This window comes from Rhinopithecus roxellana, chromosome 6, assembly GCF_007565055.1.
Source record: "Rhinopithecus roxellana isolate Shanxi Qingling chromosome 6, ASM756505v1, whole genome shotgun sequence".
Lineage (NCBI taxonomy): Eukaryota > Metazoa > Chordata > Mammalia > Primates > Cercopithecidae > Rhinopithecus > Rhinopithecus roxellana.
The window spans coordinates 45,629,028-45,684,978 of record NC_044554.1 but is presented as its reverse complement, the minus strand read 5'-3'; the positions used below and the strand labels follow the sequence as shown (position 1 = coordinate 45,684,978).

Below are 55,951 nucleotides of genomic sequence, written 5' to 3'. Positions count from 1 at the left end.
CCGGCCACTGCACTCCAGCCTGGGCGACAGAGCGAGACTCCGTCTCAAAAAAAAAAAAAAAAAAAAAAAAAAAAAAAAAAAAAAAAAGAGGCAGCTTCCTTCTGCCCACCCCTTTCCTTCCTCTCCCACAAGTCTGCCTGTCCCTGCTCAGCCAAGCCCAGACAGGGCTCCAGATCTGGGGAAGGAGAGAGCTATGGGTTGTGCCTTGGTTGCTGGCTGAACCCACCTTCTTTAATTTCCCTCCCACTTGCAAAAGCTGAAGAAGCCAAAGAAAAACGAGAGCAGTAATCCTTTCCACAAGCCCACACCGTCAAGCCTGGATGAGCTCCTAGGCCTGTAGCTACTTGCAAGGCTATTTTACCAGTGACCCTCAGAGGCCCATCTTCGTCCTACTCTCCCCTCCCCTCCTCTCACTGAAACCGCAGGTCCCCAGCGATGAAGAGCTCATCTCTAAAGACTCAGAGGGGCTGATCCTGGATGTTAGACAGCTAGGTACTACTCCAAACCTCAGGACCCTTTAAATCTCAGGGCTTCCTGGGACTCAGATCCTGCACCGACACCATTCACCTCCAGAAGGGTTCCTGGCACATAATGGAGACTTGATGAATAATTGGCCATTGAAAGCTCCAGACATGAGCTGCCCTTTATTAGTCTGTTTTGAGGCCCCGCCTGAAAACCTGAAAGCAGGCTTTGACTTTAGGCTTCACTCAAGACTGATTCCCAGTGAAGTCACTTAACTCATGTGTTGAACACCTACCATGTAACATGTGCAGAATGAAAGCTACACGACCTTTCTTTTTTCCTTCTTTTTTTTTTTTTCTGAAATGGAGTCTCACTCTGTTGCCCGGGCTGGAGTGCAGTGGTGCAATCTCGCCTCATTGCAACCTCTGCCTCCTAGGTTCAAGTGATTCTCCTGTTTCAGCCTGCCAAGTAGCTGGGAATATAGGCACATGCCACCACACCCAGCAAATTTTTTGTATTTTTAGTAGAAATGGGATTTCACCATGTGAAAAAGATGGGTTTTTTTGTTTGTTTGCTTGTTTGTTATGAGACGGAGTCTCGCTCTGCCACCCAGGCTGGAGTGCAGTGGCCGGATCACAGCTCACTGCAAGCTCCGCCTTCTGGGTTTACGCCATTCTCCTGCCTCAGCCTCCCCAGTAGCTGGGACTACAGGCGCCCACCACCTCGCCCGGCTAGTTTTTTTTTTTTTTTTTTTTTTTTGTATTTTTTTTAGTAGAGACGGGGTTTCACCATGTTAGCCAGGATGGTCTCGATCTCCTGACCTCATGATCCGCCCGTCTCGGCCTCCCAAAGTGCTGGGATTACAGGCTTGAGCCACCGCGCCCGGCCGAAAAAGATGTTTTAAGAGATAGGGTCTTGCTATGTTGCCCAGGCTGGTCTCAAACTCCTGAGCTCGAGCTCCCACCTCAGTCTCCCAAAGTGCTGGGATTATAGGCATGAATCACTGCGCCCTGCCTTGCTGTTGCTTTTGTGAAACAACCCTGCTTTTTCCTGGGGAGCCACGTCTGCACCTTCATGTGGCCTGGCTACTCCGAGAGGGGACCTGAGGCTTCCGGGTCTCCTTTCTTGTTGTCTCCCTCACCCTCCAACCTCCCTCCAAATTGCCACAGCCTCCCTCCAGGTCATTATTCCCACAGTGCCAGGCCAAACTCCTCACCCCGCTCCTAGGCTGCGGCCTTCACCCGGCCCTGCCATGAGCATGGTCCCTGTAGAGCCCCCTGGAGGCGTAGTTTCAGCTCTTGGTGAGGCGCGGGCAGCGGGGCTGGAGTGCCTTCACAGCGGGCGGATGCGTCTCCCACAGCCCGCATGTGCGTCTGCAGACACATAACCCTCCACAGCCAAGCCCATGGCAAAGCCTTACAGCACCAGAGAGGCAGGGCGGTGGGCTACCCCTGGGAGCTGGCAGTTTCCAGCAAGGCCTCCTTTGCTGAGCCTTGGACAAACCCCGTAATCCACCCTAAATACCTTTCTTGTAGGACTGCTAAGGACAGCAGCTGGCGGGAGTGGGTCCTTGGTGAATGGCAGCTGTTACTGTCCTTATAAAGAAAGGTGGAGTTACAAACGGGCATTTAGGCCCCTAGAAGGGGGTGGGACCCAGAGCAGAAACCTGCTGACCACTGTGCTTCCCCCCAGATAGACCCACAGGTGACCCCCATTGGGATTTAGGCCTTAGGGGTCTCTCCCTGACCCACCCAAACTCCTCTCATCCCCTCCTGCCATCCACAAACACACTCCACACTGACTCAGAACTATCTGATATTTATTTCCCAATATTTTGATAATTTTTTTTACAAATGGAATACATGGAATGAAGGGGCTTATATGGGACCCCAGGTAAGACTGAGGTTGCGACTCTCTGAGGGTCTGGGGTTCCCCTGCTAGAGGGGACTTTGGGCATCCAGCTTCAGGGACTGAGCCGGGTTGGGTCGAGGGGCAGCATGGCATCGGACGTGGTGCCGTCTGTGCCTCTCCTGCCTGCGGGACAGCTGGCGAAGCTGTTTGCGAACAGCCCACAGCACCAGGTACACCTCCCATAGCATCTCAGCCTCTGGCGTCTTCAAAGGTGACTGAGTCCTCACTTGGGAGCTGACTGAGGCAGAACTCACTGATGACTGTAAGAGAAAGAGAAGATGTACACATGTAAATAGGTGGGTCTAGGGAGAAACTGCCATTAGAAGGACTCATAGATAAACAGCAAAGGGCTCCCTGATTCCACCTCTCCCATCAGGCCAGCTCAGACATTACTTCCTCCAGGAAGCCTTCTCAGATTGCATTAGACGTTTGTCATCTCTATCCGTTTTTTTTTTTTTTTTTTTTTTTAATGAGATGCGGTCTTGCTATGCCACCCAGGCTGGTCTCGAACTCCTGGGCTCAAGCGATCTTCCTGCCTTGGCTTTCCAAAGTGTTGGGATTACAGGCATGAGCCATCACACCTGGCCCATCATTTCTATTCTTTTTGTTTTTTGAGATGGAGTCTTGCTCTATCACCCAGGCTGGAGTACAGGGGCATGATCTCAGCTCACTGCATCCTCCACCTCCTGGGTTTAAACGATTCTCCTGCCTCAGCCTCCTGAGTAGCTGGGATCACAGGTGCCTGCCACCACGCCCAGCTAAGTTTTGTATTTTTAGTAGAGACAGGGTTTCACCATATTGGCCAGGTTGGTCTCGAACTTCTGACCTCAAGTGATCAGCCCACCTCGGCTTCCCAAAGTGCTGGGATTACAGGCGTGAGCCACCACACCTGGTCTTTTTTTTTTTTTTTTTGAGACAAGGTCTCACTCTGTCACCCAGGCTGGAGTGCAGTGGCATAATCTCAGCTCACTGCAACCTCCACCTCCCAAACTCAAGTGATGCTCCCACCTCAGCCTCCTGAATAGCTGGGACTACAGTTGTGCACCATCACGCCCGGCTAACTTTTATATATATATATACACACACACACACACATACACACACATATACACACATATATATATTTTGTAGATATATATATAGTAGAGATATACATATATATACATAGTGGAGATATATATATATATTTTTTTTTTTTTTTTTGTAGAGATGGGGTTTTGCCCAGGCTGATCTTGAACTCCTGAGCTCAAGTGATCCACTTGCCTCAGCCTCCCAAAATGCTGAGATTACAGTTGTGAGTCACCACGCTCGGCCTAAACTGTTTTTTTGTTTTGTTTTGAGATCATTGTAGACTGACTGACATGCAATTGGAAGAAATCATAGAGATCCTATGCACCCTTTACTGAGTTCCCCTCAACAGGAAAATATTGCAAAACTATACTATGATACAGTCAGGTTATTGACATTGATCCAATCTACTGATCTTACGTAAATTTCCCTAGTTTTACTTGTACTCACTGGTGCGTGTATCTGTGTGTATGTATAATTTTACCAAGTTTTATCCAGTGTGCAGGTTCATGTATCCGACTACCACAGTCAAGGTACAGAACATTTCCATCAGACAGGAGAAAGCAAAAAACGAAAACAAAACAAAAAAAGATACAGAACATCTGCATCATCCCAAGAGTCCTTCATGTTATCCTTTTATAACTACACTCTTCTCCCCTCTCTCTGCGGCCCCTGGCAACCACTGAGCCACTAATATGTTCGCCATTTCTAGACTTTTGTTATTTCAAGAGTGGTAGATAATATAAATGGAATCATTCAGTATACAACCTTTTAGGATTGGTTATTTCCACTCAGTATAATTTCCTTGAGGCCGGGCGCAGTGGCTCGTGCCTGTAATCCCAGCACTTTGGGAGGCCAAGGTGGGTGGATCACTTGAGGTCAGGAATTTGAGACCAGCCTGGCTAACATGGTGAAACCCCATCTCTACTAAAAATACAAAAAATTAGCTGGGTGTGGTGGCCAGGCGCCTATAGTCCCATCTACTCGGGAGGCTGAGGCAGGAGAATTGCTTGAACCTGGGAGGCGGAGGTTGCAGTGAGCTGAGGTCATGCCACTGCATTCCAGCCCGAGCTACAAGAGTGAAACTCCGTCTCAAAACAAACAAAAAAATTTCCCTCGAGATTCACACCCACATTACCACATGTATCAATAGTTTGTCTTTTCTTTTTTTTTTTTTTTTTTTTTTTTTTTGAGACGGAGTCTCACTCTGTCGCCCAGGCTGGAGTGCAGTGGCCGGATCTCAGCTCACTGCAAGCTCTGCCTCCCGGGTTTATGCCATTCTCCTGCCTCAGCCTCCCAAGTAGCTGGGACTACAGGCGCCCGCCTCCTCGCCCGGCTAGTTTTTTGTATTTTTTAGTAGAGACGGGGTTTCACCGTGTTAGCCAGGATGGTCTCGATCTCCTGACCTCGTGATCCGCCCGTCTCGGCCTCCCAAAGTGCTGGGATTACAGGCTTGAGCCACTGCGCCCGGCCTAGTTTGTCTTTTCTATCTTTTTTTTTTTTTTTTTTTTTGAGATGGAGTCTCCCTCTGTCGCCCAGGCTGGAGTGCAGTGGCACAATCTCAGCTCACTGCAAACTTCACCTCCTGGGTTCACGCCATTCTCCTGCCTCAGCCTCCCGAGTAGCTGGGACTATAGGCACCCGCCACCATGCCTGGCTAATTTTTTTTGCATTTTTTTAGTAGAGACGAGGTTTCACCCTGTTAGTCAGGATAGTCTCAATCTCCTGACCTCGTGATCCGCCCGCCTCAGCCTCCCAAAGTGCTGGGATTACAGGTGTGAGCCACCACACCCGGCTTTTTTTTTTTTTTTTTTTTTTAAGACAGAGTTTCACTTTTGTTGCCCAGGCTAGAGTGCAGTGGCATGATCTCAGCTCACTGCAACCTCCGCCTTCCAGGTTCAAGCAATTTTCCTGCATCAGCCTCCCGAGTAGCTGGGATTACAGGCACCCACCGCCATGCCCAGCTAATTTTTTTGTATTTTTAGTAGATACAGGGTTTCACCATGTTGGCCAGGCTGGTCTTGAACTCCCAACCTCAGGTGATATGCCTGCCTCGGCCTCCCAAAGTGCTGGGATTACAGGCATGAGTCACCACGCCCGGCCCTGTCCTTTCTATCTTTTTAGAATTTTATTTATTTGTGTGTTTGTTTTGTTTGTTTGCAGATATGGGGGTCTCACTATATTGTCTAGCCTGGCCTCGAACCCCTGGGCTCAAGCGATGCTTCTGCCTGGTTTTTCAAAGTGCTAGGATCACAGGTGTGTCACTGCCCCTGGCCAGTCTGTCCCTTCTTATTGCTGACTAGTATTCTGGGGTTTGAAGATATCACAGTTTAACCATTCACCCGCTGAAGGACATGGGTTGATTTTGGCTATCACAAATCAAGCTGCTGTGAATGTCCACATTTAGATTTCTTTTTTTTTTTTTTGAGACAGAGTCTCCCTCTGTCACCCAGGATGGAGTGCAGTAGCACGATCTCGGCTCACTGCAAGCTCCGCCTCCCGGGTTCACGCCATTCTCCTGCCTCAGCCTCAGAGTAGCTGGGACTACAGGCGCCCACCACTGTGCCCTACTAATTTTTTGTATTTTTAGTAGAGATGGGGTTTCACTATGTTAGCCAGGATGGTCTCAATCTCCTGACCTCATGATCCGCCCGCCTCAGCCTCCCGAAGTGTTGGGATTACAGGCATGAACCACTGTGCCCGGCCTCACATTTAGATTTTTCGTGTGAACATAAGATTTTATTTATCTGGGATAAATGCCCAAGAGTACAACTGTTGGGTCATATGATAACTGCATGGCTAGTTTTATAAGAAATAACCATTCTTGGCCAGCCGCTGTGGCTCACGCCTATAATCCCAGTACTTGGGAGTCCGAGGCAGGAGGATCACCTGAAGTCAAGAGTTCAAGACCAGCCGGTCCAATATGGTGAAACTCTGTCTCTACTAAAAATACAAAAATTAGTCAGATATGGTGGTGGGTGCCTGTAATCCCAGCTACTCGGGAGGCTGAGGCAGGAGAATTGCTTGAACCTGGGAGGCGGAGGTTGCAGTGAGCGAGATCATGCCACTGTACTCCAGCCTGTGTGACAGAGTGAGACTCCAACATAAAAAAAAGAGAGAGAGCTAGAAATGACCATCCTCTTTTCCAGAGTGGCTGTGCTATCTTTTTTCCTTTTTCTTTTTCTTTTTTTTTTTTTTTTTTTTTTGAGACAGCATCTCAGTCTGTCACCAAGGTTGGAGTGCAGTGGCACGAATATAGCTCACTGCAGACTTGACCTCCCAGTGATCCTCCCACCTTAGCCTCCCAAGTAGTTGGGACTACAGGCATGCATCAAGCCTGGCTAATTTTTTTACTTTTGTAGAGATGGGGTCTCCCTATGTTGCCCAGGCTGGGCTAAACAAGCTTACAATCCTACTCACATGAGTGCAGGTGAGCTTTCAAACTCAACATTTGGTCATGTCACTCCTCTGCTCAAGTGTCTTCAAGGGCTCCCATTGCTCTAAGGGTCCAATCCACAGCTCACAACGTGGCAACCCTGCCTTCTACCAGCTGACTTTTGGCTTCAGGATCGTTTCACTCCAACCCACACACCTTGGGCCAGCTCTGCACACATCTGCTATTCTTTTTTGTTTGTTTGAGACAGACTCTCACTCTGTTGCCCAGGCTGGAGTGCAGTGGCACAATCTCGGGTCATTGCAACCACTGTTTCCCAGGATCAAGCAATTCTCCTGACTCAGCCTCCCAAGTATCTGGGATTACAGGGGTGCACCACCACACCCCGCTGATTTTTGTTTTTGTTTTTGTTTTTAGTAGAGACAGGGTTTCACCATGTTGGCCAGGCTGGTCCTGACCTCAGGTGATCCACCTGCCTCAGCCTCTCAAAGTGCTGGGATTACAGGTGTGAGCCATTGCACCCAGACTTTTTTTTTTTTTTTTCCTGAGACAGAATCTTGCTCTGTCACCCAGGTTGGAGTGTGTGGCATGATCTCGGCTCACTACAACCTCCGCTTCCCAGGCTCCAGCAATCCTCCCACTTCAGCCTCCCGAATAGCTGGGACTACAGCTGTGAGCCACCGATTCCTGGCTTATTTTTGTATTTTTTATAGAGATAGGGTTTTACCATGTTGCCCAGGCTGGTCTCAAATTCCTGAGCTCAAATGATCCTCCTGCCTTGGCCTCCCAAAGTGTTGGGATTACATGCATGATCCACTGTGCCTGGCCACATATCTGCTATTCTTACTCCCTGGACACCCCTCCCACTCCCTCCACCTTCCCCTAACAACCCTTTCAAGCCAAGCTAACACCTTCAGGCCTCAGCTTTACCCTCACTTCTGTTAAGAAGGTCTTGCCTGGCTGGGTGCAGTGGCTAATGCCTGTAATCCTGGCACTTTGGGAGGCCGAGACGGGCGGATCACAAGGTCAGGAGATCGAGACCATCTTGGCTAACACGGTGAAAACCCATCTCTACTAAAAATACAAAAAAAAAAAAAAAAAAAAAATTAGCCAGGCGTGGTGGTGGGCACCTGTAGTCCCAGCAACTCGGGAGGCTGAGGCAGGAGAATGGCATGAACCTGGGAGGCAGAGCTTGCAGTGAGCCAAGATCGCACCCCTGCACTCCAGCCTGGGTGACAGACTCTGTCTCAAAGAAAAAAAAAAAAAAGAGGCCTTGCCTGACTACAGGTCTGGATAACATGCCTCTCTCCTGGGATCCTACAGCCCGCTTGACAATGTCACACTCACCAATGTGTGGATACTGAACTAGCAATGCCTATGATCTCATCTGTAGCCCCGCAAGTCTGCAAATCTTGTTCAGTGTTGTATCTTCAGTACCTGGCAGTTGCTGGACGCACAGGAAATAGTTTTTATTTTTATTTTTGAGACGGAGTATCGCTCTGTTGCCCAGGCTGGAGTGCAGTGGCGCTATCTCAGCTCACTGCAAGCTCCACCTCCTGGGTTCATGCCATTCTCCTGCCTCAGCCTCCCAAGTAGCTGGGACTACAGACGCCCGCCACCTCACCTGGCTAATTTTTTTTTTTTTTTTTTTGAGAAGGAGTCTCGCTTTGTCACCCAGGCTGGAGTGCAGTGGTGCGATCTCTGCTCACTGTCAGCTCCGCCTCCCGGATTCACGCCATTCTCCTGCCTCAGCCTCCTGAGTAGCTGCGACTACAGGCGCCCGCCACCACGCCCGGCTAATTTTTTGTATGTTTAGTAGAGACGGGGTTTCACCGTGTTAGCCAGGATGGTCTCGATCTCCTGACCCCGTGATCCACCTGCCTAGGCCTCCCAAAGTGCTGGGATTACAGGTGTGAGCCCCCGCGCCCAGCCTGGCTAATTTTTTTTTATTTTTAGTAGAGACGGTGTTTCACCATGTTAGCCAGGATGGTCTTGATCTCCTGACCTCGTGATCCACCTGCCTCAGCCTCCCAAAGTGCTGGGATTACAGGCATGAGCCACTCCGCCCAGCCGGAAATATATGTGTGTGTATATATATATAAAAGAAAAAATTTGCCGGGCATGATGGCTCATGCCTGTAATCCCAGCATTTTGTGAGGCTGAGACAGATGGACCACTTGAGGCCAGGTGTTCGAGACCAGCTTGGCCTCGTGGTGAAACCCTTGTCTCTACTAAAAATGCAAAAACTAGCCGGGCATGGGAGTGCATGCCTGTAATCCCAGCTACTCAGGAGGCTGAGCCAGGAGAATCACTTCAACCCGGGAGGTGGAGGTTTCAGTGAGCTGAGATTGCGCCACTGCACTCCAGCCTGGGCGACAGAGTGAGACTCTGTCTCAGGATAAAAAAAAAAAGAAAGAAAGAAAAAGAAAAAGATGTTTTAAGAGACAGGGTCTTGCTGTGTCGCCCAGGCTGGTCTCAAACTCCTGAGCTCAAGTGATCCTCCCGTCTCAGCTTCCCCAAATGCTGGGATTACGAGCATGAGTCACTGCACCAGGCCAGGAAACAATTGTTGAACAAGTAATCAGAGGGAGGGGTGAGTCACTCAGGGCTGGGGAAAGAGGGAGGGGGTGTTGGGACGGTGCTGACCTTCCAGCTGCACATCTGCCAGCCGCTCTGCAGGGCAGAGACCATGAGCGTAGAGACAGACTTGACGGCCGTCCTCGGCAGCTGCAGCAGGGATCGGCCCTGTTGGCCCAGCTCCACCTTGGTCCCCTCTGTAGTCTTGGCCAACACGCCGGGATCTGCCAGCTTGGGGGACTCAGCCAACTTGGGTTTAGCCTCTTTCGGGGGCTCGACCAACCTCAAAGTCTCAGCCACCTGGAGAGTCTTCTCCATCTTCTTCAATGAGTGTTTCTTGGAGCCAGGGTGTTCTGAGATGGTTGGTTTAATTTTCTGCCTCCAGAAGAAAACCTGAGAACCAAGACACAGAGAGGAGAGACAGGAGAGAGGGGCAGGGCAGAGACAATACCATCCACAGAAAAGAAGGCACAAAAGGGATGCATCAGTGAGTTTCCTGGCCTCTATCCCTTCTCCTCCAGCCCCTCACCAGCTGTCCTTTCCTTCCTCCCCACTCCATCTTGTTTGGCCACAGGAGGCCAGGAAGGCAGGGAACCCATGCAGTAAGGGGCTGCTGTGACCATGCCCTCAGGCCAGAGCATCATGAGGACAGAGTGGTCTCAGAAACTCACCCAGGAAATAATCCTTTGCCAAGCCTGTCTAACCCATCGGAAGAACTTCATGACCACAACCATCTCTCTTGACAGGACAAACACGGAGGAAAGAGCAGAGCCAGCATTTGGTACAGTGGAGGTGGCAGGTGGAGGACGGGGTGGGCTGTGGGCCAGTGACCACCTCTTGAGGGGTCTCCTGGGAGCTTCAAGCACAGCAGTAAAGAAAGAAGTAGGAAATCCTGGGGGAAAGCCCCTCCTGCCAATGAATCCCAGACCTTTTCTCCCCTCCCTGGGACAGGGAGAGGAGTTGAAGTAGGTGAGAACCTACAGTGAGGGAGAGTTCTAGACCATTGTGAGACTGCCTGGCCCCTACCCCAACCCCCGAGGCCCTGCCTGGACCCACAGAGTCCATCTCGTCCACCCTGGCTCTTCTTCGCTCAGATCCAGGGAAAATAAACTAAGGTGTAACAAACTAATAGGCCCTGTCCCTGCATCACGTCATGCAGTCCCTTCACAGCAGCCTTTCAAGGTAGGTATTGTTGTTAGTGCCACTTCACCAAAGAGGGATCTGAAATTCAGGAAAGCTAAAGGGGGCCGGGCATGGTGGCTCGTGCCTGTAATCCCAGTGTTTTGGGAGGCTGAGGCAGCAGGATCACTTGAGGCCAGGAGTTCAAGACCAGCCTGGGCAACATAGTGAGACCCCCCCCAACCCCCACAACTCACTATGTTTAAATTTTTCAAAAAAAATTTTTAAATCAGTCAGGAGTGGTGGTGTGTGCCTGAAGTCCCAGCTACTCAGGAAGCTGAGGCAGGAAGATTGCTTGAGCCCAGGAGGTGGAGGTTGCAGTGAGCCATGATTGTGCCACTGCATTCCAGCCTGGGCAACAGAATGAGACCCTGTCTCAAAAAAAAAAAAAAAAAGGAAGAAAGAAGGGAGAGAAGGATGGAGGAAGGAGAGAGAGAGACAGAGAGAGGAGAGAAAGAAAGAAAAGAAAAGAAAAAGAAAAGAGAAGAGAATTAAAGAGAGGAAGGAGAAGAAAAGACAGAAGAAGAAGAGAAGAAAAAAGGAAAGCCAAGGAGACTGAAGGAAGTCAGAGGAAGAAGTGAGGAAAGAGAAGAAGCATAAAAGGACAGAAAGAAGACATAAAGAAGAAAGAAAGAAAGAAAGAAAGAAAGAAAGAAAGAAAGAAAAAACTTAAGGGGACCAGGTGTGGTAACTCACACCTGTAATCCCAGAACTTTGGGATGCCAAGGTGGGAGGATTACTTGAAGTCAGCAGCTTGAGATCAGCCTGGGCAATATAGCGAGATGGTCTCTACCAAAAAATGTAGACCGGGCACATTGTCTCATGCCTGTAATCCCAGCACTTTGGGAGGCTGAGGTAGGTGGATTACTTGAGTTCAGGAGTTTGAGACCAGCCTGGCCAACATGGTGAAACCCTGTCTCTACTAAAAATACAAAAAAAAAAAAAAAAAAAAAAAAAAAAAAAAATTAGCCAGGAGTGGTGGTGCACACATGTAGTTCCAGCTACTCAGGAGGCTGAGGCATGGAAATCGCTTGAACCTGGGAGGTGGAGATTGCAGTGAGCTGAGATCTCACCACTGTACTCCAGCCTGGGTGACAAGAGCGAAACTCCATCTCTAGCTGGGCATAGTGCCACATGCCTGTAGTCCCAGCTACTTAGGAGGCTGAAGTGGGAGGATCACTTGAGCCCAGGAGTGGAAGACAACAGTGATCTATGATAACACCACTGCACTCCAGCCTGGGCAGCATAGCAAGGCCCCATCTCTACAAAAATAAAGACAATATAGCTGAACGTGGTGGCACACACCTATAGTTCAGGGAGGCCAAGGCAGGAGGATCACTTGAGCCAGGGACGTGGAGGCTGCAGGGAGCTGTTTGTGCCGCTGCACTCCGAGCATCAGAGCAAGACCCTGTCTCAAAAAAAGAAAGAAGAAACGAAAAAAAAGAAAAACCAAAGAAGTTGCCCAAGGTTATGAACCTAGGGAAACCTAAGGAGGTAGAGAGTCACGGACTCCAAGGCAGGTCAGCCTCCTTGGAGGCTGCTGGGACTAGGGGCCTCCTGGGGCTACAGCCACAGCTCTCGCCTCTTCCCCGCTAGATGGGGTCCTTCTCCATCACTGCTGACTCTTCCGCCTGGGACCGGAGCCCAGGCTGCCAGGGAGGGGCCATCTCACCCACAGGGCCCGTCCTCAGCTGGCCGGGGGTAGGAGCCACGGCGGCCGGCCAGGCCTGGCAAGGGCACCGTGTGCCCGGGGAGCCTGGCCCACACCCAGCCCAGAGACAAGGGGCCCATTCAGGGCCCCCCGCCCCGCCCCCAAGCAGCTACCCAGATCCAGCCCGCAGAGGGGACACACTGGGAAGCTGGGGGTGGATCTTGGGCAGCCACCAAAGACCTCATTGTTTCCTGGTCCCCCCGCCCAGCACGTGGGCAGACGCCCCTCCACCCCCAATCCTCGCCTGCCCCTTCCCAGGACCCGAACCGCTGGCTCCCTTCTCCAGTCTCTGTCTCAATCCCTCCATCTCCCACACTTTAAACCTCCCCAGTCTGCAAAAGATCTCAGGGAAGCCCCAAATGGCAGGCGTGACCCCTGAGTCTGAACACAAGCAACAAACGAGATGTCAACCTCCAAATTCAAGTTTCTTCAGAATTTTTAATTATTATTATTATTTTAATAACAACCTGAATCCCAGAACTTCCAGATACTGTCCACACTCCCTCCCCTGGGCAGAGGAGAGGATGCACCTCAAGGGAACAAGTTGGGGGTGGGGTGTCTGCCAGGGAGCCTCCAGCTCCCTCAGGCCGTCGACTGCTGGGGGTCCCATGAGGGAGGGTGGGGGTTGGTTCCCTCCCAGAGGGGGCTCCCTCTGACGCCCTGTCCTGAAGTCCTCCCTCCTCCATTAAGGCTGGGGATGATGAGGATATGGGGCAGGGGCCGGGGGACCAGGCCGTTACTGAGCCTTGAACTCCCACCCTAGGGACACGGGGACATTAAAGCTGCATAGGAAGAGGGGGCAGGCGGCTGACAAAAGGCCGGGCAGCCCCAAAGGCACATTGTAAGGGAAGAGAGGCTCAGACGGAGGGCCCATTGGGCGCGGAGGGCCCAAGCCGTGGGACCCCCGAGGAGGGCAGCTGAGCCAGCTGCTCCGGGCTGGCCAGGGCGCGCAGCAGCCCGTTCTCCTGCTCCAGCGCAGCGTTCCGCTCTGCCAGTTCCCGGATCTGCTCCTTCAGCACCTCCACCTCTTCCCGGACCGCAAACATGAGGTGGGACTTCACCAAGTCCTGGGGGCCCCGGGACAGGCACAGTGTCAACGGAGTGGGTGCCTCATCCCCTGCCCAGTGCCTCGAGGGCCGGGATGGGAGAGAGTCCCGTGTCCAGAGGATGAGAGACAAAGCAGGGAAGGGACAGGGGAAAAGGACGAGGGACAGAGGCAGAGTCAGAGCTCAAAGACAGAGATGGGGACCAGCAGCCAGACCAGAGGCCAGGCAAAGTCAAGGGTGGAAGTGGCGGTAGGAGGGGGCAGAGGATGCCCAGGAGCCCAGCAGGGAGAGGGATGGAGGAGCTGGGAGTTGGTGTTGCCTGGTAAGGAAGAGGACAGGGCTGGGGCAAAGGGATGGCTTAAGGGGGCCGGGACCTCCTGGGACTAAGATGGCTTCTCTTACCATGGCTTGCTCGATTTTGTTGTCAATGCCAACCAGGCTTCCGGAGCCACTGGAGAGACACAGGAAGGTGAGGGGAGGAGAGGAGGAGCCTTCCCAGGTGCTGGTTTCTTGGACCACAGCCTCCCGCCCACACCCCCCCTGTACCTGTGACAGTAGAGAATGAGGGAGAGGAGGGTTTTGTCCATCCCCCTGCGGGCTGAGGGCCGCTGCCCAGGGCCTCCCAGGCCCCGGTGGGGTGGGGGCCCAGATGTCCCTCGTATGGGGGACGCACCCCGGGGAGAGCAAGGGGAAGAGGCACAGCCCCTTTTTCGGGGCGGCCCTGGAGCCATCCCCACCACTCGGGTCTCATAAGATGACACCAGGGACTTGACAGAGACCCCTGGCTGGGCCATGCCCAAGGGGAAAGGGTCCTTAGACGCCCCCGCAATGGAGAGGGATGCAGTGAAGGGAATGCCTGGGGGGCTTAGAGCCCCCCGGGCAGAGCGGGGTCTGGCTGGTGCCAGGCGGGCAGAGGAGACAGTGCCTCGGGGGTGCTGGCCTGAAAGATATACACCACCCCCCCAAGGGCAAGGCCTGGCTGCTATTGGCTCCTTGGGGACACGGGGACCCCCCTCCCCTCGGCTCCTCGGTGGGCGGGAATTCCCAGACACGGTCAGTGCCAGTGTCCCCTTCTCACCCTGGCACCAATCCCAGAGTGGAGGGGAGGGGGCCGGCCGAGGAAGTCAGCTGGTGGCTAGGCCAGGGGAGGGGCGTGGGGCAGAAGCCTGGGTCTGAGAGGGGAGTGAAGGGTGTGAAGGGAGAGGAAGGGCCTGGCCCTCAGAGGCCCCTCCCCACCTCTGACCCCATCCTGTCCCCTCTGTCCCTCAAGGCCTTGGGAAAGAGGGTGGAGTGCCTGGGGTAGGGGGCGTTCTGACGTACTCGTGGTCTTCCATAGATCATGAGTGCTCACCCACCAAAAAGCCCCACAAGGCTCACATCACGGGTGACCCCTGGGACCTGGCCAGAGGGTCCCTGACTTTCCAGAGAAGACCAAAAATGGGAAAGGTTACCATGGCAACAGAAACTGAGTCCAGAGCCCTAGAAGACGAATACAGCCTAAAGGCCAGGTACGGTGGCTCACACCTGTAATCCCAGCACTTTGGGAGGCTGAGGTGGGTGGATCACTTGAGGTCAGGAGTTCGAGACCAGCCTGGCTAATATGGTGAAACCCCATCTCTACTGAAAATACAAAAATCAGCCAGGCATGGTGGAGGGTGCCAGTAATCCCAGCTACTCAGGAGGCTGAGGCAGGAGAATTGCTTGAACCCGGGAGGTAGAGGTTGCAGTGAGCCAAGATCGTGCTACTGCACTCCAGCCTGGAAGACAGAGTGAGATCCTGTCTCAAAAAAAAAAAAAAAAAAAAAAAAGGGACAGGCATGGTGGCACACGCCTACAATCCCAGCACTTTGGGAGGCTGAGGCAGGCGGATCTCCTGAGGTCAGAAGTTCGAGACCAGCCTGGCCAACATAGTGAAACCCTGGCTCTACTAGAAGTACAAAAAATTAGCCAGGCGTGGTGGCAGGTGCCTGTAATCCCAGCTACTCAGGAGGCTGAGGCAGGAGAATCACTTGAACCTGGGAGGCGGAGACTGCAGTGAGCCGAGATCAGGCCACTGCACTCCAGCCGGGGCAATAAGAGCAAAACTCTGTCTTAAAAAAAAAAAAAAAAATACCACCTATGGGCCTGGGACCTGGGTCTGGGGTCTCAGAGAAAGCGAAGGCTCAGAGGAGAGGAAGGGAGGTGAGCTTGGAGATGGGACATTGGGAAGAAGAGCAACAGGGCTTGGAAGAGAGATGGGAGTCCGGGGAGACAGGGTCTGGCTGCAGTCTGGGAAGTGGCCACCAGAGGGCGATTCAGGCCTGGCTCAACAGCCCCCAAGGCCAGGCTCCAGGCTGGCTCCAAGACGCTGGGCTCTTGGTCCCAGAACCTGGCTCTCCCTCAAGCCCCACTCTCACGACCCAGGACCTGCACAGGCTCTTGTGCCGACCTCATCCTCCAAGGCTCCCTCTCCCACCACTCTGGCCCCAGGCTCTTACCCTGAGGCTCCGGACCTACCCTTGTACCCCTGCACTCTGGCGCTGTGGTGGGATCCCCAGTCTTGCCCTCCAGCCCCCAGCTGGGCCCCACTCGGAGCGGGGGCCTCAAGGGGCTGCAGCCCACATCCCTGGGCTCCCTTGTAAGCTCCCCCTCTTGGCTGTCAGCTCAGACTTGCTTCCCCGCAGGGGGATCAGCACTCAATTCAAGGTGACCCTTGGATGAGGTCCTGCAGCCAGGAAGGGAGCACAGGGACCTGGGAATTTTCCATTTCTCATCCAAGCTCTGGGTGCAGAACGCGCTGACAGGTAGAGCAACTAAGGAGGTGACCAGGCCTGAGTGAGCAGCATGGGGTGGGTGGGGGAAGGGAATCTGGGACTCCTGGGGCGGTGGGAGAGGAGAAGTTGAAGGCGGGGTGGTGGGTCTGCCAGCAGGAGGGTCAAAGTAATTTTCAAGCTATTTCAATCAGCAACACCTGAGTGGATATGGAGCCACCACAGAAAACCCAATACCCCCCCACCACATTACACAGACTCACAGAGACCAAACCGGGTGGATACATAGGGATAGGAACATGGGCCCTGCTTGGTGGAGACTCAGGGGTAAAGACGTCAAGTAAGGTGTTTGTTCTTGCCAGAGATAAAGGAATAATACAACAATAAACGTTTGTTGGCCAATAGGTGACTGACTGTCTTCTGTTTGTCTAGCGCCTGAGAGTTTCTGACAGCACTTTCCACTGGGGCTTTTTTTTTTTTTTTTAAGACGAAGTCTTGGCCGGGCGCGGTGGCTCAAGCCTGTAATCCCAGCACTTTGGGAGGCCGAGACGGGCGGATCACGAGGTCAGGAGATCGAGACCATCCTGGCTAACATGGTGAAACCCCGTCTCTACTAAAAATACAAAAAACTAGCCGGGTGACGTGGCGGGCGCCTGTAGTCCCAGCTACTTGGGAGGCTGAGGCAGGAGAATGGTGTGAACCCGGGAGGCGGAGCTTTCAGTGAGCTGAGATCCGGCCACTGCACTCCAGCCTGGGTGGCAGAGCGAGACTCCGTCTCAAAAAAAAAAAAAAAAAAAAAAGACGAAGTCTTGCTCTTGTCGCCCAGGCTGGAGTACAATGGTGCAATTTCGGCTCACTGGAACCTCCACCTCCCGGGTTCAAGCGATTATCCTGCCTCAGCCTCCAGAGTAGCTGAGATTACAGGCATGTGCCACCACGCCCAGCTAATTTTTGTATTTTTAGTAGAGATGGGGTTTCACCATGTTGGCCAGGCTGGTCTCCAACTCCTGACCTCGTGATCCACCCACCTCAACCTCCCAAAATGCTGGGATTACAGGTGTGAGCCACCGCGCCCAACCTCCATTGGAACATTCTAACACACACTTCAAGGGACCAGGACTCTGGCAACGCAGGCCCTCCCCTTTAGGACCCCAGAGTGAGGGGTTGTGGGCACTGTGCTAGAATTCTTTGACAGGGTCCGAGGAGGAAAGTAGGGGCTACTGAGACAGGATCTACCTCCACCACAAGCCCAAAAGCAAGTTTGTGTGGATTAGAAAATGCCCCTTTCTTCAAGACCCTTAATGCCATCTTCCGGAAAACTGTCGTGACTTCCAGCAATGACTGTGATTTCAAATATGAGCGGCACCCCCTGGAGTTATGCAGTGTGTGACATGCACAGTGGGAGACTTAGCCCTGCAGGACTCTCGGTCCCAGGGCAGGGACAGCCCTAGAAGCTGGTCTTCCTCTTTGAGGGTCAAATAAAACAGCCTCAACATGAAGATGGGATAAAAAGCAGGACACCTGGGAGAAATGGGGAGCCTGGGATCTTGGGGACAGGGGCCAGCCCTGCACACTCTCCAGTGAGTTCAGGGGATCCCCCAGGGCCTAGGCCTGGGACCAAGAAAGTGTCATCCAGCTGTCCTGTCTTTATGCTCTCCCGGATCTGTGGTGTCTTTGGGGCGGGGCTGGGGAGGTCAGGGAGCGGGAAGGGGGGTTGGCTCCCTGCCCTGCTTGGGAGAGCTGTCCCTGACTGTCCTAGAGAGAAAGGACATCATAGACCATTGCCGCCACCTCTTTGCTTGGGACACAGGCATCCAGTAGGATAGTGGAGAAAGTGGCTTTTGGGTTGGACCCAGGCTCCAACTGCAGTCCAGCCACTTAAACTAGCTGGGTGGCCCTGGGCAAGTTTCTAAAACCCTTGTGGCCAGGCATGGTGGATCATGCCTAATCCCAGCACTTAGGGAGGCAGAGGTGGGTGGATCACCTGTGGTCAGGAGTTTGAGACCAGCCCGGCCAACATGGTGAAACCCCGTTTCTACTAAAAATACAAAAATTAGCTGGGCGTGGTGGCGGGCACCTGTAGTCCCAGCTACTCGGGAGGCTGAGCCAGGAGAATCAGTTAAACCCGGGAGGCGGAGATTGCAGTGAGCCAAGACCATGCCACTGCATTGCAGCCTGGGACACAGAGCAAGACTCCATCAAAAGAAAAACAAAAAACAAAAAACAACAACAAAAAACCCTCCTTCTCTGAGTTTCAGATACTTCATCTAGCAAGTGGGAGAATGGAACTGCTTTTTAGGATTACAAGGGATAAGGCAGTACTGGACCCAGGGGAGGTACTGGATAAATAAATGTATCTTTTCTTTCCCAAGTCCCTGGGATCCATTCCCTATAATGCCTGGATCCCGTAGGCCGGCCACTGCCCCCACCCCCAATTCCTTCCATCCACTTCTTCACACTTAACCAACTACCTCCTGCCTGCAAAGAGGGGACAAGGATTTCCAGCCCCAGGGCATGTGAGCATTCTAGATTCACCTGCACCCTCTGTTCACCCATCCCCAGATTCAGGGACTGGTCAGGCGTCCCCAACTCCCTCCCTGTGATCCAGGCACTGAACATCTCAGCCCACCTGCCCTCTTAAGAGGGAGGTCCCAGGCCACTGGGACCCTGTTCTGCCAGCTCTGTGCACACCAGAAAGGAGAGGTGGAGTCTACACATCCCATTCCTAGGGGGCAGGGGGTGGCCCAACCCAAACCCGCCGGCTTGGCAGGGTGTGGCTTGAGGGGCTGGGCTGGGACAGATCCCTAAGAGCCTTGGAGCACAGCAGGGTGAAGTGGAGGCTGGGAACCGGACTGGTCAGATTGGGGTGTGCAGGGAGGGGGTGGGACGGAGAGGGGTGGGACAGAGGAAGGCAGGGAGGGAGGGGACGGGAAAGACGGAGGCTTCAGGAGGTTGAATCCTCTAAGACAGAGACAGCAGGAGGCTGGGCTGTGAACTCAACAGGGGTGGGGGAGGGACAGGGAGTCCTCTAGCCAGGGAACCTCCCAAGTGGGAGAGGGAGAGGGCGGGAAACGCTGAGAATAGCAGTGATGGGGGCAGGTGACTCTCCCAACCCTGGCTGACCTCACACCTGGCACATTCCTGAGTGGGAATGGGGCGTGCAGAAGCCACCGTGTCCTGCCCAGCCCCGCCCAGCCCCGCCTAGCACTGGCACCCTTACCCTCCATCACACCAGCTCCTGGCCACCCCCTTTGCCAGGTCCCTATCCTCCCCAAAGCTGCAGGACCCTGTCAGTGGTGGGCTTGAGTACCTGATCCCAGCGAGCGGCCCCGGATCTGGGGAGGACAGGAAGGAGCAACTCCCATCTGGAATAGGTCCCTCAGGCACCCACTCACCCACTCTCGAAGCCCCACCCCCAATTTCCTTCTAAGCAGGAAGTCCCTCCCCTTGAAAACCTCCTACGGGAAGTCCCACTCCTCCCTCCAAAAGAAAAACAGTGACTCCCCAGCCCTTCTGCCCGGTTCCTATCAGTCCCCGGCCAGAAGCAGGCAGCCTGGCTATCTCTGACTCACGATTCTGGGCCTCCCTTTTCAGCTTGCTGGCTTTCTTAGGAACGGTGACACCTGGCCCTGAAAATCCACCCAACAGAGCACTTTCCCCTAAAGGGTGAACCCCAGAAAGTCGCTCTCTGCAGTGCCGTCCCTGCCCCTTTGCCATTCCTAGCTCTGACTCTGTTCCTAGCTGGCTCATCTTAGGGACTCGCTTTCTCGGTTCTAGAAATCCTAGGATCCTAAAGTAGACCCTGTGGGCTATCAGGATGTCACAGTCCATGCATGCTGTTAGGGAGTCCTAGTCCTTTGTTAGGAGAGGAAGAGGGAGATGGAACTGAGATGAAACTGATTTCTATTCTTTTTCAGTTCTTTTTTTTTTTTTTTTTTTTTTGAGGCGGAGTCTCGCTCTGTCACCCAGGCTGGAGTGCAGTTGTGTGATCTCAGCTCACTGCACCCTGCACCCTCTGCCTCCCGGGTTCAAGCGATTCTCCTGCCTCAGCCTCCTGAGTAGCTGGGATTACAGGCACATACCACCACACCCGGCTAATTTTTGTATTTTTAGTACAGACAGGGTTTCACCGTGTTGGCAAGGCTGGTCTTGAACTCCTGACCTCAGGTGATCTGCCCACTTCAGCCTCCTAAAGTGCTGGGATTACAGGCATAAGCCACCGTGCCCAGCCTACTTCCTTTATATATACGTGTGTGTGTGTGTATATCTATATCTATATATATGCTATTTTCTTTCTTTCTTTGTTTTTCTTTTTAGAGATGAGGTCTCGCTATATTGCCAGGGTTTGGTCTTGAACTCCTGGCCTCAAGCAGTTCTCCTGCCCGGGCCTCCCAAAGCACTGCGAGTACAGGTGGGAGCCACTGTGCCCCGGCCTGATTTGCTATTCTGTCTAGAGCACGCATTTGCCAGTGGGTTCCTGGGGTTGGCCAGATGATCTCTAAATCTGCAAGAACTCTGGAATCTGACAACAATGAGTCCCTTCAGACTCTAAAAAAGTCTGTGACCTGACAGTTCTGAGCCAGGGAGTCCCACCCAGCCCTCTCCACAGAGAGGGAGTGGGTCCGAAATCATCTGTGTGCAGTGGTTATGCCCAGGCCAGGTTTCTCTGTCTAAGAGTTCCTCTCCAAGTTCAACCTGGGGGAAGGATGCCTACCGGGCAGTTTCTCACAGCTATCCCAGGTGCTGGGCAGGGAACCTGAACCCCATGCCCCACCGCCCCACGAAGCCCACCTACCTATCATCATCGCTGTCTAGGTGACCACTGATGGCCAACATGGAGTGGGCCAGGCTGAATTTCTGAGCTGCTACTGCTCCGAAGGGGTCTGGAGATTTGTGAACCAGGCTGGCGTCATGGGCGAAGTAGAGGGCCGGGGAGCTGGGGCGAGAGTCAAGTGGGGGCACCTGGAGGCGGAGAGGTAGGAACCATCACGTGAAAAGAGAAGAGAAAGGAACCAGCTGCCTTACAACTTGTCTATTAGCCTTCCTCCCTCTCCACCTTTCCACTCCCTTTGGAGGACCCAGGAGTCCTGTCCCCGCAGCCCTTCCCTCCTCCAGCTCTGGAGAAGGCATTAGGCAGGTACAAGAAGCAAGAAATGGGTCAACCTGAGGAATGGGAGGAGTGGTGTATGGGACATTAGAGAGGGTCTCCCGAGTAGGAGGAGTGGGGGACTGACGGAAGAACCGAGAATAGACTCCAAAGTCCCTGCTCCCCCTGGGCCGGGACCCTAAACAGAGGCTACTCAGAGTGTCTGCCTTCTTTTATGTTTTATTTTATTTTTTTGAGACAGTCTCACTCTGTCAGCCAGGCTGGAGTGCAGTAGCACAATCATGACTCACTGCAGCCTCGAATTCCTGGATTTAAGCGATCCTCCAGCCTCAGCCACCCGAGTAGCTGGGACTACATGCGTGCACCACCGTAACTGGCTAATTTTTTATTTTTTGTTAACACAGGGTCTCAGTATGTTGTCCCTGCTGGTCTCAAACTCCTGGGCTCAAGTGATCCTCCCGCCTCAGCCTCCCAAAGTGCTGGGAGAATAAGCCACCACTCCCAGCCTGTGCCTTTGCTGGAGTCTCGCTCTGTCACCCATGCTGGAGTGCAGTGATGTGATCTTGGCTCACTGCAACCTCTGCCTTCCGGGTTACAGTGATTCTCCTGCCTCAGTCTCCTGAGTAGCCGGGACTACTGGCGCCCGCCATCACACCTGGCAAATTTTTCTATTTTTAGTAGAGACAACGGGGTTTCACCATGTTGGCCAGGCTGGTCTTGAACTCCTGACCTCAAGTGATCTGCCCGCCTCCGCCTCCCAAAGTGCTGGGATTATAGGTGTGAGCCACTGCACCCAGGCTGCCTTCTTAAAATGACTCCAATGTCACCTCTTAGAGAGGTATTTCCCCATTATTCATTGGTCCACTGAACTGTTTCATTTTTTTATAGCACCTAACATTATCTAAAATTAAAGTATTTATTGTGTCTCTCCCCGGCTAGAAGGTCAGTTTGCTCAGTAGCTATTTGTAGAATGAATGGATCCTCAGAAACTGCTCCTCCATCCACTCACCCACCCCTCACTCTCACCTCCCCTCTCAAACTTCTCGGACTCAGGTGGAATTCTGCTCCTGTGCTCTGCCCTGGGGTTGGCGGGGGCTGCTTGTGGAGCTGGGGGGAGGCGGAGCCTGGGCGTGGACCTGCATAGCCCAACAGGCGCTGGGGGCGGCAGCAAAAAGGGCGGGGGCCACAGGAACATGACAAGACGCCTCTGTGAGGCCCCGGGAGGCCCCAGCTTCTCAGAAAAGCCAAGAACAGAGAGTCCAGGGTGGTTAGAGGGACAGAGCAGAGGAAGGGGGCCCAGGTGGTGTCCCCTGGCCATTCTCCACCACTCCCCTCTGTTAAGAGGGAGAAGAGGCATGAGGGGATGTGGAAGGGAGACAGACTTTTGGGCAGGGAAATAGCAAAACAGTTACGAGCAAACAGCAGACCGTCAGGAGGTGGGGGAAAGCTGGGGAGTAGGGGCACTGGAGAGAGACAGGCAGGGTCTGTGGCCCCAAAAGAAGCTCAGGCCAGGCTTAAGGACAGAGAGCAGGGAAGCTGGAGGCCAAGGGGGTTTGCTTTGGAAGAGTCTGGGGACAGGACAGGAAGAGAAATAGCATCTTCTCCCCTGGGGTGGGTGCTGAATGCAGGAGTTCAAGAAGAGTTGGGCGGGGAGGGGGTGGGGGGTGGTAGGAAGGGGCGTCACGAGAGACGTGAGCTTGAGGCCAGGAGGGGGTTGGGGGGAGCCAGTCCTGACCGGTCCTGACAGGACCCAGACATCCAGTCCCAGGTTATTTTTATACTGTGGTTTGTGCCCAAGGCCAGAAAGGGGAAAGAGTTCGCATCCTCACACTCCCTGCCTTTCCCCAGCCCTCCGAGGTGTTATATTCTCCCCACAGGACAGAAGTATCCCACCCTCTTGTCTCTGGCTGCTCACCCCCACTACGGGGACCCAGGCATGCTGCCCCCTCAGCCTGAACTTGTTCCTCTTTTGGAGACAGGAAGGAGAAAGAGTATGAGACTGAACTCCTTCTGGGGCTTTTCTCTCCCACTCCATGGTGGTCACCCTCGAGTTATCAATCACAGAGAGGCTCAGATGGAGGGAGTTGAGACAGACAACTGGGGGGTGAAAAGGATCAACCAGCAAGCCCCCTCCCCATCCCTGAGAGGTGTTCTCCCCACCCAATTTCTCAGTGACACTTGGCTTACAGCAAAGCTGGAGGTAGGACTCAGATGGGTGGCTGGGGGAAAAGAAAGACCCCTACATTCAGGACGGGGCTGCAGTGCAGAGACTAGCAGTGCGCAAGGCCTACCTTTTACCTTTCCGCCCCAAATCCTGGCAGCTCCTCCCCCAGGGACCCAGCTACCCAGCTGGGGCCTCCACCCTCATCACCTAGAGGCAGAGGGGCTGAGACCAAGACAGAAGAAGGCCTGGTGAGGGGGCCACATATGCTATAGGCTACATGAAGACCAAGACAGAGAATCAGAGGCCAGAGAGAAAGAGAGAGGGTGCAGAAAAACAGGGAGGAGGCTGAGACAGAAAATGAAGGAGGAGGAAGGGGCTTCAGAGTAACCTGGCAGGCACAGAGAAGAGGGCTGTCTGATCTGATAGACAAGTAATGGAGGAGGGGGAGGGGAGGGGAAGGGGGGGGGGAGGGGAAGGAGGGGGAGGGGAGGGGAAGGAGGGGGAGGGGAAGGAGGAGTGCCCAAGATAGAGGTTAGGCCAGAGCTGATGGGCCAGCCCTAGAACCCAGGTCTTACCTGCCCCATCTCCTCTGGAGCACCCAACTCCATCCGCAGCCGCATGTCTACAGCTTTCCTCCGGGACAGTGGAGGGGTCCTGGTCCCTGAGCCCCCAGCCTCCGCTTCCACCCTCAGAGAGGGCAGGGGCGTGGCAGCCCGGGATGTGCCCGCACTCTCACCGGTCCCAGGCTCTGGGGGGCGCTGCTGGGGTGGGGAGGCCGACAGTGGGGGCGTCTCTGCCTTGGCTTTGCCGGGCACCACCAGCTGGCCCAGTCCCCCAGTGAAGGAGCGGGCCTGAGGTCCGGGAGAGGTGGGGGGTGGACGGAGCCAGGAGGTGGGGCCCTGAGACAGGCCTGACTGTGGGGTGGGGGTGCCCAGGCCAAGGCTGGCCAGCTCCAACCTGGAATCCAAAGATCTGCCCCCGGCGCCCCCTGAGGCCCCTCGAATTCCCTCCAGGAGTCGGCCGAAGCTGTGGGGCTCCAGGTCTCGCTCATAAACATCCACACACGTCCAGCGACCACGGCGATAAGGCTCTCCCAGGCCGTGGGGCAGCTTCACCACCCGAAAACGGGAGGAGGGGGCCCCAGGTGGTGGGGAGCCATTCCGGGGGGTGCCCTTGCCCCCCGGATCGGGGCTGGGCTCCCCACTGGGCAGGCGGGGCAGGGGCCCGGTGGGGGGCTGTGGAGTAGGGGGATCTGAAGTCCCTGGGCTCCCCGGGCCCTCATAGTCTGTGGTGACGCTGGTAATTTGGAAACTACTCTTCTTCTTGCCCCCGCTCATGGTCCCTGGGGCTCAGGGCTGGGCCAAGGTTGGGGGTGGGTTGGGACTCCTTGAAGGGGCTCAGGCACCCCTGGAACAAGGGGGCCACATGGCGGGGGCATCCGGGCCCCTGGGTACGTCTGGGTCCGACATGGCAGGAGGGCCTGGTGGGAACCCGGGGTGCCTGCTGGGTGAGGGGAGAAGAGGAGAGGGGAGGTGGCGGGAGGGGGGAACAGGGGCAGGTTTTTCCTGCTGCTGTTGCTGCTGAACTCCAGAGCTGAGTTTGCAAACTGGAAAAAGAGGGAGAGAGAGAGTGTGTGTGTGTGTCTCTCTGTGTGTGTGAAACCAGTGGGCAGGCCACCTCCAGGGCTTCCTCTCCGGGGAGCAGAGTGGGGGAAGGGGAAACCGTCAGAGACCCGGAGACAGGCAAGAGATGACAGAGACCAGGGCAGAGGGGACCAGATCCAAGAAGGCGCTCAGAGTAGGAAGAGGCAGATGAGTCCCAGAGTTGGGCATTTCTTGTCTGAGATTCTGACTCAGGGGGCGGGTATTGTCACAAGAGCTTGGACTCCAGGGCCTGGGAGAACCGGGGTGAAGCAGCTCCCCAGCCTGGCCCGGCCACTCAGAGAGACCTCTCCTGGGCCTCAAGCCCACCCCAGCTCCCACATCCCTGGGGCAGGCCCTGCCCGGCTACCCCCAGCGCCCCACCCAGCCCCGAATCCTACCTCTGGGGCCTCGGCCACTGATCTGAGCCTGAGGGTCCCGGCGCCTAAGAGGTCGGGTTGTGCTTTCCCTGGGGCCTTCTGGCCACGGGGAGTGGCGGGGCACGCAGGCGGCAATCAGAGGTTGCCCCGTCCTCTCCGGGGGCCTCAGCTCATCCTGCGAGGCATCTCCGAGGAAAGTTTGCTCTCCGGAAAAGAAGGAACCCGCGCCTCCTCCGAGGAGCCCAGGAGCGGCCGCTGAAGCCCCAAGGGTCTGGAAACTGATGTGGGAGAGGGCGGTCGAGCCCCCCGCTGCTCCCGGTGGCAGCCAGCGAGTGGGTGTCTCGAGTCTCCTCCCGCGTGGCCCCGCTGGGTCCGTGTCTCCGCTCCTCTGCTCCCCTGGGTCTCTGCCTCTCCGTCTTTCTCTTTCTGGGCTGTTGACAACCCCCACACCAGGAAGTCCTGCCTCCTCGGGCCTGCTGACTGCTCCTCTCCTCCTCCTCCTCCTCCTCCTCCTCCTCCTTCCCCTCTTCCTCCCCTTCCTCCTCCCTCCCTCCCTCCTGGGGCTTCCCGCCAGCTGGCCCGGGGCCAGGCCTGCCACAGCCGCTGCTGTTGCAGTTGCTGCAGCCACTGCTTAGGCTGCTGCTCCTGGGGCCCCAAACAGACTTTCTTAACCCCACACCTGCCGGGCCCCAGCCCCACTCTTGCAGGGAGGGGCTGCAGAGGGCGGGGCTCGGGGAGAAAGGGAGGAGCTTGCAGGGAGGCGAGGGATTCCCTTACTTGTAGTCAGTTGCTGCCATTGGCCTAGAGACACACAGAAGAAACGGAAGGCACAGGCCGGGAGGTGTGCTGGATGCCCACCCAGAAGTGCCCAGTCCCTGCTGTGGGGCGGCTGTGGCTGTCATCCTCCTTTGGTTTTCACAGCAACTGCATGAGGAAGGTACTATAATTCCCCCCATTCCTTATTTTTAAAAGTGGATTATTGCCGGACCCCGGTGGTAGCTCATGCCTGTAATCCCCGCACTTTGGGAGGTCGAGGAAGGAGGATCGCTTGAGACCAGTTTGGACAATATAATAGCAAGACCTCGTCTCTACAAAAAATGAAAAAAAAAAAAAAATAGCTGGGCATGGTGATGTGCACCTATAATTCCAGCTACTCAAAGGCTGAGGTGGGAGGATCCCTTGAACCCAGGAGTTTGTGACCAGCCTGGGCAATATAGCGAGATCCCCATCTCTCCAAAAAATTTTTTAAAAAGTACTTTGGGCCGGGCGCGGTGGCTCAAGCCTGTAATCCCAGCACTTTGGGAGGCCGAGGCGGGTGGATCACGAGGTCAGGAGATCGAGACCATCCTGGCTAACCCGGTGAAACCCCGTCTCTACTAAAAAATACAAAAAACTAGCCGGGCGAGGTGGCGGGCGCCTGTAGTCCCAGCTACTCGGGAGGCTGAGGCAGGAGAATGGCGTAAAACCCGGGAGGCGGAGCTTGCAGTGAGCTGAGATCCGGCCACTGCACTCCAGCCTGGGTGACAGAGCGAGACTCCGTCTCAAAAAAAAAAAAAAAAAAAAAAAAAAAAAAAAAAAAAAAAAAAAAAAGTACTTTGGGAGGCCAAGGCGGGCAGATCACGAGGTCAAGAGATTGAGACCATCCTGGCCAACATGGTGAAACCCCATCTCTACTAAAAATATAAAAATTAGCCAGGTGTGATGGCACACACCTGTAGTCCCAGCTACTCAGGGGGCAGGAGAATCACTTGAACCTGGGAGGCGGAGGTTGCGGTGAGTAGAGATCATGCCACTGCACTCCAGCCTGGCGATTAGAGCGAGACTCCATCTTAAAAAAAAAAAAAAAAAAAAAGAGCTGAGTGTGGTGATGTATACCTGTAGTCCCAGCTACTCAGGAGGTTGTGAGGCAGGAGAATCTCTTGAGCCCAGGAGGTTGAGGATGCAGTGAGCCTACATTGTGCCACTGCACTCCAACCTGGGCAACAGAATGAGACCATGTCTCACCAAAAAAAAAAAAAAGTGGACCGGGCACGGTGGCTCAAGCCTGTAATCCCAGCACTTTGGGAGGCCGAGACGGGCGGATCACGAGGTCAGGAGTTCGAGATCATCCTGCCTAACACGGTGAAACCCCGTCTCTACTAAAAAAATACAAAAAGCTAGAATGGCGTAAACCCGGGAGGCGGAGCTTGCAGTGAGCTGAGATCCGGCCACTGCACTCCAGCCTGGGTGACAGAGCGAGACTCCGTCTCAAAAAAAAAAAAAAAAAAAAAAAAAAAAAAAAAAAAAAAAGTGGATTATTATGAAAATTTTCAAACATGCCATGCAGACATGGGGAGACCATGCAAACTCCACACGGATGGTGGTCCCAGCCCAAAATCAATTTTTTAAAAATCATCAATGTTATAATGAAATGACATTCAATGAAACTACATGTGAGGGCCAGCTGTATTTTGCTGGACTATTTGAAATCAAATCCTGGATGTTATACTATTCCCCTTTCCCCCAACCACCCCCCCCTTTTTTTTAGAGTCAGGCGCTCGCTCTCTCTTGCTCTCTCTCTTTCTGTTGCCCAGGATGGAGTGCAGTGGTGTGATCATAGCTCACCACAGCCTGGAACTCCTGGGCTCAAGCCATGCTCCTGCCTCAGCCTCCCAAGTAGCTAGGACTTTAGATGCACGCCACCACACCCAGCTAATTTTTAAATTTTTGTAGAGATGGGAGCTCTCACTATGTTGCCCAGTATGGTCTCAAACTCCTGGCTTCAGTTGGTCCTCCTGCCTCAGCCTACCAAGTAGCTGGGACTACAGACACGCACTACTACGCCTGGCTAAATTTCTTTAAAAAAATTTTTTTTTTTTTTTGGTAGAGATGGGGGTCTTGCAATGTTGCCCAGGGTCATCTTGAACTCCTGGCCTCAAGTGATCCTCCTGCTTCTGCCTCCCTAGTAGCTGGGACCACAGGTGTACACCACCACACCTCGCTAATTTTTTAGTTTTCGTAGAGACAGGGTCTTACTATGTTGCCCAGGCTGGCCTCAAATGATTCTCCCACCTGGGCCTCCCAAAAAGCTGACATTACAGGTGTGAGCCATGGTGCCTGGCCTCAGGGAAATTTCTAACCCCTCTTTAGGGTTAGGTAAAAATAAAACAATGGAATACCTACCCTCCTTATGTATTTTTTCTGTATCTCTTTGTTAGAAACATCCACACTCCTGTTTCTCTCCCTTAAGCCATAGTAACAATGACTGCCATAGCACAGGTCTGTGAACCTCCCAAGTAGTGATGTCTGGGAGGCAGCCTCCCGCCTGCTCCCTACCCCTCCAGACTGCATCCCTCTGTCCCTTACAGAACCTTTTCTCTAGAAACATTCAGAACACGGCCTTGGTCCCTCCGTCCCCAGGCTCTCCTTCCATCTTGCTGACTTGCTACAAACTATTCAAAAATTATCTTTGGGCAATCCCTTTCTCTGCCTCAGGCACTGGTATCTGAGTCTAGAGGCCCTGGCACATTGTTGACCTCTGCAGAAATGTTTGTTGAGTGAATAATATGTACAAATTTTTATGTCTTAATTAATTTAATTTGAGATGAAGCCTCGCTCTGTTACCCAAGCTGCAGTGCAGTGCCATGATCTCAGCACACTGCAACCTCCGCCTCCCAGGTTGCGATCCTCCTGCCTCAGCCTCCCGGGTAGCTAAGATTGTAGGCACCCGCCACCACGCCCAGCTAATTTTTGTATTTTTAGTAGAGATGGGGGGGGGGGTTCTCATCATGTTGGCCAGGCTGGTCTCGAACTCTTGACCTCAAGTGATCTGCATGCCTCAGCCTCCCGAAGTGCTGGCATTACAGTCGTGAGCCACCGCTCCCGGCCTATACGTATAAACTAATTATACTAAAGGTATAAATGTGAAATGGGTTTTAAGTGTTTTAGTATTTCCCTCCCCTGGGAGCGTTCTTAATAGCCTTTAATATGTAGGACCCTTTACAATTTACAAGGCCCTTTGGTATTATTTTACTACCCCTCCCCTGCCAACAAAGAATGGACTAAAGCCAGCTCGTCCAACTGCACGTGCAGCTTGTGGCTCAGGACAAATTCGTAAACTTTCTTAAAACATTAGGAGTTTGAGTTTTTTGTTTTTTGTTTTGTTTTGTTTTTTTTCTGAGGCAAGAGTCTTACTCTCTCCCCTAGGCTGGAATGCAGTGGCCTGATCTCAGCTCGCTGCAACCTCTACCTCCCAGGTCAAGCGATTCTCCTGCTTTGGCCTCCCGAGTAGCTAGGATTACAGGCGCACGCCACCATGCCAAGCTTATTTTTTCTATTTTTAGTAGACACGCGGTTTTGCCACATTGGCCAGGCTGGTCTCAAACTTCTGATGTCAGGTGATCCACCAGCCTCGGCCTCACAAAGTGCTGGGATTACAGGCATGAGCCACCGCGCCCGGCCAGTGTTAAGAGTATTTTATGTGTGGCTCAAGACAAATTCTTCTTCCAATGTGGTCCAGAGAGGTCAAAAAAGTGGACATCCCTGGACTAAAGCATCTCTCAGAGAGGTTGCACGATCTGCCTAAAGCCACACAGCAAGTTTGCAAAGACGCTGCCATGGAAAGTAGCATTCGCAGGCTCCAGGGATTAGGCCGTGCCTATCTTTGCCATGCCCATTTTCCAGCCCATGGAAGGTACAACTGAGGTCTTCTCGAGCTGATTTACCCCCGCTAAAGAGCTGTGCGCCCAAGGGATTTCAGAGGAAGTTATTTCTAGGGCAGATGATGAGAAAAGTGATGGGTGGGGAGGTCGAGGTCACGTCCCGCAGCGGCCCCCTGACAGTGCCAGGGTGGTGGCCACACTTAGAGGTCGACCCTGGTCGTTGCGAGCGGCGACGGGGGAGTCAAAGGTCATGAGAGGAGGACTCGGACCACGGGGGCGGACGGCTTTGAGCCCAGACGGTGGAACGATATCGGGCACCCCCGGAAGGCTGCAGGGGGAGGCGGCCGATTCCCCCGCGAGCCAACTCGGGTGCTCTCCTGGCACCTGGGGGCGGTGGGGAAAGGGGGCGCGGCCGCCGAAGCACGCCCCCTGCTGGGCTGAGCCGCCTCCCGTCCAGTTCCCTACCCTCGGAGCCCCACGGCCCGGAAAGCGGCACCCCCTGGCGGTCTCGGCGCCTCACTGCACCCTGGGCCCCGCAGCCGCAGCCTCGGCCCCGGCCAGATGCTGGGTGCCGACCCGGGGCGCGCCGGGTGCATGGGGTGCACGGGGCGGCGGCGCGGGCCCCAGGCTGCCGCTGGGGGGCGCCGCTGCACGCCGCTCCGCCGGGGCCGGGGAGACCGAACCCAGCACCGCCCAGCTGGGCAGGGGGCGAGGGGCGGCGAGGAGTAGACACCCCAAGACCGCGACGGGCTGGCGCCGGGCCCCCAGCGCCCCACGACCTTCCTCCGAATCTGTCCCCGCAGGCTCCGCGGCTCCCGCGCCCCGCGCCCCAGCCCCGCGGCCCCGCGCCGCACGACCTCTCCCGTTCCGTCCTTGGAGGGTGTGGAAGGGTGGGTTTGGGGCCGGGGGCGGGTCTGGGGGCGGACCCGGAGGCGGGGCTGTCTCTGCGGCAGGGCCCAGCTTCGCTCCCCCCGGTCTGTCTCTGTCTCTCCTCCTCCCTCCTCCTGCTCCGGGCGGAGCCCGGCATGGGGGGGCCGGCGCCCGGCAGGCCAGGTACGGTGATGGAGAAACTGGGGAGGCTTGGTGCAGGAAGGTTGGGGTGGGGGGACAAGGGACAGGGAGGATTGGCGGAGCGAAAGGCGGAGAAGCCCAGGGTAGCAGGACAAGGGGAAGGGGAGTGGTGCCAGGAACCTGGGGCCCTTGGATGGAGAAGGGGGATGAAGCAGTCCAGGTTTGGAACAAGGGAAGGGGGAGGACGGCTGTAAGGAGGGGCGCCTGGGAGGAGAAGTGAGGCTGAAGGCGAAAAGAAGAGTGTAGGTTTGGGGGAAGGAAAACCGGAGCAGGTATGGAGGCCGCAGCCCAGAAGGTAGCAATGGGGCCAGACTGGAGCCCCCCGGGTGGGATTGAGGGGCGGGGACTGGAAGAGGAAAACCGGGGGCCTCCCAAATCCTGGAGGAAGAAGGTGATTGGGGCCATCAGCGAGGGAGGGAGGCAGAGACCAAACCATTGCTAAAGGGCCAGGGAGCCAGAATCGGAGTGGACCAAGGCCCAGGCCCGGGGAAGGACTGGAAGGGGAGGAAGGCAGGCAGTGGAGATAGATGGATGGGTGGTATTTTAGATACCCAACTCAGGGTGTCTCCCATCCTTCCTTCAGCGTCCCCACCCTGCCCTCATAAGATCCCCGCTACAGCCCAAGATGGGAGGGAGAGTCTGATCATCTCCCCTTTCCCCAGTGGGGTGCAATGTACGCAAGTAGGCCCTGGGCATAACTCTTTGCCTGTAGGTGTGTCCGGTTCCGTGTAGCAGATTTGTGTGTGTCTGGAGGTCTGTGTGTGTGTCTGTGGGTGTGTCTGTGGGTGTTTATGTCTGTGTGCCTGTCTATCCCTAGGTTTCTGTTTACCTATGCCAATCTCTGTGTCTGATCCTCTGTCTGTCGATGTGGGTCGGTGGCTCTGTGGTTTGTGTGTCTGAATGTGTACTTGTGTAGCTGAGGGGTTGCAGTCCGTTTGTGGGGCCTGTATGGGTGGTGGATCAGGATGTCTTTACACAAGAAGGGAATCTGTATTGACCTGGTCGCTCCAGAGCATGTATTTGTGGCTCTGAACACCTTTGTCGGGGTCTTGTGTCTGTCTATCTGTCTGTGGGTTCTTGAAGCTGTGTTGGGTTTTCTGTCTGTGTTTTCCTCTCTGAGGACCCGAGTCATGTCTCTTCTCCTTTTTCTCTCTTTCATTCATCCCTGGCCCCCACCCATCCCACCTTTCTTTTTTTTCCCTTCTCACCACCCCCTCCCCAACCCAGTGGATCCGGGACCCAGGGAGGGCCGCCCCCCGGGCCTGGTGGCACTGAGCAGGGCCCCCCAGCCCCCACCTCCTGCCCCACGAGATGAACCTCCTCTACCGAAAAACCAAGCTGGAGTGGAGGCAGCACAAGGAAGAAGAGGCCAAGAGGAGGTAAGGCTGTGCCCCAGACCGCTCCCTTTCCTTCCGCACCTCTGCCTGCCCCCTCACTGGGCCACAGCCCTTCTCGGGGGCCTGGCAGCCTTGTCATGAGTGAGCTCTCTGATCTCAGAGTCAGTACGGAACGCCCAGGATTGCACACAGATTGTCCTGGCCCAACTCCTGCCCTCCTGCGGGAGGTGTTTACAGCCCAGGAGCACCCCTTTGGTTGTTCCCCATCCCCAGAGGCCCAAGTCACTCCTTCCTGACTCACCTCTGGCCTGTAGCCCTTCTTTCTGGAAATTTGGGGCTGGCTGTGGGCTCTCCTGTCACCTGACCTTGGAAGGGGCAGGCCCCGCCTCCCTCCCAGGGTCTAGGGAAGGGGTCATTTCAGGGGCATCAGAGAACATCCACTTGGCCTCCTCCCAGTTTCCCCTGCTGCAGGAGGTGAGTGGTCAAGTTGTGTGTGTGGTGGGCGGACATGCAGGCTGGGCTTTGCCAAAGAGCCGGGGCAGGGCACGACCCCTGGACCCCTGCATCCCTGTCTGCCTCCCCGCTTGCCCTTCCAGGGACCTGGGGCCTGGCCTCTCCCATCCTTCTCTCCTTCTCCTCTTCACTCCCATTGACTTCACAGCCACTTGGAGCCTGTCACAGCCACCTCCCTTTTCCTTCCTTGCAACTGTGGAGTTTAATTCTTGTTGTTAATTAGATTAATCAGAGTGATCTCTGCAGCGATCTCTCCCTAATGAAGGGCTAGTAGACAGGGCCTTAATGAGCGCCCACCCCACACAGCTCTCCTCTCTTCCCTGCCAGCCGCCCCCCCTCCACTCCCCGCAACCCTCCACTCAGACAGAAGCTCAGGGACAGTGGAATGGAATGGGTTTGAGCCAGGGAGGGTGACAGAGAGAGGACAACACCAGGGGAGAGGGAGGAAGAAGGATGGACCAGGGGAGGGAGGCTGCTCTGGTCCTGGAGGGACACATCCTGCATCTGGGAGAGGAGGTGTGCCGTGGGGGTGTAGGTCACAGTGACTGGGCAGGAGGGGACACCAGAGGCCAGGTGTGGTCCAGTGTGAGAGTGAGAGGGGCCGAGGAGCTGTGGGGGCAGGTGTGTCTGTCTGTGTTACCTGGGTTTGTATCTCTATCTCTGCACAAGGCTGTCCACACAGGTGCCCAGGCTGGGATCTGCCAGCCCGAGGGATGCTCCCCTGCAGGCATACTCACCCCTCTTCTCATACCTGCCCCCAACTGCCTTGCCTTTTTAAAGCCCAAGATTCTGCCTGAAGCCCCTTCATTGGTGCCCTGGACCTTCTGGCAACCCTGTCCCCACCCAGGCTCCTGTCCTCCTCCCTGGGAAGTCACAAGGTTGCTGACACCTCTTGGGGTGGAGAAGGGGGAGGCCTAGGTCCGAGGCCCTTCCTCCACTCCATCGTGGCCTTCTCTCCCCAGCTCTAGTAAGGAGGTGGCCCCCGCTGGCTCGGCTGGGCCGGCGGCCGGCCAGGGGCCTGGGGTCCGCGTGCGGGACATCGCCTCGCTACGGCGCTCCCTCAGGATGGGTTTCATGACGATGCCTGCCTCCCAGGAGCACACCCCGCACCCCTGCCGCAGCGCCATGGCCCCACGCTCCCTCTCCTGCCACTCGGTGGGCAGCATGGACAGTGTCGGGGGTGGCCCTGGTGGGGGCGGTGGGGGCCTCACAGAGGACAGCAGCATCCGAAGACCCCCTGCCAAGCCCCGGAGACACCCCAGCACCAAGCTCAGCATGGTGGGGCCCGGGTCGGGGGCAGAGACACCCCCCAGCAAGAAAGCAGGTGAGATACCCCCTATCTCTCCCTGGGGTGGAGCTGGGAGCTGGGAGGATCTATTCCAGGCCGGGGGAGGCTTGCCGGGAGGGTTCATTCAGGGAAGAATCAAGGAAGTGGAAGATTCCATTCTCAAAAGGAATTGGGGGGGTCCTTTTGGATGGGCCTGAGATGAACCATCCAAAGGCAGGGGATACTCCCTGAAAAGTTCTTGAGAAAGGCGTGGTGGCCTCGGAGGGACAATGAGGGTAGGAGCTGCGGATTCTGGGGAATACATTAGAAAGACTGAGGACTGTGGGACAGACATGGTGGCTCACACCCGTAATCCCAGCACTTTTTTTTATTTTTTTGAGACAGTCTCGCTCTGTCGCCCAGGCAGGAGTGCAATGGCATGATCTCAGCTCACTGCATCCTCCACCTCCCAAGTTCAAGCAGTTCTCCTGCCTCAGCCTCCCAGGTAGCTGGGATTACGGGCGTCCATCACCACGCCTGGCTAATTTTTTGTATTTTTAATAGAGTCAGGGTTTCATCTTGTTGGCCAGGCTGACAAGACCAGGCTTGCTGGCCTCAGGTAATCCACCCACCTCGGCCTCCCAAAGTGCTGGGATTACAGGCATGAGCCACTGTGCCTGGCCAATTAGTTGATGTTTTGAAAAGACCAAGGGCTGACTAGTAGAAAAGTAACCTACAGCTGGGCATGGTGGCTGATGCCTGGAATCCCAGTGCTTTAGGAGGCCGAGGCAGGAGGATCCCTTGAGCCCGGGAGTTTGGGACCAGTCTGGGCAATATGGCAAGACCTGTCTCTATTAAAAAATAAAAAAGAAATGAAGAAACCTTCTGGGGCTATAAGTTGAGGAATATGGGGAAAATGAAGAGGCAGATATGTCCTTGCAGAGGGGTCAAGGGATCAGAATGGGCTCCTCCCACTTGCTCCCCTCATTAAAAGCCTGGTTTATTTTTCTCTTTCTTGTCCTGTCCAGGCTCACAGAAGCCAACCCCGGAGGGCCGAGAGTCCAGCCGGAAGGTTCCTCCGCAGAAGCCCAGGCGAAGCCCTAACACCCAGCTCTCTGTCTCCTTCGATGAGTCCTGCCCCCCAGGCCCCTCTCCTCGAGGGGGGAACCTGCCTCTTCAGCGCCTCACTAGGGGGTCCCGAGTAGCTGGGGACCCTGATGTGGGTGCCCAGGAAGAGCCTGTGTACATTGAGATGGTGGGGGACGTCTTTAGGGGAGGAGGACGAAGTGGAGGAGGCCTGGCTGGGCCCCCTCTTGGGGGTGGGGGCCCGACCCCTCCAGCGGGCGCTGACTCGGACTCTGAAGAGAGTGAGGCCATCTATGAGGAGATGAAGTACCCGCTGCCAGAAGAGGCCGGGGAAGGCCGGGCCAATGGCCCTCCACCATTGACAGCAACATCCCCGCCACAACAGCCTCACGCCCTTCCACCCCATGCCCACCGCCGCCCAGCTTCAGCCCTTCCGAGCCGGAGGGATGGGACGCCCACCAAGACCATTCCTTGTGAAATCCCCCCACCCTTCCCAAACCTCCTTCAGCACCGGCCTCCACTCCTGGCCTTCCCCCAAGCCAAGTCTGCTTCCCGAACCCCTGGCGATGGGGTCTCGAGGCTACCTGTCCTCTGCCACTCCAAGGAGCCAGCCGGCTCCACCCCAGCTCCCCAAGTGCCTGCACGGGAGCGGGAGACGCCTCCCCCACCGCCTCCACCTCCTGCTGCCAACCTGCTGCTGCTGGGACCATCGGGCCGGGCCCGGAGCCACTCGACACCGTTGCCACCCCAGGGCTCTGGCCAGCCCCGGGGGGAGCGGGAGCTCCCCAACTCCCACAGCATGATCTGCCCTAAGGCGGCGGGGGCGCCGGCAGCCCCCCCTGCCCCGGCCGCCTTGCTTCCCGGCCCCCCCAAGGACAAGGCTGTGTCTTACACCATGGTGTACTCGGCGGTCAAGGTGACCACGCACTCTGTCCTGCCAGCCGGTCCACCCCTGGGTGTTGGGGAGCCAAAGACGGAGAAGGAGATCTCAGTCCTCCATGGGATGCTGTGTACCAGCTCGAGGGCCCCCATGCCAGGGAAGTCCAGCCCCCACAGTGGGGCCATGGGCGCGGCAGCTGGGGTCCTCCACCACCGCGGCTGCCTGACCTCCCCCCACAGCCTTCCAGACCCAACTGCAGGCCACCTGACCCCGCTGTGGACCTACCCAGCCACAGCAGCTGGGCTTAAGAGACCCCCTGCCTATGAGAGCCTCAAGGCTGGGGGGGTGCTGAATAAGGGCTGTGGTGTGGGGGCCCCGTCCCCCATGGTCAAGATTCAGCTGCAGGAGCAAGGGACCGATGGGGGTGCTTTTGCCAGCATCTCCTGTGCCCACGTCATCGCCAGTGCAGGGACACCAGAGGAAGAAGAGGAGGAGATGGGCGCCGCGACATTTGGGGCAGGCTGGGCCCTGCAGAGAAAGGTCCTCTATGGAGGGAGAAAAGCAAAGGAGTTGGACAGTGAGTGAGGGGTGGGGAGTGGGGGCTGGCATCGGGGGTGGGGGGCAGCTGGGAATGCCTGCGATGGTTTGGGGGAGGTGTTGGAGGGGTTATTTGGAAGTCACAGTCTTGAGTCTGGGATGTTTTCTAGGAGACCAGAGGGGTGGAGGTGAGCAATAGACAGAAAGACTGGGGTGACCCAGTGTGCGCTGGAGGGGCAGGAAGGTCTGGGAGGCAAAGGGGGTCAAATCTGGCCCTGTCCTGCTCTGCTCCCTGCCCCTCCCTTCCTGGGGCTGCAGGGGTGTGTGCTTGTGAGTGTGCGCACCAGGAACTAAACACAGCTGCCTCCCAGCTGTTACCATGGCAACCCATCCAGACAAGGAGGGAGAGGAGAGGAGGCCCCTACCGTTGCCTGGCAACGCAATGCTCTGCCAGGCCTCCTCTCAGAGATGAGCTTAGTTCACAGGCAGCCCTTCCCCCTGCCCTCCTCCTTCTGGGCTCAGGAATTGGGATTCTCCCCCTACAGGTCTTGGTCCCGGGGGATGGTCATTCTGGCCCTAGCTGGAGATGGAGGGGCTTGGAAGCTAAAGCTGGGGTTGGGGAGGCCCCTCTGACCAGGGAAAAGGGTTTGGATGCAGCATATATACATGATTCTCAGCCCCAGGAGATGGTACCAATGGGTGGAAAGGAACGGGTGTATGTGCGTGTGCGTGTGTGTGTGTGTGTGTGTTGGGGGAGTGTGAAGGAACCCCATCCCAGCTGTTACTTGCAAAAGGGGCAGTTGTGTCTCCTGGTCCACCCATGCTGCAGCATGTGTGACCGGAGGGACAGAAGGACACCTCCAATGTGCAGGCACACAGCTTTCCTTGTCATCCCAGCAGAGGTCGAGGATGGTGCCCGGGCCTGGAATGGCAGTGCCGAGGGTCCAGGCAAGGTGGAGCGTGAGGACAGGAGCCCTGTGACATCAGGGATCCCAGTGAGGAGCCAGGGGGCAGAGGGCCTGCTGGCCAGGATCCACCACGGAGACCGAGGAGGGAGCCGCACCGCCCTGCCCATTCCTTGCCAGACCTTCCCTGCCTGCCACCGCAATGGAGGTGATGTGGCCTACACACACCTGTGCACAGTGGGGCTGGCTGTGGGATCTTCCGGGGTCTGGCCGCACCTGTCCTGACTTCCTCTCACCTGTTCATGTCCACATCCAGGGCCCTAAATCTTCATACCACATCTCCACCCCCTTTTCCGCCTTGATAAGGCAGGGGCAGCCTGGATCATTCAAGGGCAGGGGACTGGGAACTAGGGGAGGGACACCTGAGGCTCCTGCCCTCCTCACTTCTCCTTCTTCCACCTCAGACTTCACAGGAGGCTACCGCCTAGGGCGCTCGGCCTCCACCTCCGGAGTCCGGCAGGTTGCACTCCACACACCCCGGCCCTGCAGCCAGCCCAGGGATGCCCCGAGCCAGGTGAGGCTTGGTTTTCTTTTATTTGTGAAGGAGCAGGTGGAGAAGGCTTGAATGTGCAAAGAAAAGCAATAAAGGGGCCAGGGCTGGGCACAGTGGCTCATGCCTGTAATCCCAGCACTTTGGGAGGCCAAGGCAGGAGGGTCACTTGAGGCCAGAAGTTCATTAGCTTGAGCAACATAGTGACACCCTGTCTCTATTTTGTTTTTTTGAAGAAGGCCAGTTGCAGTGGCTCACACCTGTAATCCCAATGCTTTCAGAAGCCGAGGCAAGTAGATTGCTTGAGTCCAGGAGTTCGAGATCAGCCTGGGCCACATAGCGAGACCCCATCTCTATAAAAAAGAAAAAATGTAGTCAGGTGTGCCGGCGCAAGCCTGTATTTCCAGCTACTCTGGGGGTTGAAGTAGGAAGATGGCTTTACCCTGGGAGATGGAGGTTGCAGTGAGCCATGATCACGCTACTGCATTCTAGCCTGAGCCACAGAGTGAGAGCCTGTCTTAGAAGAAAAAAAGAAAGAAAGAAAGAAAGAAAGAAAGGGGCCAGGCAGGGTGCAGTGGCTTATGCCTGTAATTGCAGCACTTTGGGAGGCCGAGACGGGCAGATCACCTGAAGTCAGGAGTTCGAGACCAGCCTGGCCAACATGGTGAAACACTTTCTCTACTAAAAATACAAAAATTAGGGCCAGGTGCAGTGGCTCATGCCTGTAATCCCAGCAGTTTGGGAGGGTGAGGCGAGTGGATCACCTGAAGTCAGGAGTTCGAGACCAGCCTGACCAACATGGTGAAATCCCATCTCTACTAAAAATACAAAAATTAGCCGGGTGTGGTGGCATGCGCCTGTGGTCCCAGCTACTCAGGAGGCTGAGGCAGGAGAATTGCTTGAACCCAGGCGATGGAGGTTGCAGTGAGCCAAGATCACACCACTGCACTCCAGTGGCCTGGGCAACAGAGAGAGACTCTGTCTCAAAAACAAAAAACAAAAAACCCCACAAAAATTAGCCGGACATTGGGGCAGGCACCCGTAATCCCAGCTACTCGGGAGGCTGAGGCAGGAGAATTGCTTGAACCCGGGAGACGGAGGCTGCAGTGAGGCGAGATCATGCCACTGCACTCCAGCCTGGGCGACAGAGTTAAGACTCTGTCTCAAAAAAACAAAAACAAAAACAAAAAAAAACACACAAAGAGCCATGCAGGCTGGGATCTGAGCCAATACAGACTAACGGGAACCCAGGAATGGGAGTGAGGGGGTTGGGAGAGGATCTGGGAAGGGTTTGAAGGTTTGCTTAAGATGGGCAGCAAGATAGGGCCCAGCTTGGAGATCAGTCAGGGCCACCACTAGCCAACAGCGCACCTTTACGCAATTTAGGAAAAAGACCTCCCCACTGGGCACCATGTCTTGTGCCTGTAATCCCAGAACTGTGGGAGGCAGAGATGGGAGGATCGCTTGAACCCAGGAGACTGAGGTTGCAATGAACTGTGATCCCACCACAGCACTCTATCCTGAGTGTAAGGGCAAGACCCTGTCTCAAAAGAAATAAAAATAAAGAGGTCAAGCATGGTAGCTCACGCCTATAATCCTAGTACTTTGGGAGGCCCAGGCAAGAGAAGTGGTTGAGCCCAGGAATTCTGTACCAGCCTGGGCGACATAGGGAGACCCTGTCTTTACAAAAAATTAAAAAATTATCCGGACAGGTGGTGCGTGCCTGTAGTTCCAGTAACTCTGAAGGCTGAGGCAGGAGAATCACTTGAGCCTGGGAGGTGGAGGCTGCAGTAAGCCATGATCGTGCCACTGCACTCCAGCCTGGGTGTCAGAGGGAGAACCTGTCAAAAGAGAGAGAGAGAGAGAGAGAGAGAGAGAGAGAGAGAGAGAGAGAGAAAGAGGAAGGGAGGGACCCTGTCTACCCTTGCCCCAGCTGGGCACAGTAGTTGATACCTGTAATCCCAGTGCTTTGGGAGGCCAAGATGAGAGGATCCCTTGAGGCCCGGAGTTCAAGACCAGGCTTGGCAACAAAGCAAGATCCCATCAATACAAAAATAAAATTTAATTTAATTTTTTAACAATTAGCTGGTATAGTGGTACGTGCCTGTAGTCCCAGCTACTTGGGAGGGAGGCTGAAGCTGGAGGATTGCTTGAGTCTAGGAGGTAGAGGCTGCAGTGAGCTATTACTGCACCACTGCACTCTGGCCTGGGCGACAGAGCCAGACCCTGTCTCAAAAAGACAGACAGACAGACAGACAGACAGAAAGAAAGAAAGAGAGAGAGAGAGAGAAGGAAAGAAAAGAAAGAAAGAGAAAGAAAGAAAGGAAAGAAAGAAAGGAAAGAAAGGAAGGAAGGAAGGAAAGAGAAAGAGGGAGGGAGGGATGGAGGGGAGGGATGGAGGGGGCGGGAGGGAGGGCGGGAGGAGGAAGGACGGAAGGAAGGAAGGAAGGAAGAAGGAGGCAGGATTTCTTACTTGTGTCTTCGTCCTTCCTCCGGTCCTTCCAGTTCCATTCCAGGAGGTCAAAATCCTGAAGAAAAGCATCCCTTCCAGGGGGAACAACTTACAAAATGCATCTGTCTAGGAAGACTAGGGCGTGACTGGGCCAAAGCTGCGGGAGTTGGATTTCGGCCCCCATGGGCCCCACAGCCAGAGGGAGCCAGCCGAGGCCGTGGGGGGCAAGCAAGGACTTGCTTCTGGGGAAGACGTGGGTCTAGGCAGTGTGGACCCGGTCCGGTCATGCTGAGGTCCCCGACCCTACCCGCCTTTTCCTTTCTCCCCCGCCCGCGGCACAGCCCCACCCCGCGCTGCCGCTGCCGCTGCCCCTGCCGCCCCCGCCGCCCCAGGCGGCCCGCGAACGCGACGGGAAGCTGCTGGAGGTGATCGAGCGCAAGCGCTGCGTATGCAAGGAGATCAAGGCGCGCCACCGCCCGGACCGAGGCCTCTGCAAACAGGAGAGCATGCCTATCCTTCCCAGCTGGCGGCGGGGACCCGAGCCCCGCAAGTCCGGCACCCCGCCCTGCCGCCGGCAGCACACGGTCCTCTGGGACACCGCCATCTGAGGCGGGCGGGAGGACCTGGGCGCCTGGACTGGGGCGGGGGCGGGCACGCCTGGCTCTCCCGGGATCCTCGCCTTGAGAGACATTGAAGGACCACGTGGGAGAGTGCCAGGGAGAACCCCTGCCCTCCACACTACCCCCCGGATGGGGAGAGTCTGCCAGGACCATTGGGTTTAGGGTGCCAACAGCGCTGCTGAGAAACTTGGAAGAGGAGGAGGGTTTGCTTGAGGTTGGGGCGAGGCGCTCTGGCTGTTCTTCCCCCTGGGCGCTGTATGTCTCTCCTCCTGAACCAAGCCAGAGGTCAGCATGGGGAAGGGAGGAAGGAAGGGATGGGAGGAAGAGGGGGGTGGGTGAGCTCAAAGAGAGGGACTAGAGTGCCAGATGGAAGAGCTCTTTTCTAGAGAGCCGGGAGTTGGGGAGGGGGTATTTATTTTGTTATTTATTTCAGTCTGGAGGGCGATTCTGGGCCCTTCTGACCTACTCCTGAGCCAGGAGTGGAGAATCAGGGCCAAGTTTGCACTCTCCCCAATGCCAATGCCTAAAGGCCCCGCCATCCATGCCACCCCACAGCCAAGGAGGGGTCCGCATGGGGAGTGGACCGAGAGAAGAAGGGGCCCAGGGAAGCAGAGGGCCCAAGACCATTCACAGTATTTACAATTTGCCAGAATTTGGTAGTCAGTGTGGCCTGCTCTGAATCAGGCATCTTATTTAGTATTGGGGTGAGGGTCTAGTGCCAGGGATGGGCGGGATGATGGGGGAGGAGGAGGGAAATTTTAGCGGGTGGGGGTGGGTGGGCAGGGTATTTATTTAAATTAAAAAACAAAACACAGAAGAGATGTCAGGAACTTTTTTTTAATTCCTTTCTTTTCAGAATAATATATTAAAAGACTCATGATCCTAAAGCTGGCTTCTTCTATTTCACAGCGTGCTCTGCGATTCTTTACACTTGCTCCTTTTCCAATCTTGCCCCTGGTTGGTGGGAGTTGAAGGTTGTGCGGGGAGGGGTGCGTAGCTGTGGCCAAGTCACAGGGTGAGGTGGAGTTCCAGGTAAGTCTTCGGGAATGCACCAGGCCATGACTCCATTAGCATTTTTTTTTTTGTGCACAGAATGTGTTCTTCACATTGCACTGATGCAGAAGGAATATTTGGGCATGAAGCTTGCTTTCAAGTACCTTGTGATCTACTCAGGGAGATAAAAACCCCGAGATAACAATAAACAGTGTTGCAGGAGTAAGAGAGGGGGGACAGGGCCAAGTGTGGTGGCTCACACCTGTAATCCCAGCACTTTGGGAGGCCGAGGTGGGCAGATCACCTGAGGTTAGGAGTTCAAGACCAGCCTGACCAACATGGTAAAACCTCATCTCTACTAAAAAAAATACAAAAATTAGCCAGGTGTGGTAGTGCTATATCCCAGCTACTTGGGAGGCTGAGGCAGGAGAATCACTTGAACCCAGGAGGTGGAGGTTGCAGTGAGTCCAGATTACACCACTGCACTCCAGCCTGGGCGACAGAGTGAGACTCCGTCTCAACAACAACAACAATGAAAAAAAAAAAAAAAAAAGAAGGGGTACAGGGCTGGAATCATCTAAGAAGGTTTCTTGCAAAGTTACCCTAAAAGGACAGGTAAGCTAGTCTGGGCAACATAGAGAAACCCTGTCTTTATAAAAAATACAAAAATTAGCCAGATGTGGTGGCATGCGCCTTTAGTCCCAGATACTCAGGAGGCTGAAGTGGGAGGATGGCTGGAACCTAGGAGGCGGAGGCTGCAGTGAGCAGAGATTGTGCCACTGCACTCCAGCCTGGTCAACAGAGCGAGATCCTGTCTCCCCTCAAAAAAAAGGACAGGTGAGGTTTGGAGAGGGGAATAGGAAAACTCCCAACGTCACAGTCATGGTTTGATTGTCTATGGAACAGTAGGAGATGGGGGTAGGGGGAGGTAGGAAGTATGTTTAAATGACGGCGATGGCATTAAGAGGTCCGTCCATGGGGCGGATCACCTGAGGTCAGGAGTTCAAGACCAGCCTGACCAACATGGAGGAACCCCTTCTCTACTAAAAAATACAAAAAAATTAGCTGGGCATGGTGGCACATGCCTGTAATCCCAGCTATTCAGAGGCTGAGGCAGGAGAATCACCAGAACCTGGGAGGCAGAGGTTGCAGTATAGCAGGACGAGCTGCAGACAAAACTTCAGCAGCAGTGAACCGAGGTCGTGCCATTGCACTCCAGCCCGGGCAACAAGAGTGAAACTCCATCTCAAAAAAAAAAAGAGGTCCAGCCATGATGAAGCTAGTTCGGAAAGACTGGCCACAAGGCAAGACTCAGGTCCTCACCAGGGAAGCCAGGGAATCCTGCTGGGAGGTGATCTGTCACCAGGGAGGAGGATAAGGAGGGTGCCTGGGAGGATGGAGGGCTAGGGACAGTTGCAAGAGGCCACTGAAAGGAAACCCCCTCAGGATGGGAGTGAAACAGCAGAACTGGTCATACAAGAAGCCCAAGTTTGGGCCGGCGCGGTGGCTCAAGCCTGTAATCCCAGCACTTTGGGAGGCCGAGACGGGCGGATCACGAGGTCAGGAAATCGAGACCATCCTGGCTAACACGGTGAAACACCGTCTCTACTAAAAAATACAAAAAACTAGCCGGGCAACGTGGCGGGCACCTGTAGTCCCAGCTACTAGGGAGGCTGAGGCAGGAGAATGGCATAAACCCGGGAGGCGGAGCTTGCAGTGAGCTGAGACCTGGCCACTGCACTCCAGCCTGGGCGACAGACCGAGACTCCATCTCAGAAAAAAAAAAAAAAAAAAGCCCAAGTTTGAAGCTCTGGTGATTGCGGAAATGACAGAGCGAGACAGGTGGGCTTGAGAGTGACTTTGGAGGAAGAACATTAAATTTGAAGCAATGGTGAATATTTAGGTTGAATGGTTTGTTGCTCAATAGAACAGAGTTTCGGAAAATGTGGTGAATAGCCAGGCACAGTGGCTCACGCCTGTAATCCCAGCACTTTCGGAGGCCCGAGGGAGGAGGATCACTTGAGGCCAGGAGTTCGAGACCAGCCTGGGCAACATAGAACTCCCCCCTCCGTCTCTACAAACAATAATAAAAAAAATAGTTGGACTTGGTGGCATATGTCTGTAATCCCAGTTACTCAGGAGGCTGAGGTGGGAGGATCGCTTGAGCTCAGGAGGTCAAGGCTGCAGTGAACCATGATTGCTTCACTGCACTCCAGCCTGGGCAACAGAGTGAGACTCCGTCTCAAAAAAAAAAAAAAATGTGGTAGATGCCACAGATGTTTTTACACTTTATGAAGAAGAACATTTTTTAAAACTTTGTTTTGTATTTATTTTCATTTATATTAGAAAAGTTATAACCAACACATTAGCTACTTGTTATTTCATGAATGTGATTGCACAAGATAAGTCTACAGTTATTTTTAATGAGCTGGTTTAAAGAAAAAATGTTAAGCCAGTAAATAATGGTATAGGCAATGTACAGAATATGAAAAATTCTGACAGTGGTATGTGAGTATTTGAAATTTAGGAAATAAGTTAAAAGTAAAATGATGATTTCAGGAGACAGGACAAGACTATGGACATTAGGAGTAATTGACATAGAAATGGCACTCAAGCCCAAGACAGCTGACCTCTGCAAGGAGGGCAGGGCTAGAGAAAAGAGCTAGGGATGAAATACAGGGCAGGCACAGTGTCTCATGCCTGTAGTCCCAGCACTTTGGGAAGCCAAAGTTAGAAGATTGCTCGAGGCCAGGAGTTCGAGACAAGCCTGGGCAACAAAGCTAGACTTAATCTCTACAAAAAAAATTAATAAACATTAGCTGGGTGTAGTGGTGTACACCTGTAGCTGGAGCTTCTCAGGAGGCTGAGATGGGTGGACCGCTTCAGCCCATGAATGGGAAGCTGTAGTGAGCTATGATCTCTTCACTGCATTCCAGCCTGGGCAACAGAGTGAGACCCCAACTTGAAAAAAACCAAACAAAACCCAAGATATAAACAGGCAGTGGCTCTTTTTAACTAGCCAGAAAATTAGGCCAGGTGAGGTGGCTTATGCCTGTAATCCCAGCATTTTGGGAGGCCAAGGCGGGCGGATCACTTGATACCAGGAGTTCGAGACCAGCCTGGACAACATGGTGGAACCCTGTCTCTACTAAAAATACAAAATTAGCCGGGTGTGGTGGCAGGTGCCTGTAATCCCAGCTACTCAGGAGGCTGAGGCAGGAGAATCGCTTGAACCTGGGAGGCAGAGGCTACAGTGAGCCGAAATTAGACCACTGCACTCCAGCCTGGGTGACAGAGCAAGACTCTGTCTCAAAAAAAAAAAAAAGATAATTAATGGAAGGGGCTAGGCGCAGCGACTCACGCTTGTAATCCTAGCACTTTGGTAGGCCGAGATGGGTGAATTGCCTGAACTCAGGAGTTCGAGACCAGCCTGGACAACATGGCAAAATCCTATCTCTACTGAAAATGAAAAAAATTAGCCGGGCATGGTGGTGGGCACCTGCAGTCCCAGCTATTGAGGAGGCTGAGGCAGGAGAATCACTTGTATCTGGGAGACGGAGGTTACAGTGAGCCAAGACTGTTTCACTGCACTCCAGCCTGGGCAACAGAGCAAAACTCTATCTCCAAAAAAAAAAAAAAAGAAAAATTAATGGAAGGAAATATCCCATTCATAAGAGCAATAAAAACCTTAAAATAAATAGGAGTAACATTAACAAGAAATTATAGAACCTATATTGAATCAGTTGATAACACTAAAGTATTTTGAGTCACTTAAAAAAGGAAGACCTTGGCCGACTGCAGTGGCTCACGCCAGTAATCCCAGAACTTTGGGAGGCTGAGGCAGGCGGATCACCTGAGGTCAGGAGTTTGAGACCAGCCTGGCCAACATGGCGAAACCCCGTCTCTACTAAAAATACAAAAATGAGCCAGGCGTGGTGGTGAGCACCTGTAGTCTCAGCTACTTGGGAGTCTGAGACAGGAGAATCACTTGAACCCAGGAGGCGGAGGTTGTAGTGAGCAGAGATCATGCTACTGCACTCCAGCCTGGGAGACAGAGCGAGACTCCGTCTCAAAAAAACAAAAGTAAAAATAAATACAAAAATACAAAACGAAAACCATCAGGACAAATGGCGATCGTTGTGGAGCGGGGGAGAAGGAAGGTTCGCGGGGTCAAGCACAGTGGCTTACACCTGTAATCTCAGCACTTTGGGAGTCCCAGGCTGGAGGATGACTTGAGCCCAGGAGTTCAAGACCAGCCTGGGTAACATAGCAGGACCTCATCTCTACAAAAAGTAAAAAAAAAGAAAAAAAGAAAAAAAAAAAAAGGCTAGGCGTGGTGGCATGTGCCTGTAGTCCCAGCTACTCAGGAGGCTGAGGTGCAAGGATCACTTAAGCCCAAGGAGGTCACACAGCAGAGAGCTATGAGTGCACCACTGCATTCTAGCTTAGGTAACAGAGCAAGACCCTGTCTTAAAAAAAAAAAAAAAAAAAGAAAAGAAAAAAAAAGACTTGAATAATCAAATAGTAATAACTTGTTCTTAGATAAGAAGATTGGGTGATATAGAAGATGTCAGTTTTCCCTAAGTCCATAAATTCAATGCAGTCTCTAAATCCCAAAGGGATTATTTGGGAAACTTGATAAAATAATTTGAAAGTTTATGCAGAATGATAATGAGAAAAACCAGAACATTTTGAAATAAAAGAGTAATAGGGGGACCTGCCCTATCAAATACTGAAACAGGAAATAAAAACCACAGCATGCTTGTCCTGGCACAGGACTGGCGTAATCCATCAGAGTGAAGGGTCCAGGAATAGCCCCAAATGCACATGGGGATTTAGCACTTGTAAAGGTGATATTGCACATTGGTTGGGGAAATATTCCTTATTCAATAATTGTTCCTTTCTAAATTTTATTTTTATTTATTATTATCATTTGAGACAGAGTTTCACTCTGTTGCTCAGGCTGAAGTGCAATGGAGTGGTCATAGCTCACTGCAGTCTGAAACTCCTGGCCTCAAGCGATCCTCCCACCTCAGCCTCCTGAGTGGGACTACAGGCATGCACCACCACACCAGGTCAATTTAAAAAAATAGAGTCTCACTTTGTTGCCCAGGCTGGAGTACAATGTCGTGATCTCTGATCACTGCAACCTCCGCCTCCTGGGTTCCAGCAATTCTCCTGTCTCAGTCTCCTGAGTAGCTGGGACTACAGGCACGTGCCACCACACACGGCTAATTTTTTGCATTTTTAATAGAGACGGGGTTTCACTGTGTTAGGCAGGATAGTCTCGATCTCCTGAACTCCTGATCCACCCGCCTTGGCCTCCCAAAGTGCTGGGATTACAGACGTGTGCCACCGTGCCCAGCTAAAAAAAATATTTTGTATAGAAAGAGTCTCACTGCGTTGCCCAGGCTGATCTTGAACTCCTGGCCTCAAGCGATCCTCCTGCCTAGACCTTCCGAAATGTTAGGATTACAGGTGTTAGCCACTGCATCTAGCCATATTTTTTATATTTTTTTAGAGACAAGGTTTTGCTCTGTCATCCAGGCTGGAGTGCAGTGGTGCGATCATAGCTCACTGCAGCCCCACCCTCCTGGCTTCTAGTGATCCTCCTGACTTGGCCTAATAATTGTTTCTTAAAGAATTAACTAGTCAGAAGGGGGAGGGTGGGAAGCTGCATCTCTATTTCATTTATTATGCCAAAAGATTTCAATGTAAAAACAAACATTAAAAGGAAAAAGTGGGCCCAGTGCGGTGGCTCACGCCTGTAATCCCAGCGACTTGGAAGGCGGAGAGGTAGGTGGATCAGTGGAGGTTAGGAGTTTGAGACCAGCCTGGCCAACTTGGAGAAATCCTGTCTCTACTAAAATACAAAAATGAAGGGGTGGCCTGCCCCTCCACACCTGTGGGTGTTTCTTGTTTAGGTGGAACGAGAGACTTGAGAAAAGAAATGAGACACAGAGACAAAGTATAGAGAAAGAAAAAGTGGGCCCAGAGGACCGGCGCTCAGCATACAGAGGACCCACGCCGGCACCGGTCTCTGAGTTCCCTTAGTATTTATTGATAATTATCTTAACCATCTTAAAGAAAAGGAAGTAGCAGGATAATAGGATCATTATAGGGAGAAAGTCAGCAGTAAGACATATGAATAAAGTTCTCTGTGACATGAATAAGTTTAAGGAAAAGTGCTGTGCCTTGATATGCATATGTAAACATCTCCCTAAACCTTTTTAGTGCATAAAGAGCAGCATTGCGCTAGCAAGTCCCGCCTTTCGCCCTAAGGCGGTTTTCTCCTTTCTCAGTAAACAGAACATACAATCGGGTTTTACACCGAGATGTTCCATTGCCCAGGGACGGGCAGGAGACAGATGCTTTTCTCTATCTCAACCGCCAACAACCGCCAAGAGGCCTTCTTTCCTCTTGTACTGGTCCTCCTCAGCACAGACCCTTCACAGGTGTCAGGCTGGGGGACAATCAGGTCTTTCCCATCCCACGAGGCCATATTTCACACTATCCCATGGGGAGACACCTTGGACAATACCTAGCTTTCCTAGGCAGAGGTTCCTGCGACCTTTGGCAGTGACCTTTGGCAGTGTACATGTCCCTGGGTACTTGAGATTAAGAGAATGGTGATGACTTTTAACCAGCAAGCTGCCTTCAGGCACTTGTTTAACAAAGCACACCCTGCACAGCCCAAAATCCTTTAAACCTTGAGTCACCACAGCACGTCTCTTGCAAGGACAAGGTTGGGGGTAGGGTCACAGATTAACAGCATCTCAAATACAGAACAAAATGGAGTCTCTTATGTCTACTTCTTTCTATATAGACACAGTAACAGGTTGATCTCTCTTTCTTCCCCCCCCCCAACACACACAAAATTAGCCAGGTATGGTGGCAGGCACCTGTAATCTAAGCTACTCAGGGAGACTGAAGCAGGAAGAATTGCTTGAACCCAGGAGGCAGAGATTGCAATGAGCCAAGATGGCTCCATCGCACTCCAGCCTGGGCAACAGAGTGAGACTCCGTCTCAAAAAAGGCCAAGGCAGGAGGATTGCTTGAGTACAGGAGTTCTAGACCAGCCTGGTCAACACAGCAAGACCCCATCTCTTTAAAACCAAACAAAAATACTTCTATATGGCAAGTCAAACTACAAACATATTTCTAACACATATGAAAAAGATTAATACAATAGGATTGCTTGAGCCCAGGAGTTCCAGACCAGCCTGGACAATATAGCAAGACCCCATCTCTTCAAAACAAAACAAAAATATTTATATATATAGCAAGTTGAACTACAAATATATTTCTTTTTTTTTTTGAGACGGAGTCTCGCTCTGTCACCCAGGCTGGAGTGCTATGGCCAGATCTTAGCTCACTGCAAGCTCCACCTCCCGGGTTCACGCCATTCTCCTGCCTCAGCCTCCCGGGTAGCTGGGACTACAGGCGCCGCCACCTCGCCCGGCTAGTTTTTTGTATTTTTTAGTAGAGACGGGGTTTCACCGTGTTAGCCAGGATGGTCTCGATCTCCTGACCTCGTGATCCACCCATCTCAGCCTCCCAAAGTGCTGGGATTACAGGCTTGAGCCACCGCGCCTGGCCTTTACAAATATATTTCTTTTTTTTTTTTTTTTTTTTTGAGACGGAGTCTCGCTCTGTCACCCAGGCTGGAGTGCAGTGGCCAGATCTCAGCTCACTGCAAGCTCCGCCTCCCGGGTTCACGCTATTCTCCTGCCTCAGCCTCCCGAGTAGCTGGCACTACAGGCGCCGCCACCTCGCCCGGCTAGTTTTTTTTGTATTTTTAGTAGAGACGGGGTTTCACCATGTTAGCCAGGATGGTCTTGATCTCCTGACCTCGTGATCCGCCCATCTCGGCCTCCCAAAGTGCTGGGATTACAGGCTTGAGCCACCGCGTCCGGCTACAAATATATTTCTAACACATATGAAAAAGATTAATACAATAGGGTTGCTTGAGCCCAGGAGTTCCAGACCAGCTTGGACAACATAGCGAGACCCCATCTCTTTAAAACAAAACAAAAAATACTTATATATAGCAAGTCATACTACAAATATATTTCTAACATATATGAAAAAGATTAATACAGTATATAGGTTCATGAGTCAATAAGAAGAGGAGAAAGGAACCCAGACAGATATGAACTAGAACATGAACAATTCACCAGATACAGAAGAGTAAACATGTTCAGCCTTAGCAATAATGAAGTAATGCAAAATAAAACAATAATAAAATACTTTTCGCCTTTCAGACAAAACTGAAGAAAACTTATAGCATTAGTATGGCCAATATATGCAGAAAACAGTCATTCATTATGTAAATATAAATTAATATAGACTCTTTGAAGGTCAGTTTCACATTTATTTAAAAGTAAAATGTGTATAGTTTTGACTCAGAAATTCCACTTCAAGGAATTTTTTCCTAGAGAGACTGTCTCTAAAACAAACTAATGAAACCCCTCATTTATTACATTTATGAGACAATTGGGAATATTACCACTGACTGGATATTTGATGATATTAAGGAATTATTATTAATTTTTAGGCGTGATAATGCATTGTGGTTATATATTTTTAAGAGTCCTTAAATAATACTGAAATATTAATGAAGAAGTTATACAAGGTCTGGGATTTGATTCAAAATAAAATGGGAAGGAGAAGGTACATGAGGAAAAGATGAAACAAGAATGGCCACAAGTCCAGGCGTGGTGGCTCAAGCCTGTGATTCCAGCACTTTGGGAGGCTGAGGCGGGCAGATCGCCTGAGGTCAGGAGTTCGAGACCAGCCTGGCCAACGTGGGGGAAGCCCCATCTCTACTAAAAATAACGAGATCGCATTAGCCAGGCATGGTGGTGGGAAGCCCCATCTCTACTAAAAATAATGAGATCGCATTAGCCAGGCATGGTGGTGGGTGCCTGTAATCCCAGCTACTCAGGAGGCTGAGGCAGGAGAATCTCTTGAACCCGGGAGGCAGAGGCTGCAGTGAGCCGAGATCGCATCACTGCACTCCAGCCTGGGTGATAGAGTGAAATTCCGTCTTAAGAGAAAGATAAAGAATGTCCATGAGTTGTTAATTGTCTCATGATGGGTATGTGGGTGTTCATTATATTGTTTTGTTTGTGTATGAGTCTGCTTGAAATTTTCCACAATAAAAAGTGGGGTTTTTTTTAGTCAGTATGATGAGTCAAACATTTTTCTTCTTTGAAAAAAGTAAGGATTGGGAGCAGATGATCAAAGAAGCCCCTCCCAAAACACACAACATCTAACTAAAAATAACCAGCCTGGACAATATAGCAAGACCTTATGTCCAGAAAATTAAAAAAATTAGCCAGGTAGGGTGGTACACCCTTCTAGTTCCAGCTATTCAGGAGGCTGAGATGAGAGGATCACTTGAACCTAGGAGGTGGAGGCTGCAGTGAACTATCATTGCACCACTGCACTCCAGCCTGGGTGACAGAGGGAGACCCTGTCTCTTAAAAAAAAAAAAAAAAAAAAAGTGAGAATGAGGTGGTTCACACCTGTAGTCCCAGCACTTTGGGAGGTAGAGGCAGGTGGATTGCTGGAAGCCAGGAGTTTGAGACCACCCTGGCCAACATGGTGAAACTCTGTCTCTACTAAAAATACAAAAATTAGCCTGGTGTGGTGGTGGGCACCTGTAATCCCAGCTACTTGGGAGGCTGAGATGGGAGAATCACTTGAATCCGGGAGGCGGAGGTTGCACTGAGCTGAGATCTCACCGGTGCCCTCCAGCCTGGGCTGACAGCGAGACTCTTATCTCAAAAAAAAAAAAAAAAAAAAATCCCTGCACGTACCTGGTTGTTTCCTCAAAGTGCCACCTGCAGTTTCCAGGTACTGTGTGTTGGTGTGTCTCAGTGCTAGCTGTTCAGATCCAGGTGTCCCTCATGCATGTCTCTGTAGAGTGGCAGTCCACTCTGCGGGGGTCCAGCTTCCCTTGCTCCTCTCTCTCTACCACCTCCAAGTTGCCCCCAGGATGGAGTGAGGAGCATGTTGGCTGGGGCTCATCCAGGCCACACACTGACCTCTGCCACCACCCTAGGGGCAGTCTTTGCCACCATGAAAAATGGCTGGGAGCCAGGAGCCACAGGGTGGAAGCACCAGAGATGGTGTCACCACCATTTAAAAAAATTTCCACTGACCGGCTGGGCGCGGTGGCTGACGCCTGTAATCCCAGCACTTTAGGAGGCCGAAGCGGGCAGATCATGAGGTGGGGAGTTTGAGACCAGCTTGGCCAACGCGGTGAAACCCCGTCTCTACTGAATACAAAAAATGAGCTGGGCATGGTGGCACGCGTCTATAATCCCAGCTACTTGGAAGACTGAGGCGGGAGAATTGCTTGAACCCAGGAGGTGGAGATTGCAGTGAACTGAGATTATGTCACTGTACTCCAACCTGGGCAACAGGGCGAAATTTCATCTCAGAAAAAAAAAAAAAATTCCACTGACCAAGTGGTGACCTTATGCTGATGTTTTTTGATGTTCCTGTCTTAAAGCCCAGGAATGAGTGTGACAGCAACATGCACACATTCCAGAAATTTCAGAGTAATGAAGGGGAAACCTGAAAAGATTAGAACGAGAGGGGAAATTTTAAAGATGTGCACTATTTATTTCACTGCCCATGTAGATCTGAAGTTGTTTTGCTCGTCTAGTAACGTCAAATGTAGCCTTGTATTTGGGTCATAAAACCGTCATGGTTGATCTACTTACAGATATGAAAATCTAAAAAAATGGAGAACACTTTTTCCCCATTTAGATTGGTGACTAGGTGAAGCAAAAAGTCTTACAGCGGCTGGGTGCTGTGGCTCATGCCTGTAGTCCCAGCACTTTAAGGGGTTGAGGCAGGTGGGTCACTTGAAGCCAGGAGTTTGAGACTGGCTTAGGCAACACAGAGAGACCCCTGTCTCTGCAAAAAATAATAATTAGTCAGGCATGGTGGCACATGCCTGTAGTCCCAACTACTCAGGAGGCTGAGGTGGGAGGATCGCTTGAGCCCAGGATTTCAAGGCTGCAGTAAGCTATGATCATACCACTGCACTCCACCTTGGGCAACAGAATGAGACAACCTGTCTCTAAAACAAAAACAATAATCTGTCTGCAATCGAACTCATTACTTCCCCAACCAGCCTTCATGTTGGTTGGATGGACTGACTGTCCATCTCAGTCAGTGGCATCACATTCAGCCTCCCAAGGCAGAAATCTGTTTTTTTTTTTTGAGACGCAGTCTGGCTCTGTCACCCAGGCTGGAGTGCAGTGGCCGGATCTCAGCTCACTGCAAGCTCCGCCTCCTGGGTTCACGCCATTCTCCTGCCTCAGCCTCCAGAGTAGCTGGGACTACAGGCGCCCGCCACCTCGCCCGGCTAGTTTTTTGTATTTTTTAGTAGAGACGGGGTTTCACCATGTTAGCCAGGATGGTCTCGATCTCCTGACCTCGTGATCCACCCGTCTCGGCCTCCCAAAGTGCTGGGATTACAGGCTTGAGCCATCGCGCCCGGACTCTTTTTTTTTTTTTTTTTTTTTTTTTTGAGATGATGTCTTGCTCTGTCACCCAGGCTGGAATACAGTGGCACAATCTCAGCTCACTGCAACCTCCGCCTCCCAGGTTCAAGTGATTCTCCTGCCTCAGCCCGAGTAGCAGGGATTACATGCACACGCCACCATGCCTGGCTAATTTTTGTGTTTTTAGTAGAGACGGGGTTTCACCCTATTGTACAGGCTGGTCTGGAACTCCTGACCCCAGGTGATCCTTCCGCCTTGGCCTCCCAGAGTGCTGGGATTACAGGTGTGAGCCACTGTGCCCGGCCTTCAGGCAGAAATCTCTGTGGAAGTACATGGTTTCTTTCTCTCTCACACACATCCATTATTAGTTAAGATGCCAGTTTACCTCTTTCAAAACAGACCCAGGCCAGGCATGGTTGCTCACACCTGTAATCCCAGCACTTAGGGAGGACGAGAGGGGCAGATTACTTGAGTTCAGGAGTTTGAGACCAGCCTGGTCAACATGGTGAAACCTCGTCTCTACTAAAAACACAAAAATTAGCCGGGCGTGGTGGTGGGCGCCTTTAGTCACAGCTATTTGGGGAGGCTGAGGCAGGAGAATTGCTTGAACCTAGGAGGTGGAGATTGCAGTGAGCCGAGATCACGCCACTGCACTCCAGCTCGGGTGACAGAGTGAGACTCTGTCTCAAAGAAAAACAAACAAAAAACCCAGACCCAAAGAACAGTGGTTTAACCTAAATGGGGGGTTACATTTTGCTCATATAAGGGTCCAGACATTAGCAATCCATAACAGATACAGAGGCTGCAGTTCATCAGGAGCCAGGCTCTTTCTAGCTGGTTGCTCTGCCATTCCTAGGGTCCTGCTTTTGTTCCACAAAGTCTGAGGGGCTTTACCATCAGGTCCACTTTGTACTCAGCAGGATGGTGCTTGCCTGGGATGCAACAGACATAACAATTAACCGTCAAAATACCTAAGTGGTAGTGGTTTTATTAGGTTGAATCATATGAAATTGCCATTTTGGGGTCAAATATAATAGAATAGTGGCAATTTTATGTCATTCAACCCAATGGTAACTCTACAGATTAAAGCTCTGACACAAGAGAGGTCAAGTAAACTGCCCATAGTCACACAGCAAGTAAAGGGCAGAGAGGGGCTTCAAATTCAGAGCCTCCCTGGAATCTGGGCCCGAGGAAGATTCTTCAGTGGATAAGGCTTGGTTCCTGTCCCCTCTGCACTTATAACCTAGTTGCAGGGCAACATATGAACACTGGAAAGGTAATCACAGTTTAAGAGAGAAACAACAGTTTGATATAGCTACATAAGAAACTCATGAGGCCGGGCGTGGCAGCTCACGCCTGTAATCCCAAAACTTTGGGAGGCCGAGGCAGACGAATCACTTGAGCCCAGGAGTTTGAGACCAGCCTGGGCAACATGGTGAAACCCCATCTCTACTAAAAATACAAAAATTAGACCGGGCGCGGTGGCTCACGCCTATAATCCCAGCACTTTGGGAGGCCGAGGCGGGCGGATCAGGAGCTCAGGAGATTGAGACCATCCTGGCTAGTAGGTGAAACTCCATCTCTACTAAAAATACACACACGGCCGGGCGCGGTGGCTCAAGCCTGTAATCCCAGCACTTTGGGAGGCCGAGACGGGCGGATCACGAGGTCAGGAGTTCGAGACCATCCTGGCTAACACGGTGAAACCCCGTCTCTACTAAAAAATACAAAAAAAACGCTAGCCGGGTGAGGTGGCGGGCGCCTGTAGTCCCAGCTACTTGGGAGGCTGAGGCAGGAGAATGGCGTAAACCCGGGAGGCGGAGCTTGCAGTGAGCTGAGATCCGGCCACTGCACTCCAGCCTGGGCGACAGCCAGACTCCCTCTCAAAAAAAAAAAAAAAAAAAAAATACACACACAAAAAATTAGCCGGGCGTGGTGTCAGGTGCCTGTAGTCCCAGCTACTGGGGAGGCTGAGGCAGGAGAATGGCGTGAACCCGGGAGGCGGAGTTTGCAGTGAGCCGAGATCGCGCCGCTGAACTCCAGCTTGGGTGACAGAGCGAGACTCCATCTCAAAAAAAAAAAAAAAAATTAGCCAGGTGTGGTGGCACATACCTATATATATATTGAAAAGGAGGGAGTCTCGCTCTGTCGCCCAGGCTGGAGTGCAGTGGCCGGATCTCAGCTCA

At 53.3% G+C, this 55,951-nt stretch overlaps 3 protein-coding genes across 3 annotated transcripts; 1 reads left to right on the top strand and 2 right to left on the bottom strand.

The window, feature by feature from the left end:
- Positions 1-2,260: 2,260 nt before the first annotated feature.
- On the bottom strand, positions 2,261-10,740 carry C6H7orf61 (chromosome 6 C7orf61 homolog). The gene is made up of 3 exons (XM_010377711.2): positions 10,084-10,740; positions 9,482-9,805; positions 2,261-2,633 (listed from the first exon to the last, which is right to left on the bottom strand). The coding sequence occupies exons 1-3, from the start codon at positions 10,144-10,146 to the stop codon at positions 2,400-2,402; spliced, it is 621 nt and encodes a 206-aa protein (XP_010376013.2). The 5' UTR covers positions 10,147-10,740; the 3' UTR covers positions 2,261-2,399.
- A 1,980-nt stretch (positions 10,741-12,720) lies between these two features.
- On the bottom strand, positions 12,721-26,014 carry TSC22D4 (TSC22 domain family member 4). Its single transcript, XM_010377712.2, has 5 exons — positions 25,411-26,014; positions 23,945-24,975; positions 20,894-21,060; positions 13,751-13,799; positions 12,721-13,369 (listed from the first exon to the last, which is right to left on the bottom strand). The coding sequence occupies exons 2-5, from the start codon at positions 24,704-24,706 to the stop codon at positions 13,160-13,162; spliced, it is 1,188 nt and encodes a 395-aa protein (XP_010376014.1). The 5' UTR covers positions 24,707-24,975; positions 25,411-26,014; the 3' UTR covers positions 12,721-13,159.
- Positions 26,015-30,989: 4,975 nt separating this feature from the next.
- Positions 30,990-42,134, top strand: NYAP1 (neuronal tyrosine phosphorylated phosphoinositide-3-kinase adaptor 1). The gene is made up of 7 exons (XM_010377713.2): positions 30,990-31,082; positions 32,328-32,479; positions 33,913-34,274; positions 35,246-36,760; positions 37,621-37,833; positions 38,090-38,199; positions 40,969-42,134. The coding sequence occupies exons 2-7, from the start codon at positions 32,412-32,414 to the stop codon at positions 41,233-41,235; spliced, it is 2,535 nt and encodes an 844-aa protein (XP_010376015.1). The 5' UTR covers positions 30,990-31,082; positions 32,328-32,411; the 3' UTR covers positions 41,236-42,134.
- The last annotated feature ends 13,817 nt before the right edge of the window (positions 42,135-55,951 follow it).

What these genes read in the sequence shown, in the direction of transcription:
- C6H7orf61 (XM_010377711.2), bottom strand. Translation starts at nt 10,146, where the DNA reads ATGGTTGTGGTCATGAAGTTCTTCCGATGGGTTAGACAGGCTTGGCAA. An exon ending in GGCAAAGGATTATTTCCTGG is followed by an intron (nt 9,806 to 10,083) that starts GTGAGTTTCTGA and finishes CTTGGTTCTCAG; the next exon opens with GTTTTCTTCTGGAGGCAGAA. An exon ending in GGCAGATGTGCAGCTGGAAG is followed by an intron (nt 2,634 to 9,481) that starts GTCAGCACCGTC and finishes TTTCTCTTACAG; the next exon opens with TCATCAGTGAGTTCTGCCTC.
- TSC22D4 (XM_010377712.2), bottom strand. Translation starts at nt 24,706, where the DNA reads ATGAGCGGGGGCAAGAAGAAGAGTAGTTTCCAAATTACCAGCGTCACC. An exon ending in CTAGACAGCGATGATGATAG is followed by an intron (nt 13,800 to 20,893) that starts GTAGGTGGGCTT and finishes GTGTCTCTCCAG; the next exon opens with TGGCTCCGGAAGCCTGGTTG. An exon ending in ACAAAATCGAGCAAGCCATG is followed by an intron (nt 13,370 to 13,750) that starts GTAAGAGAAGCC and finishes CGGGGCCCCCAG; the next exon opens with GACTTGGTGAAGTCCCACCT.
- NYAP1 (XM_010377713.2), top strand. Translation starts at nt 32,412, where the DNA reads ATGAACCTCCTCTACCGAAAAACCAAGCTGGAGTGGAGGCAGCACAAG. An exon ending in GAAGAAGAGGCCAAGAGGAG is followed by an intron (nt 32,480 to 33,912) that starts GTAAGGCTGTGC and finishes TTCTCTCCCCAG; the next exon opens with CTCTAGTAAGGAGGTGGCCC. An exon ending in CCAGGGATGCCCCGAGCCAG is followed by an intron (nt 38,200 to 40,968) that starts GTGAGGCTTGGT and finishes CCCGCGGCACAG; the next exon opens with CCCCACCCCGCGCTGCCGCT.